Source organism: Symphalangus syndactylus, chromosome 1 (assembly GCF_028878055.3).
Source record: "Symphalangus syndactylus isolate Jambi chromosome 1, NHGRI_mSymSyn1-v2.1_pri, whole genome shotgun sequence".
NCBI classification, from domain to species: domain Eukaryota; kingdom Metazoa; phylum Chordata; class Mammalia; order Primates; family Hylobatidae; genus Symphalangus; species Symphalangus syndactylus.
In genome coordinates, this window is record NC_072423.2 from 87218511 (window position 1) to 87274123 (window position 55613).

The 55613-nt window shown below is 38.5% G+C and overlaps 1 protein-coding gene across 2 annotated transcripts; it reads right to left on the reverse strand.

The window, feature by feature from the left end:
* Nucleotides 1–10570: 10570 nt before the first annotated feature.
* On the reverse strand, nucleotides 10571–33828 carry GLYAT (glycine-N-acyltransferase). Of its 2 annotated transcripts, none has more exons than XM_055267873.2 (6): nucleotides 33721–33828; nucleotides 25815–25910; nucleotides 17156–17263; nucleotides 14584–14710; nucleotides 12412–12583; nucleotides 10571–11990 (listed from the first exon to the last, which is right to left on the reverse strand). In XM_055267873.2, exons 2-6 carry the CDS (start codon nucleotides 25893–25895, stop codon nucleotides 11588–11590), a joined length of 891 nt encoding a protein of 296 aa, XP_055123848.1. In that variant the 5' UTR covers nucleotides 25896–25910; nucleotides 33721–33828; the 3' UTR covers nucleotides 10571–11587. The 2 variants fall into 2 exon arrangements, with proteins under 2 accessions (XP_055123848.1, XP_063470678.1); XM_063614608.1 differs by lacking the exon at nucleotides 33721–33828 and adding an exon at nucleotides 26596–26699 and having other exon boundaries at nucleotides 11364–11990.
* Between the last annotated feature and the right edge of the window lie 21785 nt (nucleotides 33829–55613).

The following is a 55613-nucleotide window of genomic DNA, read 5'->3' on the forward strand; positions in this document are numbered from 1 at the left end:
TGCTGAGGTCTGGGCTTCCATTAAACCGATCACCACCTGTATTACACGAGTGAAAGGTGTGTTTGAAAGGCAAGAAGAGCAGGACCAGCTTAGAATCAACAGATGTACAAGTTGAAACAAATTTCACTCAGGGCTGTTATTTATCAGAACTAGTTTACGCATAACTTGGCGGGTTGACCCTTGACTCAATTTTGATTTTTGCTAAGCATTTTGCAAGTGGGAGGACTGCCAGTTGAACTATGAGGCAGTTGAAGAAGTAAAAAAGACTACTGACCCTTGGATGAGGGGAGGGACTCACACAGCAATGGCAAATAATTGCCACAATTTGGAACATACTCTATTCCATTCCCCAGAATACCAGGGGTATGCAACAGTCATTTTCTTAAGTATGAACAGGAATTTCCAAACTCAAAGATAAAAAGGAAATCAGGAATAACCAAAGATTTTACCAGGAAAGAGGGGAATCAAATTCAACCAATGAATCTATCTGTCTGTCTGTCTGTCTGTCTATCTATCTATCTATCTATCTATCTATCTATCTATCTATCCTTTTCTGTTTTTAGACAGAGTTTCACTCTGTCACCCAGCTGGAGTGCAGTGGAATGATCACAGCTCACTGCAGCTTCTGGGCTCAAGTGATCCTCCTGCCTGCCTGCCAAGTAGCTAGGACTACAGGCAAATGCCACCATTCCTGACTTTTTAAAAAATATAATCAGGGGGTACATGTGCAGCTTTGTTACATAGATATACTGTATATTGCTGAAGTTTGAGCTTCCATTGAACCCATCACCCAAATAGGGAACATCAGACCCACTAGATGGTTTTTCAACCCCTACTCCCCTCCCTCCCCCTTTTGGAGTCCCCAGTGTCTATTGTTTCCATCTTTATGTCTGTGTATATCCATTGTTTAGCTCCCACTTATAAGTGGAAACATGGTATTTGATTTTCTGTTTTTGCATAAATTCACTCAGGAAAGTGGCCTCAAGCCCTATCCATTTTGCTGCAAAGGGCATGCTTTTGTTCTTTTTGTGGCTGCATAGTATTCCATGGTGAATATGTACCACATTTTCTTTATTCAATCCACCACTGGTGGGCACCTAGGTTGATTCCATGACTTTGCTATTGTGAATACTGCTGCTATAAACATACTGCAAGTGACTTTTTGATATAACAATTTCTTTATGTTTGGGTGGATACCCAGTTTCTGCTGTAATTTCTGCCTTAATTTTATTGTTACCCAAAAGTCATTCTGGAGCAAGCTGTTTAATTTCCTTGTAATTGTGTGGTTTTGGGAGATCTTCTTGGTATCAGTTTCTATTTTTATCCCACTGTAGTCTGAGAGTGTAATTGGTATGATTTGAGCTTTTTTTTAAATTTATTAAGATTTGCATGATGGCTGAGCATGTGGTTGATCTTGGAATATATACTGTGTTCAGGTGAGAGAAATGTATATTTTACAAATGATGAATGAACTGTTCTGTAGATTTCTATTAATTCCAATAGGTCAAGTGCTGAATTTAAGTCCAAATTTTTTTGTTAGTTTTCTGCCTCAGTGATCTGTCTAATGCTGTCAATGGGATGTTGAAGTCCCCCATTATTATTGTGTGTCTGTATAAGTGTTTTTGTGGGTCTAGAAGTGTCAGTTTTATGAATCTGGGTGCTCTGCTGTCAGGTGCATATGTATTTAGAAAAGTTAAGTTTTCTTGTAGAATTGAACTCTTGATCACAATGTAATGACCTTCTTTGTCCTTTTTTACTGTTGCTGGTTTAAAGTCTGTTTTATCTGATATAAGAATAGTGAACCCTGCTCTTTTTTGTTTTCCATGTGTGGGACAGATCTTTCTCCAATCCTTTACTTTGAGCCTGTGGGTGTCATTATGTGTGAGATGGGTCTCTTCAAGGCAGCAGATGGATGAGTCTTGGTTTTTGTTTTTATTCAACTGGCAGTAGTGTGCTTTTTAAAGTGGGGAGTTTAGACCATTGATATTCAATATTAATTTTGATATGTGAAGTTTTGAACATATCGTGAAGTTGTTAGCTGGTTGCTTTGTGGTTTTGATTCTATGGTTGCTTTATAGGGTCTCTGGGCTATGTACTTAAGTGTGTTTCTGTGGTAGCAGGTATTGTTTTTTCATTTCCATGTTTACAACCTTCTTAAGGATCTCTTGTAAGGCTGGTCTAGCGGTAACTAACTCCCTTAATGCTTGCTTAAATGGAAAAATTTTATTTTTCCTTAGTTTATGCAGCTTAGTTTGGCAGGATACGAAATTCTTTGTTGAAATTTATTTTCTTTAAGAATGCTGAAAATATACCCCCAATCTCTCGTGGCTTGTAAAGTTTCTGCTGAGAAGTCTACTGCTAGCCTGATGAGGTTCCCTTTGTATGTGATTTGACCTTTTTCTCTAGCAGCCTTTAAGATTTTTTTTCTTTAGCATTAACCTTGGACGGTCTAAGGACTATATGCCTTGATGATGTTCATTTTGTATAGTATCTCACAGGTGTTCTCTGGATTTCTTGTATCTGTATGTCTACCTCTACCAAGAATAGAGAAATCTTCTTAATTTTTTTGCTCAAATATGCTTTCCAGGTTGTTTACTTTTTCTCTCTTAGAAATGTCAATAATTCATTCATTTGGTCACATTACATAATCCCATATTTCTTTTTTTTTTTTTATTTGAGACAGAGGGAGGGACAGGCTGCCGTGTTTGCTGTTTCCTGGATTGGCTGCTGCAGCCTTTGGGCTCTAAAGTGTCTCAGGTGACTGAGGCCAGCACAGCATGGCTGCCCTGTGGAGAAGTGGCCAGATTATGGTTTGCATGGGTCTTGGATCCTGTTTCTCCTCACTGTGTGAGTCCTCCTGACCAAGGACTTCAGCCAACCCCCAGTGGTGTTCTCAGTCAGTAGCAGTTCCACACCTCCATGAAACAGAGCTCCCAGAGAGAGAGGAAGGCCACCATCTTTGCTGTCTTGCAGCCATCCCTGCTGCTGCCCTCAGGCTCTGGGGAATCCAAGGTAACTAGAGACTGGAGCAGACTGGAGGGGATTCCCAGCACAGCCTAGCTGCCCTTTGGAAAAGCAGTCAGACTGCTCTTTACATGGGTCACCAACCCTGTTTCCCCTCACTGGGAGGGACCTCCCAACCAGGGACTCCAGCCATCACGACCATGGTTTTTGGGCCAGCAAGGGCTCCACACCTCCCTGAAATGGAGCTCCCAGAGGGAGAAACAGCCTGCCATCTTTGCTGTTTTGCATCCTTTGCAGATGCTGCCTTTGGGCTTTGGGGAGTCTGAGACTAGGGACTGGAGCAGATCTCTAGCACAGTGCAGCTACCCTGCGGAAAAGCAGCCAGACTGTTTTACACAGTTTCCTGGTCCCATTTCTCCTTACTGAGCAGGACCTCCCAACCATGGATTTCAGCCATCTCCACCAGGGTTTTTGGGCCAGCAAGGGCTCTATAGCTGCCTGAGACAGAGCTCCCAGAGAGAGGGGCAGGCTGCCATCTTTGCTGTTTTGCAGCCTTTGCCTTTGCTGCCTCCAGGCTCTGGAGAGTAAAAGGGCAAGGGGGTCTGGCGTGGACCCCCAGCACAGTGCAGTCACTACACAGAACTGTGGTCACGTGCAAAAACACACATAAGCTCAAAATAAAGGGATGGAGGAAGGTTTACTAAGCAAATGGAAAGAAAAAGAAGAAGAAGCAGGGGTTACAATCCCAGTCTGTATAAAACAGACTTTAAACCAACAAAAATTAAAAAGGACAAAGAAGGATACATAATGGTAAAGGGATCAATGCAACAAGAAGAGTTAATTGTCCTAAATATATATGCACCCAATGCAGGAGCACCCAGATACAAAAAGCAAGTTCTTGGAGACCTGCAAAGAGACTTACACTCCCACACAATAACATTGCGAGACTTTAACACCCCACTGTATATGTTAGACAGATCAACGAGACAGAAAATTAACAAGGATATTCAGGACTTGAACTCAGCTCTGGACCAAGCAGACCTAATAGACATCTACAGAACTTTCCACCCCAAATCAACAGAATATACACTCTTCTCAGCACCACATCACACTTATTCTAAAATTGACCACATAATTGGAAGTAAAACACTCCTGAGCAAATGAAAAAGAATGGAAATCATAACAAACAGTCTCTCAGACCACAGTGCAATCAAATTAGAACTCAGGATTCAGAAAATCACTCGAAACCACACAACTACATGGAAACTGAACAACCTGCCCCTGAATGACTACTGGGTAAATAATGAAATTAAGGCAAAAATAAATAAGTTATTTGAAACCAATGAGAATAAAGACACACGGTACTAGATTCTCTGAGACACAGCTAAAGCAGTGTTTAGAGGTAAATTTATAGCATTAAATGCCCACAAGAGAAAATGAGAAAGATCTAAAATCGACACCCTAACATCACAATTAAAAGAACTACAGAAGCAAGAGCAAACAAATTCAAAAGCTAGCAGAAGACAAGAAATAACTAAGATTAGAGCAGAACTGACGGAGACAGAAATGTGAAAAACCCTTAAAAAAATCAATGAATCCAGGAGGTGGTTTTCTGAAAAGATTAACAAAATAGATAGACTGCTAGCCAGACTAATAAAGAAGGAAAGATAGAAGAATCAAATAGACACAATAAAAGATGATAAAGGGGATCTCACCATTGATCCCATAGAAATACAAACTATCATCAGAAAATGCTATAAACACCTCTATGCAAAATAAACTAGAAAATCTAGAAGAAATGGATAAATTCCTGGACACATACACCTTGCCAAGATGGAACCAGAGAACAGTCGAATCCCTGAATAAACAAATAACAAGTTCTGAAATTGAGGCAGTAATTAATAGCCTACCAACCCTAAAAAGCCCAGGACCAGATAGATTCACAGCTGACTTCTACCAGAGGTACAAAGAGGAGCTGGTACATTTCCTTCTGAAACTATTCCAAACAATACAAAAAGAGGTACTCCTCCCTAACTCACTTTATGAGGCCAGCATCATCCTGATACCAAAACCTGGAGAGAGAACCTCAATGCAAAAATCCTCAATAAAATACTGGCAAACCGAATTCAGCAGGACATCAAAAAGCTTATTCACTGCAATCAAGTCGGCTTTATCCCTGGGATGCAAGGCTGGTTCAACATATGAAAATCAGGAAACGTAATCCAGCATATAAACAGAACCAAAGACAAAAGCCACATGATTATCTCAATAGATGCAGAAAAGGCCTTTGATAAAATTCAACACCCATTCATGCTAAAAACCCTTAATAAATTAGGTATTGATGGGATGTATCAAAATAATAAGAGCTATCTATGACAAACCCACAGCCAATATAATACTGAATGGGCAAAAACTGGAAGCATTCTCTTTGAAAACTGGCACAAGACATGGATGCCCTCTCTCACCACTCCTATTTAACATAGTGCTGGAAGTTCTGGCCAGGGCAATCAGGCAGGAGAAGTAAATAAAGCATATTCAATTAGGAAAAGAGGAAGTCAAATTGTCCCTGTTTGCAGATGACATGATTGTATATCTAGAAAACCCCATCATCTCAGCCCAAAATCTCCTTAAGCTGATTAGCAACTTCAGCAAAGTCTCAAGATACAAAATCAATGTGCAAAAATCACAAGCATTCTTATACACCCATAACAGACAAACAGAGAGCCAAATCATGAGTGAACTCCCATTCACAATTGCTTCAAAGAGGATAAAATACCTAGGAATGCAACTTACAAGGGATATGAAGGACCTCTTCAAGGAGAACTACAAACCACTACTCAATGAAATAAAAGAGGATACAAACAAATGGAAGAACATTCCATGCTGATGGGTAGGAAGAATCAATATCATGAAAATGGCCATACTGCTCAAGGTAATTTATAGATTCAATGTCATCCCCATCAAGCTACCAATGACTTTCTTCACAGAATTGGTAAAAACTACTTTAAAGTTCATAGGAAACCAAAAAAGAGCCCACATTGCCAAGTCAATCCTAAGCCAAAAGAACAAAGCTGGAGGCATCACGCTACCTGACTTCAAACTATACTACAAGGCTACAGTAACCAAAACAGCATGGTACTGGTACCAAAACAGATATATAGACCAATGGAACAGAACAGAGCCCTCAGAAACAATACCTCATATCTACAACTATCTGATCTTTGACAAACCTGACAAAACCAACAATTGGGAAAGGATTCCCTATTTAATGAATGGTGCTGGGAAAACCGGCTAGCCATATGTAGAAAGCTGAAACTGGATGCCTTCCTTACAACTTATACAAAAATTAATTCCAGATGGATTAAAGACTTGTATGTTAGACCTAAAACCATAAAAACCCTAGAAGAAAACCTAGGCAATATCATTCAGGACATAGGCATGGGCAAGGACTTCATGTCTAAAACACCAAAAGCAATGTCAACAAAAGCCAAAATTGACAAATGGGATCTAATTAAACTAAAGAGCTCCTGCACAGCAAAAGAAACTACCATCAAAGTGAACAGGCAACCTACAAAATGGGAGAAAATTTTCGAAACCTACTCATCTGACAAAGGGCTAATATCCAGAATCTACAATGAACTCAAACAAATTTACAATAAAAAAAACAAACAACCCCATCAAAAAGTGGGTGAAGGATATGAACAGACACTTCCCAAAAGAAGACATTTATGCAGCCAAAAAACACCTGAAAAAATGCTCATCATCACTGGTCATTAGAGAAATGCAAATCAAAACCACAATGAGATACCATCTCACACCAGTTAGAATGGCAATCATTAAAAAGTCAGGAAACAACAGGTGCTGAAGAGGATGTGGAGAAATAGGAACACTTTTACACTGTTGGTGGGACTGTAAACTAGTTCAACCATTGTGGAAGTCGGTGTGATGATTCCTCAGGGATCTAGAACTGGAAATACCATTTGACCCAGCCATCCCATTACTGGGTATATACCCAAAGAATTATAAATCATGCTGCTATAAAGACACATGCACACGTATGTTTATTGTGGCACTATTCACAATAGCAAAGACTTGGAACCAACCCAAATGTCCAACAATGATAGACTGGATTAAGAAAATATGGCACATATACACCATGGAATACTATGCAGCCATAAAAGATGATGAGTTCATGTCCTTTGTGGGGACATGGATGAAGCTGGAAACCATAATTCTGAGCAAACTATCACAAGGAGAAAAAACCAAACACCGCATGTTCTCACTCATAGGTGGGAATTGAACAATGAGAATACATGGACACAGGAAGGGGAACATCACACACCGGGGACTGTTGTGGGGTGGGGGTAGGGGGGAGGGATAGCATTAGGAGATATACCTAATATAAATGACGAGTTAATGGGTGCAGCACACCAACATGGCACATGTATACATATGTAACAAACCTGCACGTTGTGCTCATGTATCCTAAAACTTAAAGTATAATAATAATAAAAAAATGAAAAAAATTAAATATACATATATAAATATGTGTGTCTATATATACATATGTATATATATATGCACCCAACACCAGTGCATCCAGTTTCACAAAGCAAATACCACTAGGCCTACAAAAACGTGAGAAAACCATACAATAATAGTGAGGGGACTTCAATACCCCACTGACAGCATTAGACAGATCATTGAGGCAGAAAACTAACAAATTCTGGACTTAAATTGAACACTTGATCAAATGGACCTAATACACAGCTACAGAATACTCCACCCAACAACCACAGAACATACATTATTTTTTTATCTGCACATGGAATGTACTCTATGATTGACTACAGGTTTAGTCATAAAGTGAATTTTAAAAAACTGAAAGTCATACCAAGCATCTCCTTGGACCACACTGGAATATAAATAAAAATCAATACCAAGAGGAATTCTCAAACCACACAAATACACAGAAATGAAAGAAGTTGTTCCTAAATAATTTTGGATAAACAATAAAATTAAGGCAGAAATCAAAATATTCTTTGAAACAAATGAAAATAGAGACACAACATACCAAAACCTCTGGGATACAGCCAAAGCAATGTTAAGAGGAAAGTTTATAGCACTGACTGCCTACAGCAAAAAGTTACCAAGATCTCAAATTAACAACCTAGGAATTGAGATTAAGATGGCAGATAGGGGGCAGGACTAGCTTGCAGCTCCCACTTGGATGGACAGAGCGATGCGTGAAGATTCACATCCTGAAATTCTGCTCCAAGAACTACCGCGGGTACATACCAGGAAAGCTGAGAGAATCCACAGACCATTTGAAGAAACTGGATTACCTCTGCAGGCTCCCTGAGACACTGAAAAACAGTGAGTCTGTTTGCTTTCTCAATGGGGCGGCTTGTGGTCTGGGGCAAGTTCTCAGTCCTGGTCACTGGCTACCTGGAAATAGACTCGGTGCTGTTGGGAGGCATGGTGGGAGTGAGACTGGCCTTTGGAACTGCGGGTTGCATGAGAGTGGAGTGAGGCCTATGACTGCTGGCTTCTTCCCTGGTGACCTCTATGATTCAACAGAGGCAGCCATAATCCTCTTGGTAATATAACTCCACTGGACTGAGAACTACACCTCCGTCCCTAGTAGCAGTTACAGCAAGCCCTGCCCAAGGGGAGGCTGAGCTCAGACATGCCTATCCATGTCCCCACTTGGTGGTCTTTCTCTAACCATGCTGGTAGCCGAAGACAAGATCATGAGAGCTCTCGTAATCTCTTAAGAGCTCTATGGCCTTGATCACCACCTGAGAAACCTGAATACTTAACCAGGTGTCCCTAGGGCAAGTCTGCATCCTCCCTATAGGACTGCAGCTAATGTGCTCTTGAAAGTGCCACCTCCTGACTGGAGGCCAATCAAAACAAATGAGTGCACTAAACAAAAAAAACCAAGGACCCTCACAGAGTCCACTTCACTGCACTGCTACCTCCACTGAAATAGGTGCTGGTATCTATAGCTGCAAGACTGGAAGACAGTTCACACCAGAGGACTCTTTGCAGACACCCCTCAGTACCAGGCTGGAGCCTGGTAGCTCCACTGGGTGGCTAGACTCAGAAGAGCAAAAACAATCATTACAGTTTGGCTCCCAGGAAGCCCCATTCCCAGGGGAAGGGGGAGAATGCTACATCAAGGGAGCACCCCATGGGACAAAAGAATCTGAACAGCAGCTCTTGAATCCCAGATCTTCCCTCTGACATAGTCTACCCAAATGAGAAGGAACCAGAAAAACAATTCTAGTAATATGACAAAACAGGGTTCTTTGACACCCCCAAAAGATTATACCAGCTCACCAGCAATGGATCCAAACAAAGGCAAAATCCCCGAATTTCCAGAAAAAGAATTCAGAGGTTAATAATTAAGCTAACCAAGGAGACACCAGAGAAAGAAATAAAAAACATGATACATAATATGAAAGGAAAATTCTTCAGTGAAATAGATAGCAGAAACAAAAAATAATCACAACTTCTGGAAATCACGGACACACTTAGAGAAGTGCAAAATGCACTGGAAAATCTCAGCAATAGAATTGAACAAGCAGAAGAAAAAACTTCAGAGATTGAAGACAAGGCTTTCAAATAACCCAATATGTCAAAGACAAAGAACAAAGAATTTTTAACAATGAACAAAGCCTCCAAGATGTCTGGGAATAGGTTAAACATTCAATGCTGGGTCTGCGAGACAGACAACTGATGGATGAAATGAGTACTCAGACAAAGGTATGCAGTGTAACAGCAGCTAGGTAACTGCCTGGCTCAAGTGGCCAGAATGCAGCTCCGAGAAGGTGGAGCTGCTTGCTTTTATTCAGTGCAAGCACAATGCCGAAAGCATGGAGCAAACACAATCTGTAGGTGATTAACATTTATTGTTCCCCTTTCACAGGAGTTCTAGACCAGACTGGCCAACATGGTTAAACCCCATCTCTACTAAAATTACAAAAAAATAGCTGGGTGCAGTAGCACATGCCTGTAATCCCAGCTACCCGGGAGGCTGAAACAGGAGAATCGCTGGAACCTGAGAGTTGGAAGCTGCAGTGAGCCAAAATCATGCCACTGCACTCCAGACTGGGTGACAGCATGAAACTCTGTCTCAAAAAAAGAAAAAAAAAAATAGAAAACTGTCCTAACCTGTTGCAACCTGAAAGATTATCTCTCCTGTTCCCCTTCAACTACTCTTGTATGAGACAATTATCTAAACTTTATAATAGAGTTCAGGCATTCTGAAGTAATGCTATAATTGGAATGTTTGTGTTTCCTCCAAAATTCATGTTGAAACTTAATCCTCAATGCAACAGTATTAAGAGATAGTCTTTAAGAGATAATTAGGCCACGAGAACTTCCACCCTTATGGATGGGATTTGTGCTGAAGAAAAAAGGACTGGAGGAAATTAGCTGGGCTCCTTTTTGCTCTTCTGTCTTTCTGCCATGTGAGGACACAGTGTTCATCCCCTACAAAGAACACAGAAATAATGTGCCGCCTTGGAGGCAGGGACTGGATTCTCACCAGACACCAAATCTGCTGGCACCATGGTTTTAGACTTCCAGCCTCCAGAACTGTGATAAATAAATTTTTAATTATTTTATTACTATTTTAAATAAACAAATAAGTTCAGACTGTTATTTATAAATTACCCAGTCTCAGGTATTTTGTTACAGCAGGAACAAATTAAGATTAGTAATGTGCTGAGGCTAATTGGACAAGCAGGTATTCATGCTGTCTCCTCTCCCTTCAAAACCTATCTCTCCTCAATAAACCATCACATCCCTGGGTCAAGGTGCTTCCACCTTCCCCTTTTCATACACTCATTCCTTTCATGCTCTCACCATGATGAACCACTTAGCTTGAACAAACACAATAAAAATTGTATACAGTCAAACACAAAACTTTCTTTATTATTTAGGAGTTGTGGTGGGTTTTGGAAGCTCATCGTTAGGAGTAACACTGGATCTTTTTTCCTGGAATAGGAGCTTGGAGAGGATAGGATATCATCAGTTGGTATTTCTTCTAGTAACATTCTCTGCTATATCATGTATACTGTATTTAGCCTAATATCCCATATATATTTGTGTCTAGTATATTTAATGTACCTATAAAGTAGCAATAACAGGAGAGGATAATCTCTAAAGACCTATTGAGGAGAGTCCACCTGTTGATCATAAGGGAAAGGCTGTAAAAAGGGAAAGAAATAAGTCATAGTGCCAGAAAATATTATTCACCTCTTCCCAGCTCCCAGAAAAACTGGCAAGGGTCTTGCAACTGAGGAACTAGGGATTCCAGGATAAGTAATTTGGAGCAATATGTATCTTATGAAGTGTCATAGATGTCCTGGAAATGTGGGGAGCTAAATTGCATATGTCAAATGTAAGAGGACCTGGGCCTGCTTCCCACTGAGAAACCTGTGAATGCAGGGACCATGGCGATGCTGTTGAACATCACACTGCTTCCCCAGAGCCCAAACAGTGCCTACTCCTTTACTGCAGATTACAATTTATTATTTCTTTTCATCCACCATCCACTCCTCAAATTATATGCCCAGACCTGCCCAAAACTGTCTTATGTTCAGGATTGGCATCACAGAGGCACACAGTTCCACTGGTTCCAGCTTCTGGGAATGGGAATGTGTTGCAGTGTGTAACTCATTTTTTGCATAGCTTCATTGCTGTAGTCTACATGAGAATAGACAGGAAAGCCAAGTTTGCCCAATTTCTGGGCGTGGGAATAGATGACATACGTCACAAGGCCATGGAGCCGGTATTCAGGCAGGGTGCCTGCCATTCTCATCTCTCCAGTCTGGTCCATTAGATCCCAGCACACAGGGGTCCCCTCAGGCCCCAGGAGACAGCAGGCGGGAAAGTTCTGAATGCAGCGCTCAATGAATCTCTGGCTCCTCTCATTACCACCAAAATGCCAGAATTTATTCACCAAGTGAGCATGGGTAACATCCATGGATGAGAGTTTAAACATCTCTTGGTTGCTATGGAGGGTCCAAGAAGAAAACAAAATCCATTAGTATAAAGGTTTGTATTTGCTATGACCTCTATTGTCTTGAGAGACAGAGTAGACAGAAGAAATAACAAATGTGAAGTCCTGGAATATAGATGAGCTTATGACGAAAGAGGAACAGAGTGAAGGTCAGAGCTGTTGGAGGAAGAAAGCAGGAAGGGCAATAAAGGTCCAAGTGGTGGCCAGAGGCCTGGCTTATTCAAGATGAGAAGGGAGATGGTGGAGTCTTTTAAGCAGGAGAGAAATATGTTCTGAGTTACATTTTTTAAAAATGCAATTCTGATTTCTTTGTACAAAATTGATTGTAGGAAAGCCAGAATGAATGCAGGGAGAGAAGTTGGGAGGTTACTTGAGAGGTGTGAGTGATATAGACTGGATTTTATCAAACTCACATGGCCTTGGGTTTGCCACCACTGGGAGATAAAGTCCTTGATTCCAGCAGGAAAGGAGCCAGTTCCTTGGCTGTTTCAGATGCCATATAGAGAATGCGTTGTGTTTGTTTGACTTTGAAGGACTTAATGGCTGCAAGATTTTGTATAGCCTCATTCAGGCTAGGCTGTGAACCTAGACAGTATAATAAGCAGAGATGTAGTGGTTTAGATATATTCTAGAGTGAAGTTCTGCAGTAGAGTAAGAAGTGTCTGGGATTTAGTATCATAAAATCTTGGTTCTGGGCTTGGTACTACCACTGTGTGACCCATGTCCATAGTAATTTAAAAAGTGAAGATTCCTCTTCAGAAAGACTTTCCTCCCCAACTAATTAAGAATCAATAGTAACTTCCCTCTTAGAAGCAAAATTTATTCAAAGACCTGTGCTAGCATTCTTAGATAACTGCTAGAAGATAATAAAGAAATCAATGTGCTTTGTGTTCTTAGCTCTCACAATTTAGCCTAAATATTTACCCTGGCATGCTTATACTGGTCCAAGCAAGCATTAGGCGATAGCCTGTTCCTCTTCCTTACTTGGAGATGTTTTATCTTTCTCAGCATTCCACAAGTTACTTCCCCCTTCCTTTGTTCTCCTCTGCCTTTATCTCTTTTAAAAGGTTTTAAGTTGCTAGGCAGTTGGGACAAATGCAGAATGTGAGGTCCCATTCCAGCCAATGGAAACCAGACACAACAGTAGGGTGGACATGTCATGTTATAGATAGCCCTGTCTCCTTTGTTCAGTGTACTCTCATGGCAAAATTCCTGGTGAGTGTACCCTTTCCGCAGAAAGTAAAAATGGCCTTGCTGAGGAAATTAAATTTATGTTCAAGTGCTATTTCTTTACAGCACCGGGGAAGAAGCATTTCAAACAGTAAGGATTTGTGTAATTTTTTGTTTTACCTAAGTGAAAACATGCTTAGGGATGGATTCAGTTATGATTGTGTTATTAACAGCAGTATCTGCACTGGAACCAAGTTTTCTGGGCTGCGTAATTGTGTAGTTTTGATAATCCTAGTAGGTAAATTTAAAAAATGGTAGCTAACATCTACTAAGCTACATTCCTGGTGTGATAATATGAGGCAATGACCCATGATTTGCCCATATCTCCTGGAATCCATTCCCCAGGATAGTCCCCTCCTCCACTGCAACTTACCTTGGCCACATTGACCGTCTTTCATCGATGGAAAGAGCAAATTTAATGCAAGGAGAGGCTTAAAAGTGCCTGCCCCATTGGGGCTTTCCCTTTGTTTTTGCTCCTGGTTAAGACCAATTATGTTAAGACCAATACCATTAAGATAGGCCTGGGCCAGCCTGCTAGAGACACATGTTGCCATCATGCTGTCACCACAGTCACCAGCTGTCAGGAACTAACAGCAGAACTCTCATTCAGGCATGTGAGTGAGGCCACGTAAGAGCAATCAGCCATGGTCCACCCATCAACTGCAGCTACATGAGTAAGCCCAGATAAGACCAGTGGAAGAACTGCCTTGTAAAGCTCAGCCCAAATGGTTGATTCACAGAATTATTAGGTTTGCTACGCAGCAAACATTAACTAATATGTCCAAGTATTATGCTAAGCACTTCCTAGTCACTTTCATTTAATCTTTTCAGTGCCTTGTGTTTTAGGTAACATTATTTTCCTCATTTTTATATATGAGGAACACAATCTCAAAGAGGTTAAATCACTTAACTAAGATTACACAGCAAGTAATAGGAAAATGCCATCCTAGGGAATCTCCAGAGAGCATAGTTGGAACCATGATAGTTGTTCTTGGTGACCTGGGAAGTATTCTATGGCCAAATAAGCTATCATTTTTATTACAGGAATAGAAGGCCAGAGGGAAGGCTCTTCTTCAGCATCCAATCACCCTAAAAAGTCTGGATACAGCTGCAAAATATGTCATAAATCCTTGGTACCAAGGAATTATACTATGGTTCCCTTTATGAAGCCCATTCTTTGCAAATTTTAGGGTTTCCCACACTGTCCACCACCTTTTACAGGTATAGTTACCACACAGTAGCAAAATTGACAGCAGGCTGGGAGTCTGGAGCTTGGAGGAAGGAGGTATAAGTCATATGAAAACTTGCTCAGGACACGTAAGTGAGTCAGCACACATCCCATTCCTCTTACTTACTTTGAATCTGTAAATGCTGTTTCCAATTGATGAGATCTGGTGATCCAAGGAATTCCTGACAGTTTTGGGGATCTTTGGAGTAGATTTGGTAAGTATTGGTATAGTGATCAAGGTCATCTGTCATATCCTGTTATCATTAGGAAAAAGGAAATAAAACACATCCCTATATTTTATGATTACATATAATTTTATACTGTGATATTTCTAAGTAATAAAATATTGGTAGTTTTATTGGTGCATCATAATTATTTCTTTTTTATTGATACATAATATTTGTAAAAATTTATGGGGTATGTGTAATATTTTGTTATGTGCATATAATGTTTAATGATCAAGTCACAGTTTTCATCATCTAGAATATTTATTATTTCCATGTGTTGAGAACTTTTCAAGTCCTCCTTCAATCTACTTTGAAATATACAATACATTGCTGTTAACTATAGTCATCCTATGTTAAACATTAGAACTTATTTCCTTTATCTAACTGTGGGTTTGTATGCATATAATTATTTCTGAATTATTTAAATAATGAGATAAAGATCAAAGATTCAAAGATTCAATTTATGTTGGAAAATTCCAGAACAATACTATTCATTATCCACATATCACATTAAAATTTCAAATAAAAGACATAACCATTTAGAAAGCATTCTTCTTACCACCATCATTCTCAACAGGAAGAAGAGAAAGGCAATTGACAAGGGAAAGCTTATGTTGCAAGCATAAATTTTACTACAGTTCAAAGACTTGCAGAATACACAAACTATGACCATGGCAATATGAAACTTGATATTGATACCAAAGAAGATTAAAAACCAATTCAAAATGTCTTCTTTAAAAAAGATGTTGGTTAAACCAATTGCAGTTCCAGAGAAACAAACAATCCACTTACATGGAAAGAGCTCCTCAAATTAGTAAATGACACATACAACTATTTACAGGAAGAAGGTGGATGAAAATATTACCACAACTATGATAGAATTAAAAAACTTTTTAAAAAGTTGGAAAATGTTGCACAAAAACACACTCACAAGTCAGCAATGATACCACTGACATTTTGTTGCTTAAGACCACATTTAAAAGATCAAATAATTTTATTTCAGTTTAGTTTTCAGGCCATAAATTTATTCATTTCATACATTGTTTATTTTTTGTTTTGATTGGCAAATTAAAGATAGAATATATTTATTAACAATATGGTGTGTTGAAATATGTATACATTTTGAAATGGCTAAATCAGGGTAATTAGCATATGTATTGCTTCCCCTATGTTGAACCTGGAGGACATTATACTAAGTGAAATAAATCAAACACAGCAAGGCAGATACCTCATGATCTCCTTTGTATGTAGAATGTAAAAATGTTGAATTCATAGAAGTAGAGAGTAGAATGGTAGTTATCAGCAGGTAAGGTTGGGGAAAGTAGAGGAATTGGGAAGTTGTTAGTCAAAAGATATGAAACTTCAGTTATAATAGTTATAATAGGAGGAATAAGTTCAACAGACATATTGTACAACTCGGTGACTATAGTTAATAACAATGTATTGTATTATTGAAAATTGCTAAGAGAGTAGATTTTAAGTGTTCTCACAACAAAGTGATTTTTAAATAACTTTATTAGTATTAAAAGTATATTTGTGTTTTCTGATGTTTTGAAATAAGCTTATGCATTTTTATCTTGAAATGTATTAATTGTTTAGTTTCAATAATTTTTAAGTGTTTCCTCAAATGTGTATAGAAGTTCTATCATTATAGTTTTGCTTTTCATAATTGATATGGTTTGGCTGTGTCCCCACCCAAATCTCACCTTGAATTATAGTTCTCATAAATCCCCACGTATAATGAGAGGGACCAGATGGAGATAATCAAATCATGGGGGTGGTTTTCCCCATCCTGTCTTTGTGATAGTAAGTTTTCATGAGATCTGATGGTTTTATAAGGGGCTTCCCCATTTGCTCGGCTGTCATTCTTTCTCCTGCCACCATGTGAAGAAGGTCGTGTTTGCTTCCCCTTCTGTCAGGACTGTAAGTTTCCTGAGGCCTTCCCAGCCATGCTGAACTATGAGTCAATTAAACCTCTTTCCTTTATAAATTACCCTGTCTCACATATGTTTTTATTAGTAGCATGAGAACAGACTAATACAATAGTCACTCTAACTCATTGCCCTTTTTTTACAACTTCATATCAGTGCTCTTGCTATTTTCTCTGGTTAGAATGTCCACTTTTCCTTCTAATCCTGACAAAAACATATTTTTCCTACAAAATCCAGTTCATATGAAATCTCCACCAAGAAGTATACTGAACTTATCGGGTAGCCCCACCTTTGACTTCCATAGTTTAATCAGGTTTTATTTGGCCTATTTCTGTGTCCTGTTTATCTTCTGTTCTTGTATACTTCACACTTTATCTGTTGATCTATCTTGTCTTCCAGACTCTGAGCTTCTTGAGGATGGGGACTTGTTGACTATCACTATGATTTACTTCTGCATGCCCTGACTCTACCATATTCCTAAGAATGTAATAGGCACACAGCTAATATAAATATAGAAGAATATTCACACATGGAAACTTACCTGCTCCTGAGGGCAGACAACCACTGTATTAAAATCAGGCCACTTGTCCACCAGAGCCTTCAGATTGAACGGATTTCCATGGTTTATGTGAAAGACAGTTCCATAAACCTGCAGGATCCCAAGAAATTGAGAGGGTTATTAGAAAAAGTCAGTAAAGTTTCTTGCCTGATTAGGACAATAATTATTTCTATAAAATCATGACATTTTATGATACAAAGTATCCAAATGGAGAATCTAGGTCAAACAATCTCTGTGTGCTACTTTTTAATCTGTATACACAGAGGGCAGACAACCACTCTATTAAAATCAGGCCAGTTGTCCACCAGAGCCTTTAGATTAAACAGATTTTTATTCAATAATAAAATTACGGATATTTGCTATTTTTCACCACTGAACATATTGTATACCTATTTCTCTATTCACAAACATACAAAACAATTTTCAATTACTTTTAATAGCTGAATAAAATTTTATTATATGGATGCATCACAGTTAATTTATTCACCTGCCAGTTGATGGCATCTCAGCTGTTTTCAACTTTTCACTTAAGTAAGTAATTCTTTATAGAATGTTCTTTCACAGGAATCTTTGCATAGGTACCTAACATTTTCTTAAAATATCCAGAAGAGTAATTGCTGGTTTAAAGGCTATTACATGTTTAAAAGTCTTTAGCATTGTTTCCATATAACTCTCTGGAAAGCTTAACTGAATTCTCATCAGTCAGCAGAGACTATAGCCTATTGCTCAAGAGAATAAGCTTGGGGCCCCCTAGCCTGGGTCCGGTCTTAGATCCCCACCCTTGCCCTGTTGGACAAACTAATGAGAGAGAGGGGTGAAAGATAGGGTAGGACATGAGTGAGAGTAAACCCCACAGACAGTAAGTGTCCTTATGATTTGGGGGTTGTGGTATGCAGTAGTGGATGTCAGCATAGATCTCATGACCATTGTGAACATGAAGCTTCAGCTGATACCAGCATGGAAATACACCAAAAAGGTGCTGTGCACTTGAATGCTTTCCATCAAGGATAGATGATAGAACTATAGCAGTATATTTCCCTCCTGCTGCCCCCTATCCCACATGAAATACTGATGTTAGACTAGGGAATGAAGGTGAAAAAAACTCTAAATCGACTAAGTCTGAGTTTATCTGAATTAATTCTGTTTTCAGCCATGAGTGGAGGCTTAATATAGAAATTTAGTACAGTTTTGGCAAAATATAATGGTTACGTTTTTATACATTTGTACCTGGGGCCTGTTAAAATGTATTTACACTACAATATTATCCATTGCAAAAATGAAAATATGTGAAACTCTTATTTTTTCTTACTGTTGTGGCCTAATTTATTAAAATCCTTTTTAGTCCTACTGAACCCCAAACCTAGTGTGAACCCAGAAAATCTAAGACAGGTCTCAGTTAATTTAGAAAGTTTATTTTGCCAAGATTGAGTGCACACCTGTGAAACAGCCTTGGGAAGCCCTGACGACACATGCCCAAGGTGGCTGGGGCACAGCTTGGTTTTATACATTTTAGGGAGATATGATACCTCAATCAATATATGTAAGAAGTACACTGGTTCAGTTTGGAAAAGTGGAACATCTTGAAGCAAGGGCACTAATACTTGAAGTGGGGAAGAAGATTTCAGGTCACAGATAGGTGAGACACAAATGGTTGCATTCTTCTGAGTTTCTGATTAGCCTTTCCAAAGGAGGCAATCAGATATGCATCTATCTTAGTAACTTTGAATAGAATGGGAGACAAGTTTGACCAAAGCAGTTTCCAGGTTGGGTTTTCTTTAGGGATTTGGGGGGTCCAAGATATTTTCCTTTCATATGCCCCCCACCTTTTTTGTAAAATCTTTTGGAGAAAGCATTTTACAATAAAATGAGTCTCTAGTCTCAGGTTTCATTTAATGTCTTATGGCTAGGACAGTTTATTGATAGATGGGTAGGTCCCAAGAGCTCATTTTTAGCATGTTGTGAAGTCTCATGTCCTATGAAGAGAAAATAGGCGTGAAAGGGAGAGAAAACAACAACAAACAAAAGAACAGTCCTGGAAAAATAGATGTAGGCCACATTACTCTAAAATCCATACATTAATAGGCAGGTATGAAAGTGGCTTATGTATGTAAATACGTTGCTGTTATTTTTTTCTGAAGTTTAAATTGTTTGGCTTCAGTTTGCAGGGTTTTAAGAAAGACCAGCTTAGTTTTCAGACTTCAAATTAGGAAAAATGAAGAAAAAAAGAGAAGAAAAATAAATTTAAAACATTATTTTTAAGACTTGTAGCCAAGAAAAATAGAATTCAGTTCAAATTGTAGAAAATAATAAAAATTGAAAAATAACATTAGGCGAGACTAGAATCTAACAACAGGTGTACTGTAGTCTTGAAATATAGTTTTTTTTCTCTCTCCAGTTTCCCGTTTTTACTAAAAACAAATTATGGTAGGACTGGTTTGCTTTATTATACTTGGCCTAATTATTTGTATACAGTGCAGCAAGAATAATTATTTTTTACATAGGCTTTTAAATTGGCTTTGATGAAACTTTGTTCCATAGGAGGAGTCTCAGATAAGACTTTTTAAAGCAAAGCCTAGCCATGAATTTGTGCCATCAAATACCTATAAGTTGGATGAATTTCCTCTCCTCTTGAGGTTCCATGTTAAACCTGGAGCTTCTGTGTCTGTCAGAAAGTGACATTCTTTACTTACCACAGTCAGAAACCCTGTACAGGGACTGTGTACACAAAATATACGGCCATTTTTTTCAAGTGCTTTATTGGTTCCATAAGTCAAGTTTGATTTCTTAAAAGAAAGCAGTTAAAGCCTTAGTAAAATAACCAATTTCTCCAATTGTTTCCTGTTACAAACGAAAACAGATTCTTATTGCACTTATGCAAATAAATGTATTACCATAAGTTAAGAATACTCACAATTTGCAAATTCTGGAGAAATCAGGTAGAGAGAAACAAATATGCTCCAAAATTTGTTCATAGGAGTATGCTAAATTGTTAAAAGCTAACAATAGCTCAAAAGAAAAGTTTTAAGACTGAAAAACAAAGGATCAGCAAACATTTCAAGTAAAAAGTTAAAAAGATTGATTCAGTCCATGTAGTTAATTCCTATTTTGCTTGATACTCATTAACATTTTCTCTCTCTATGAGTTCTGAAAGTTTTTTCTCTATTCTGATGTCACAATTTCCAAAGTTATCAGAAACCTGCATTTAAGAGCACCTGTTGGAATTTTATAGCTGATTATAAAACCACCTTCTAAAGAGGACCAACACAAGGCAACAATTTTCCATGGATGAAAAAAAGGTTTAAGGCAGCCATAGTCAAAAGACATAATTGACAAGAAAATTTATTACTTCTGTGGCACACAGTATCAGAAACCTGCATTTAAGAGCACCTGTTGGAGTTTTATAGCTGATTATAAAACCACCTTCTAAAGATGACCAAAACAAGACAACAATTTTCCATGGATGAAAAAAAGGTTTAAGGTAGCCATTGTCAAAAGATACAAATGACAAGAAAATTTATTACCTCTGTGGCACACAGTATGATTATTACTGATAATGTATACTAAATTATAATTATAGGAGTTTCCCATAATTTTGGAACACATACCAATAACATATTTATTACAAAGACGGCCCAAAGAAAACCAAACACCAATTCATATTTGGCAATGCCTTCTGTATAATTTTGATACCACATAAGCCAAATTGTGTCATTTTTGTACTTAGAGGAACCTACTGTCTTAAAGAATTAATTAGGTCAGAAAAAGACATAATTTATAATTCAATTTTGGAAAGTTGTCAAATATAAGTTTAAAACACTTGAAATTACAAAATAGGATTACAGGTCAATTAATTGCTGTCAGTGTTTAAAATTTAGCAGGACTTGGTAGGCTTTATAGATGCAGGAGTTAAAGCTCTGTGATTCAATGTTACAAGGACTTTAAAAGCATATACAGGAAGATACATGGGTGTAATAATCTTAATTAAAAAATTTTACCTCAGTTTTTTTCTAAGCAAATGAAAACTTAATAATATGACAACTTGATTATATAAACTTTTTAAATATAGAAATCCTCTTATTGTGACTTACACCGACTGTTCATGACATGCTTGGACTTTCTGGTTTGTCCTGAACATCCCTGTTTTTTAAACAACCACTTATTTTATTTTAGGATTAAATTTACCACACAAGATTCTGTCTTATATAAAATTATTTCTCTTTAAGCTTTTTTACCTAAAAAAAGTTTGTTAAAAATAGCTTTTTTATATCCTTTTTTAGTCCTAGTCCCTTTTACCTTGTTTTATACATAACCTTTAAATAAGCTTTGAATTGGAAAAAAACTTGTTCACCTCTTTAAAAAAAATACACACTTTTGTTTGTTTGTTTTTTAGCAAGAATATTTTCCTACAACATATTTTTATGGGAAGATACCCAAATAATGAAATGCCTATTATTTAATTTAATATAATTTCATATGCTAAATTATGACCAGTGTGCCTACAGATATTTATCCCATTACATTACCCCAATTATTTTAATTGTTTACCTGGATTATTTATGAAAACTGTGATATTCATGATTTAAAGTTATAAAACTGACATTGCAAGATTATAACTGAGACAGTGAAAACAGATTTGACCTAACTGACTCCATCTTGCTTTTAACGTCCAAGCTGTCCTCATTCATTCCTGGCCGTAGGCCTAACTAACTTTGAGAGGAACTTGGTTTACAGTTTAGCTTTGAAACAAAGAGGATAACAGTCTTTTCCCCAAACAAACCTCCTTATTGACTGTGGACCAGACTGCCTAAACCCACAGGATTAGAAGTTATGGTAATCTTACTAAATTAAAGATGCAGCTATTTTCATTAAACCCATATCAATGTCTTATTTATTAAAAATTACACAAGCAATGATTATCCTGTTTGGGTCTGGGTTCATAGTTATGTAACCCCTATGCCAAACATTGACATCTTATAGTATTTGGCAGGGATAAGTATGAAATTTGCTTGATTAATAAATGTAAACAAAATGTATGCTGGGAATTCTTAAGACATTTTTACTATTACTTTACCAGAAATTTTAAAGCTAGCTTATTTATTAAAGATTTTATTTAAGTTACATAAACTTGAAAAAGCATTTGACTAGTCTTTTCTTTTTTAGTATCAAATTTAAGCACTTTTGTTTTTTCTTTAAATCAATTAATTAGAACTCTATATATTTTAGTAGTGAAATATTTTGTATACAAGACATAAATACATATAAAGATGAATTAGGCATGCTGACGGGAGTACATTTTATAGATTTATAAAGATCCCCCGCACGTTTTTTTCTATCTTAGCATTTCAGATTCTTGGTAACCTGTTTCAAAACCCTAGGCAGTTTTCAGAAAAATAGCCTTAAATTTGCACATTAAAGGAAACAACTCAGGTGAAATCAAATAGTAATATTTACAACATAAGGTACAGAGAAAAAAAGTCTGGTGATGCTAGAAGGAGGTGTTTTTATTTTTCTTTCAGCCAAATTAAAAATAAAATTAAACTTCATTTTTTTCTTAAATACCCAAGTAGCCTTTGTTGCAATAACTATTTTAGTTAAAAAAAAAATCAGGTGAAAACAGAATTCAGTCAACTGAGAAGCAAAACAAAACAAAAAAACTTTTGCACAAAAGTAGACAAGGTCTTAGGAGAGAAAAATAAATGAAAATAAAAACATGAAGGCCTTCAAATACAAACATGCACACATGAACACATACACACATACATCTTGGATGTTAGCCTTTTAATTAAGCTGACTTTTAACAATTGAGCTCCTTAAATTTTTTTTAAAAAATCTTATTACCATATTTCAGTTAGGATAAAATGCTGCTTTTTCAGAAGTACAGCCATTGCTCTTTCAGTTTGGTTTGTCTGGAAAAAAGGTGGCCTTATAATGTAAATAAAGCCCCTTTAGTAGTCAAAATTCAAAATCTTTTTTTTTCTCTTTTGCTAGCCATTTTTCCTCCCACATCAGAGGTCTTGTTCCTCGTAATTTAGGGTTCTCCTTTTGATTTGACCAAGAAAAATACAAAGAACAAAAAAGTTAAGCAAAACTAACAATGATCACCCAAATTACATGATTTCTGAGCACCGTAAGTGTAAGCAGAAATTAACATCAGGTAGTTGTTAAATGCTAACTTTAGTTGTTTAAAAAGTAAAATAGAGGTTCCTTTTCAAAGAGACCTTCCTCCCCATCTAATTAGGAATAAATAAACTTTATAATTTGACCAAATTAGGGGAGATCAGGGGTTCTCTGGAGGGGATGCTCGCAGACCTCAGCAAATTGTCCTATTAGTTTGAGCCATAACGTTAGCCATATTGGTACCAAGCACCGATAGGAGATTTGTGAAAGGCCAGGGGCATCTCCACTCAGAATGCCCCCATGGTTACCAAAATCTAAACCCCAAAAATCAGAGACAGGTCTCAGTTAATTTAGAAAGTTCGTTTTGCCAAGGTTGAGGATGTGCCCCTGACACAGCCTCAGGAAGTCCTGATGCCATGTGCCCAAGGTGGTCAGGGCACAACTTGGTTTTATATATTTTAGGGAGATATGAGGCCTCAATCAATATATGTAAGAAGTACTTTGGTTCGGTTTGGAAAGGTGGGACATATTGAAGAAGGGACATTTTGAAGCAACGGCAGGAAGACTTGAAGCAGGGAGAAAGCTTTCAGGTCACAGATACGTGAGACAAACAGTTCATTCTTTTGAGTTTCTGATTAGCCTTTCCAAAGAGGCAATCAGATATGCATCTATCTTAGCAACGTTTAATAAACAGAATGGGAGGCAAGTTTGCCCTAAGCAGTTTCCAGCTTGAGTTTTCTTTAGTGATTTTGGGGGCGCCAGATATTTTCCTTTCACACTAGTGAACAGAACTTAGTGAGGCAGCTGTTATCAGTTGAATCAGTTGTAGTGGACATCTTTATGCATTTTATATCTAACACTCAGAAGAATAGACAGACATTTTCTTAACTAGACCTCAAGTAATTGTTGAGTATTAGTGAATTCTAGGTTAGACACCTCCATTAAAAGCAACTGGCATAAAAAATTTTAGAGTTCCATTAGGGGAAAATGTATGTCTTTTAGTATGCAACCAAAGAGGAGGAATGCTATTTCCTCATGGAAGGGAGGAGTCATGAGGGCCTCCTTACCTCACCATAGAGGGGTTCCAAGAAGGAATCCTTGCGGAACACCTAGAGTTTTCTCAAAATGTTTAGGATCTACTTAAGACAAGGAATAAGGAGAAATTTAAAGCACAAAATTCTACATCACAGAGTATTGAAAAAAATGTTTAGCCTAGAGAATTTTTAAGAGTAGCCACTAACCATAAAAATACCTCAAGTAAGTATACATACAGTGTCTAACTAATATGCCTTCCAAGAAAAATGTTCTGTCTCTCTGGGAGGTTATTTATATCTTAAGGATTGTCATGTGAAGCCACTTAAATATTAGCTAATTTTGATTAATGTTAGTAGGAGCTGCAAGGTGGGTAACTTTAGATTTGGATTAGTTTACTTGAAGCCATATTGTGTTGTTAATAAATAAAGAATAAAGCTTGTTGTCTCATTAATGCATCTCTAATGAATGAAAATAAAACTATATAATCACAAATAAAAGAATGCTAATATTTTCTCCTTTATACTGAAAGAAGGGAATAACAAATCATTTAGGGAATGGGTAATTTGAATGTATTTACCTGAAATGTATGCACTATATAGGAATGTCTTCTGAAACAATACAAATGTAAAAATAATTGTCCACTAAAGAGATACACATACACACATATACATGAACAATTGTACTTGGGTTCCACTGGAGTGAGCCATATCCATTTGGTTGCTAAATATATATATATATATATATATATATATATATATATATGTATATATGTATGTATGTATATACAGACAGGAATCTGACTCTATCATTGGAACTGCTCTTGCATAGTTCTGGATGTAGGCATTTATATATATCCATTTATATATATATTTATATATGTTTTATTTAATTCTTAGACCTCTAATTATTAATACCAGGTTAAGAGAGATACTGGGAGCTGGCCCTAAAGTAACTTGACATGCCTTAAATTCAGAGCAATTGGGAAATTTACATTAAAATAGAAATTGATCTGTTATTAATTTCAAAGAAGACTCATTCTGGTTGACCTCTCACTGGCAAGTGTCCTTTTGTAATAAACAAGTTAAACATTAATATGCAGCCTCAGCCAACTTTGTAGAACTCTGGGCAAATTTCAAATGTTATTATAAAATGCTTCTTGGAAAGGAGCAAGGAAGTAATTTTTTGAGTCAGCACAGAGCAAAAGGCAGTGTTTAGACTAAGGCATAACTATGTTCATATCATAGCATTGCAACTCAGTATTTGTGGTATATTGAGAAAATCAGTTAACTGAGTCTTCATTTTCTTAACAGCAGCATGGACATAACAGTAAACATCTTGTAAAGAGGTAAGGCAAACTAAATGAGAGAAAACATGAAATAGTGCTTGGTTCAAAATAGGTAAATAGGTGCATCATAAATGTCAGTCCCCTTCCCTCCTCTTTCACAGCAAGTTTGTCTTCTTTACTCCTCTCAGAATTTTCCATTCTCACCTTTAAGGATGCTGGGAGGCTCTTCCTCAAGGATTTCTCCAGCATCTGCAGCATCTGGGCACCTTGTAATGGTAACATCATGGAGGATACCTTAGCCTAGAAAGACAACCAAAGAACATATAGGAATGAGAAAAGCTAGAGGAGATTCTGAAACAAGAGTAGTAAGTTCTGTATTAATGACCAGGATTTTTTTTCAGTGCCTTTCAACTGCAGTCCTCAGCAAATCCAAGAGAAGATGAGACTGGTGGAAAACACAAGGAGCTTTATCTGAGTTTTTCAGCTCTGTTTTCTTACCCTTTGATGACTTCTAGCCATTAGCTTCATTTTAGATTGAAAAAGCACATTTTTAAATACACATAATATCTTTTGAATTTTAGTTGCTATCAGTGATTCTCCTGACTCCTCTGAGAATGAGCTGTGTAACCTTGGGGAAGTTATTTAGTCTCTCTGTACCTTGGTTTCCTCAAAGGGAGTTGGGCTAATAGCACTATATCACTCAGAATTTTTGTGAGGATTAAAGGAATAAATACCGGCAATGTGCTTAATAGATTGTCAGTCTTATAGTAAGCACTGAACATTTGTTATTTATTTGATTACTACCACCACTCCTCTTTTCCTCCTCTTCCTTTTCTTCTTTCTCCCCACTTGAGCCAAAGTCCTATATATTGCATGATTTTTTGATATAGGCATTTTAATAAAAGGCATTCTGACATGGTCTAAATATAAACAATTAACCTTTCAAAAATTATTACTGCGTCATATTCAAAACTTGTACTCTCACCAAGCCTGACACTTTGAGGCTAATTCCATCTTTAAGCCTTATGCTAGGATCTGTGGTACATTTTGTAGAAATTACTAAGTAATACAAAAATAGCATTTTTACATATTTGACTAGCTGCATCAAATTGGGATTACCTAACATTCCATAACATCACAACTGAAAAATGAAGAAAGATGCTGTGTCACTGCGTTCTATTTTGGAACTGGGATATTTGGAAGAGAGCAAAGTAACTTCTAAGTGAAGGTAGGGCTATGAGAGGGTGTTGCATTAAAACTGGTCTGGTGCAAGATTCCATACCTAGGTAACCTTGTGGTTTTAGAACATCACTGAAAAGACTGTTGCTGTTACTGGCGGTGCATCTGTAGAGGTCTGCAGCATCCTCAATTCTTGCCTCCTCAACAGAAAGAATTTGACTGAGGGGCAGAAGGCAGAAGGAGAGACCAAGGCAAGTTTTGGAGTAGGAGTAAATGTTTGTTAAAAAGCATCAGAGCAGGAAGGAAAAGAAGCAAAGTGCATTTGGAAGGGGGCCAAGTGGGCGACCTGAGAGATCAAGTGTGCAGTTGGACCTTTTGACTGAGTTTTATATGTAGGCATACTTTTGGGGTCTTGTGTCCATTCTACTCTGATTCTTCCCATGGGGGTGGGCTGTCCACATGTGCAGCAGCCTGCTAGCATGTGGTAGGTGAGCATGTGTAGTGTAAGCATGGAGTTGTATGCATGCTAACTTGAGGCATTCTCCCTTACCAGTCGAATGTCCCTAGAAGTTCATATCATAATTAAACTCTGCCGTTTTGCCTCTGAATGCACATGCTTAAGCCTGCTTGCCCAACTCCTGAGGTCTTGTCAGGAAGCTGCCGATCACCATTTTCAGGTTTTTTTTTTTTTTGTATTCGGAAACTGACTCTGGCTGGGACTGGCTGTGACTAATTATTATTTTAGAGAGACAGTTAATAACCACTGGACCATCACCTGATGGTTGCTTGACATATCTGGGTGTGGGGTGTGGGGCATGGAGCCTTCTCCTGCCCTACTCATGCCTGGCTAGCTACCTTGTGTAACATTTCCCCCACCATGAGTTCAAGACCCCAATTATTTGGAGAAAATAGACAAAAGTCAGTCTTCTATAACTGCTTCCTGCTGACAGAGGGGTACTAGTGGTTGTTCTGTGGATTTGGCCTCTTGCTAGCTGTCAGGGCAGTAGTAGCCAGCCAGATTCAAGGGGGACAGGGGGAGGATTTTGATCCTGTCATGTCTCACTGATGGGCAGCCTAGGGGTCCCCTGTAGCAGGGTGACTCTTGAGTATTGAGAGGACAATATACCTGCCTCTGGTCCCTGCATTTCTCCTTTTTCTTAGCCCTGTCCTCCTTATTCTGTTCTTCATTATAAAAGACCGAGAAGGCTAATTTGAGAATTTCCTGCATGAGGGCACTGGGTTCCAAGATTGACTTTTGTAATTTTCTCTCATTCCATTCTTAGGCCAAGTATTACAAAGAAAAACTAGTTTTTTGTTTTAAGGTTTGGGGACTCAAACTTTTCCTAGTTTGGGGGTATATATCTGGGTGTCATAACCTGTTTTATGGAGATATGATTACCCATCTGTGAAGAGAAAACGGAGGAGAAAAAGAAAAGAAAAAGGAAAAGAATGTGTCCTTTCTTAGTTTCCTGTTATCCTGAAAGGGGCATCCCCATTATCCTTAAGGTTCCGGATTAACTGGTCTTACCATGTACCCTTACCCTTGGTCCTATCTCATTGTGATTGTCCACTTGAGAACAGAGGAGATACTGAAGTGAACAGTAGGCCTCCTGTTCATCCTTGGGGTTCTGGAATGAACTGGTGTTACCCTGTACCTCTAACCTTATCTTTATCACTGTTCAAATAGTAATCTGTCAGCCTGGGACCAACCATCATCTCTGTCCTATGGGTCTCTTGCACCTGCTGGGCTGGCCTATATCCTTGTCTCCATGACTTTACAGTGATTCTTGCTTAAAGCATTCAAGCAAAAAATAAAAATGATTATCTCTTTCCTCAGATTCTCATTTTGTATGTTCTTTAAGTAGAAGAGAAGTCTGCTTTTCAGCTAACTGCCATAAGGGGGCTGGACTTCCCTCCCTTTAAATATGACCTTGAAGGTCTTGATGCATATTGAGAAGGGAGTAGGAGTGATTAGAGAAATGGAGACTACAGGAGGAAGTAGGAGAAAGTGAGAAGAACACTCATGAAAAGCCTTCATATGCTTACAAAAACGGCAACCCTTGGATTTGAGAGGGCAATGTTTATTTGCCCTCGACATAAAGGAGGAAACTTTGGAGGACTTGGGACTTAGGGCAAGAACTTGCTAATGGTAAAGGAAGAATTTCCCCTTCCCTAAAGAAGTGCTGATTCAAAAAAAAAAAAAAAAAAAAGCACGTAGGTGAGATCCTTAAGGTGTCATAGCCCTATGCAGGAGGGCAAACTGTTTCAAAAACTCCAGAAAAACTTGGCCCTGGGTTGTGACAGGAACAAAAAGCATATGTTAAATCATAAAGCACTGGCAGAGCTGGGGTTTAAATTTGTGTCTTTTTTGGCAATGTGCCAACAGATAGGGAGAGGATTGGATGTCATCCAAGCTTATAGGATAAAAACGTATAAATTTCAGGGGATATCTGCAAGGAGCTCATACCTTTGCTGCTGCACAAATGCTATAAGAGCCATGGGTGCATGAATAACAGGAAGTGTGTGTTTAAGAAGTCACATGGTATGTGAAGTAAAAGAAGAGGCAGACTTGTCTTCAAGCCAGATAGTTTGGTAGGTGTGCAAGACAATTTCAGATCACACAGAGAAAACAGGAGATACAGGGAGCAGCTTCTTGTGAAAGAGCCATTTTTAGTTGAAAAAGCAGAGGAAATCCCAGGCATTGCAGTTTTAGGTTTTAGCCCTATCATTCTCACAAATCTCCTGTTCAGGAGGGCCACTAGTTCATTACTTCTACTTAGTGCAGACCCGAAGGTCCTTCCCACTCCCACAAGCCACCTATCAGGTAGTCTCTCAGTAGACAGAGAACCTAAAACTGGTGATCAGCAGCTTCCTGATAAGATCTCAGGAGTTGGGCAAGTGGGCTCAAGCATGTGCATTCAGAGACAAAAAGGTGAAGTTTAATTGGTATGTGACCTTCTAGGGATATTTGATTGGTAAGGGAAGAACATCTTAAGTGAGCATGCATACAATTCCAGTAAACACACTGCACATGCTCACCTCTCAAGTGCTAGCAGGCCACTGCACATGTGGACAACCCACCACAAGGGAAGAATCAGGGGAGAATGGACACAAGAGCCCAGAAATAAGCCAACATATAAAACCCCGAGGCAAAAGTTCAAACTACTCACTTGATCTCTCAGGTCACCCACTTTGCTCTCTTCCAAGTGCACTTTAGTTTTTTTCCTTCTTGCTCTAAAGCTTTTTTTTTTTTTTTTGAGTCAGAGTCTTGCTCTGTCACCCACACTGGAGTGCAGTGGTGCAATCTCAGCTCACTGCAATCTCCACCTCCCAGGTTCAAGCAATTTTCCTGCCTCAGACTCCTGAGTAGCTGGGATTACAGGCACGCAACACCGCACCCAGCTAATTTTTGTATTTTTAGTAGAGATGGGGTTTCACCATGTTTGTCAGGCTGGTCTCGAACCCCTGACCTTGTGATCTGCCCACCTCGGCCTCACAAAGTGCTGGGATTACAGGCGTGAACCATTGCACCCAGCTAAAGCTTTTAAAAAAACTTTCACTGTGGCTCTAAAACTTGCCTTGGTCTCTCCTTCCACCTTATGCCCCTCAGTTGAATTCTTTCTTCTAAGAGAGAATTGAGGTTGCTGCAGACCCATAAGAATTCACTACCAGTAACAGTGCTTCCAGCCAAGATAGGATAACAGAACTTGAGTTTACCTTTCCACCTAAAACAGTAACAATTTTCATATGTTGAACATCAGGACATGCAGAAAGAACTATGATCCCTGAGAAAAGGAAAATGGAAAAGATGAGTCCTAGAATTGCACCAGCTTACTTCCTGATGGAAATTTTCAGATTGAAGTTCATGGAGATGGAATCTAACCAGAGCACAAGGACTCTCACTGATTGAGCTTATGGAGGTTTTGGAGCTTAAGGAGGCCAAGGTGGAGCTTCATTGAGAGAGTAAACAGAGAGATGAGAGAGAGAGAGAGAAAGAAAAAGAAAAAGATAAAAAGGAAAGAAAGAAGAAAGAAGGAAGGAAGGAAGGAAGGAAGGAAGGAAGGAAGGAAGGAAGGAAGGAAGGAAGGAAGGAAAGAAGGAGAGAATTAAAGAAAAGAAAGGAAGGAAGGAAGGAAGTTCCTAGAGTCTGGCTAATTACTGATCTGAGCATATATAAAAAGAAACTACCTTAATATCTTAGCCCACGGATTCTTCCTTTACCATCTGACTCTAGTCTACCCTTCTAGCCTCTTCTGTTGCTACCATCCACCATGTAAGACCACAGTGCATTTCTTCAACACAGTGTCTGCTTAGCATCTTTGGTCTTTCTACATTTATCCTCAGTTTGAAATTTCCTACTTCAGTTCTGCCTTCTAAATTAAGCTTCCACTTACCCCTTCAAGTTTACTTGTACAGCCTATTATCCCTAGTGCTCTTTTCACTGTCTCTTATGTCTGTCTGAATAAGTCACTCCCTTTTCTGTGCTCTCATAAGTGTTTATGCATATTTCAATTATATAACTTGTTATGTTGGGTTAAAGTTTTCTTCTTTCAATCGATAAATATCGTATATATTTATGCTGTTCAACATGATGTTTTAAAGTCGAATTTTGTTTTCTTTTCTAGATGTTGAGTTCTTCTGAGGCAGGAAGCTCATATTACTTATTCTCTTATCAGTAATTCTTATCACAGTATTTGGCACATAGTATGCCCTCAATACATAAGTAACAAATGATTGAATACATGAAATGCTTGTATTAATTGTCTAATCACTCCATTTTCCAAAAGTATAGAGACATTAATATATTCATTCAATAAACACATATGTGTTAAATGCATAATATATTCTGGACATGAGAAAAGTTTCCAGCTGTTTTGTACTACATTATATCTTGAAGAAAATTCCAGACTATATCTCATATCTAAGGGTCTTAGGATGATAAAAATATAACATTCCTAAAGGCTAATCTTGTCTTTTCTCTAGAGGCAACTCAGAAGGAAGTAGCAAAGCAAAGTAGAGCTTAATGTCAAGTCTGTGGGGTGTGATATTACTATATTTTCTGAAGAGTAGAGTTTGGAACCACCCTTTAAGGATGTACTTACAAACTAACAACCAAGTATGGCTCTCATGCTTGGTTGGGGTAAACTGAAAGCTAGTGAGACTGAGGTTCTTCCAAGAAATCTGACACAATCACTGTAACTGGCAGCACTGGGCAATGAGTAGCATTCCTGGGCATAAACTTCAGAATCTTTGATCCTGGTCCAGTTATTACAGAAGTGGAAATTAATCCAAAGAAAACAATTTAAAAGAAGCAAACAACTCTAGGATGAGCATGGTGGCTTATACCTGTAATTCCAGCACTATCAGAGGCCAAGGAGGGAGGATTAATTGAGGGCAAAACTTTGAGACCAGCCTGGTCCACAGAGAAAGACTCCAATCTCTACAAAAATAAAAATTAGTTGGGTATGGTGGCACACACCTGTAGCCCTAGCTACTCAGGAGGCTAAGGTGGGAAGATTCTAACAGCTTTCATCACGCCATGCAAGTAATTTGCTGTTTTGTGTAAGCAGAAAAAAAGAATACATTCTGCAAGTCAGACCTCATTCAGATCTTTCCCACTACCTTGCTTTTACTGCAGCTACTTGAATGGGAAGGAGAGGAAGATTATGCCCACATAATCTGACCGCAGTCTCACAGAGCGAGTTTTGTTACAACCCTTCCAGAAATTTCTGAGTTGCAGCTTGTAATGCAGATGTTGTACTAAGTTGGCAAAAAATTCTGATGTCAGTTCCAGTGGAATCCAACCCTGGACTCACTTGAGCCCACAGCAAGTTAAAGGTTACAATGAGTTATGTTCATACCACTGCACTCCAATCTGGGTAACAAGAGTGTCTCTAAATACAAAACAAAACAAAAACTCTAAACAGAATTTTATAAAGTCACATGAACATAAGCAAGTCCTGAATAAAATCTCTATGTGCCTCAATAGGGGAAGATAACATAAAATATGATCCAACAGAGTGATGCAACCCTAAGGCATTAACATAATGCATACAGACATAATATATAATATGTGTAGACACATGGGAGAGTGTTCAAATAAAATGAGAAAATATAGGACACAAAAGAGTTCACATACAACACATAAAGTTCAAATTTAAGAGAGAACAAAGGCAAATAGGAATAAATAAGTAAATGGTGGTAGTACTATTGTAGATTAAATCTTTAAAGTAAAATTTGTTTTCTGTATAATTTAAATAAACAATAAATCTTGTCCGTATTCTTCTTATTGATCTACTTATTTCCTCTCTCACTTTCAGCGCGACAACCTTCTTATTAGTAGTGTAAGGAAAAAAACTGCCTCCCTTATAATGTGACCAGGATTAAAAATAGTAATTTTTCCTGTGTCTCCACACACTCAGTATTATATTCATTCACCTGCTTCCAAGTCCAGAGCACAAACTTCTAAGGATTTTCATGGTAGCTAGCAAACTGCCATTGACAAAATTGCTGTCATATATGTGTTTCTTAAGTGGAAGTTACTCCTTTTCCTTGAGCATAGTTGCCTGCACATTCTGAGCATAACGCAATATGGGCACTTTAATTTGACTTACTTAAGTGGAAGAGATGTCACAAAGCAATAATTACGTTAAAAAATAAATTTTATTGTGGATATTTAAGGTATACAATATGATGTTATGAGAGCATACAGATAGTGAAAACATTACCATTATGAAGCAAATTAATATATCTATTACTTCACAGTTACTTATTTTTTGTTGTTGTTTTTATGTAAAGAGCAGCTAAACTCCACTCACGTAGCATGAATCCCATATACCATGCAATTCTATTAACTATAGTTCTCATGTTGTAAATTAGATCTCTAGACTTGTTCATCCTGTATATCTGATACTTTGTAATGAGTCCTCACCTGAAAATCTAGTCTCTGCAGATGTTTCCGGAAGAAATGATGAGCAGCACCCTTCTGGGAGACGAAATTTCTCCCTGATGCAGCCAGTTCAGCAGAGTCTCGCAGAGTAAATTTTGATACACCTCCTCCAGAAATTTCTGAGCTTTGGCTTGTAATGTGGACCTTGTACTAGGCTGGCAAAAGAATCTGGTGTCAGTTCTAGTGGAACTCAGCCCTGCCTCTCAGGGGCCCATGTTGAAGAAATTGGCTCTGCATGGTTGAGAGGCTGGCTGTATGCCCCTGAGCTTCTCTTTTTAAAACATCACAGTGCTTTTTGTCCTCACAGGTCATGGAAATACTATGAAAACCAAAGCTGTGTGAAACCAACAGGCCAGATACTGGAAGGAGGGTCAGATTATGTAGGCACTATCCTCACCTCTTTCCCATTCAAGTATCTGTAATAGAAGCAAGGCAGTGGGAAGGATATGAATGATATCTGATTTGCAGAATGCAATAAAACAGCAAATTACTTGCATGGAGTGATGAAAGCTGTTAGAATCTTCCTTTTTAAAGACAAGGTGTGCCCCCTCCCATGCCCATTTTGAAGCTGCAGTAAAACATTCTGACAATGATTCAATGTGGGCACTTCTTAGTCTACTTTTATAGAGAAGGACCATTGAGCTCTCAGCATGATCTAACTGGTTAGATGTTAAGCCCAGAGCTTTTTCACTCCGAAGTCCTAATTACTATACTTTCCACTTGCTCAGAAAAGAAAGGAGGGTTCACAGCAAAGATACTTCGAGCCCCAACTTCACTGTGTAAAACAGCCGAGGTGGGGAGTTTGACACTCTCCAGGTCCTTGTTCTCACCACTTCGTTCCCAGGTTAGTAAATATCTTTATTTACTAAGATAGTAAATAAGAGGGAGCAACAGACACTCTAATCAGAGGAGCAGGGACACAAGAGGCTAGGTTGAGATAGAGGGACAAAAAGTGTGTGTGTGTTCCTTCACTTAATGGATCAGCACAGAGCAAGTTTTCACATATTTTTCTCTGTACTGTCTAGAAGCCCTGCCACTCCTAGAACATTAACTCTCCATCTTTTCCCCTGAGACTGAAGTCATTATAACCTTCCATTACTCTTTCTTCAAGGCCACTGAGATTGTTCTATCATTTATTAACCAAGTGGATCTCTTGACTCCAATAGGGTTCATATCTCACAAAGGATATATCTAACTGCAACAAAAGAGTGGGGTACTCCTTTATCCCAAGCCCAGAAACCAGACCCCTCCTATTCTGTCTCCTTTAGCTCCTACACTCACACAGCCAGGCAATAGACCAGGATTCAATGGTGTCTCTCACCCACAAATCTTTGACTAGAGTCTCTTAACCTCCCTTGGCTGTTGCCCTAGCTGTAAAAAGTGTGTTGTACTAGGTAACCAAGGATTTTTCTTGCTTTTCTTTGACTCTGTGGTTCTTATTCTTACTACATTATATGTGATAACAGACATAAACCTCACACACTTTGGGATCAGATACAAGGGAAAAGGTTCAGTAGCTCCAGCATCAGTCTTAGTATTCTAAGTGGTTTTTCTCTGGGGTCTGAATTGAAGTGCTAGCAATGATGACAGAGGTAGCATAGCAGAGTGGCTTGCAGCAAGCATGACTACCCCCAAACTAACAGGCTGACATCTTGACTGTACGACTTACCTATTGTGTGACCTTGAGCAAATGATTTCACCTTTTCTTGCCTCCATTTCTATATCAATAAAGGGAATTAAATAATTCTCCTTAGGAATCTTCATAGGGTCTTAAAGAAAAATTAAGTGGTCCTCCTTTGTCCTTTCTTACCTAAGCAGGGCCTATGCTTAATTGGAATTCAGGACACTTGATTGCCCATGCCCTCAGATCCGTAATGAATTTCAGAACATGAAGGATTTTGTAGTTTATTCAGGTTTTTCTCATCACTAGTGTGGGAGCAATGCTTTTTCCAGCTTTATAAATCCTAAGTAGCATCAGAACTAAGATTGTCTTTTCTTAATTTAGATATATATAGTCATAATTGCTTAGACAACTTCCTGATACATGGTAAGCACATAGAAATGCTTTATTTAGTGAAGAATTATCTAATACAGTGCATTATGCATATACAAATGTGTGCATAAAATATTTAGTGAATAGTTTTTCCCTAAGGTTGTAGTGCAAGTCAGTTTTCATAAGACTCATGAGACAGTGGAGAGAAAAATTTATATTGCAGAAATATATGTACACTGCCACCCTGCCCCTTTCAAAAAGGCTCTTAATAACTCCCTTAATTCATTACATGTCAAAAATCTATTTTGGACTTTTTAGACCAGTTTATTCTATAGATTAGTGCACACATACTTGAATCACAGTGTCAGATAAAGTGTGCCTCCATATGGAACATCTGTTACTCAGAAATTATACCTGATAACACTATATTAAAATATAGTCAAATGAGCCAGGCAAGGTACGGTGGTACATGCCTGTTAGTCCCAGCTACTCAGGATGGTAAGCAGAAGGATTGCTTGAGCCTGGGAGCTTGAGACCAGGCTAGGCAACATAGCAAGACCCTGTCTCTAAAAATAAAAAATAAACATATAGCCACATAGCCAAATACTAACACATAACTTGATAACTGACCAGAGGAATTGAAGCAAATCACCTCCATCTTCTCAGAAGCTGATGTTGGAGTGTAAAAGAAGAACTTCAATTGTATGAGCTGGTAATCAACATGGAAAGAACAGAGGAATGAATAAAAAGAAAGAAAAACATTATTATACATAATAATATTTTATTGCATAATTCAAAATAGCTAGAAGAGAGGCATTGTAATGTTCCCAACACAAAGAAAAGATGAATGTTTGAAGTGATGGATATCTGAATTATTGTCATTTGATGACTTCACATTGTATATATTTACTAAATATCACATGTGCCCCCAAAATATATACATTAAGTAAAGGTTCTATAAGTTTGCTATATTAGTCTAATTGAATACTTGTCACTAATGATATATATGTATCTCTCTCTCTTCCCACTATCCCATCTCCATGCCCTCTAACTGATGGACACTCGATCTTAACTTCCACAATCAAACATAAGATTTCTTTATAGTAAGGTGATCATGGGGGTGAAATTTCACCCAACTTTAGAAAGGTAATACCAGTCTCACTTTCCTGGGGTGGCAGTGAGAAAAAATCCTACCAACAGCTAGTCTTTCTCTTAATAACTTCCTCAGGTGTCATATACACCTAATGTCCCATATTTTTCATATATGTTAATGGGATTATTAAGCAGATCAAAGGGCTAGCCATAAAATAATCACTTCAAAATACCTCTAAAACACAAAGGACACATTCTGGCTACTAAATAAAGAGGTCATAGAAAAACAGGGAAAAATTATACTACCCAAAAGATAATACCATATCTCATCAAAACTGGCAAAATCTACCCATTGTCAACAATCCACATGTAAGACATGAGTTCCAAGAGAGGCACCAAGGCAGCATGCAGCTGAATAAAAAGTGTCACTGAGATCTAGAGGTATAGAAAATTGAACAAAATCAGAGACCACTACAGGAAGATCTGGCTATACCAGGTCTGCTAGATTGGAAGGAGAATTCAAGTGCAGGGACCAAGGAAGACCTATTGACCATTCACACTGCTTCCCCAGAGCCCAAATATCATCCACCCCTTTCCTGTTTATTACAATTCATCCTTTCTCTCTGTCCACCACATACTCCTCCACTCGCATGCACATCCCACACAACACTGTCTTATGTTCAGGGCTAGCTTCACAGAGAAACACAGTTCCATTGGTTCTGGTCACAGGGCATGAAAATATGATGCAGAGCATGACTTACACCCTGTACGCATTTGTTGGCTCTGTCTGTATGGTAATATAGGGAGAAGCAAAGTTTGTCCAGAATCTGGAACTGGGACCAGATAAGATAGGACATGAGGCCCTAGCCCCGGGACTGAGGCTTGATGGCTGCCATCCACAGCTCTCCAGTATGGTCCATTGCAAACCAGGACACAGTGGTCCTTTCAGTCCCCAGCAGACAGCAGAATGGGAGGTTCTGAATACAGCACTCAACGAATCTCTGGTTCCTCTCATTGCCACCAAAATGCCAGAATTTATTCACCAAGGAAGCATGGGTGGTTTTCAGAGATGAGCGTTTAAACATCTCTTGGTTACTATTGATAGAAGGGGAAAAGGAAAGCCCAAAATATCACACGTACTGTGATGGATATTTGTATTCCCCTAAATTGTCTTGAAAGGCAAATAGGAACACAGATAAGGGTATGGTCTGCGCAGCCAGACTGCCTGGGTTCATAATCTGACTAGCTGTGTGATCTTGAACAGGTAACTTAGTATCTCTCTGCCACCATTTCTTCTGACATAAAATGGATATATTAATAACAACTCCACAGAGGTCTGTTTCAAGTGGCTGAATAGGAATATCTCCAGTCTGCAGCTCCCAGTGTGATCGACACAGAAGACAGGTGATTTTGGCATTTCCAACTGAGGTACCTGGTTCATCTCATTGGGGCTGGTTGGACAGTGGGTACAGCCCACAGAGGGCAAACTGAAGCTGGGGAGGGCATTGTCTCACCCTGGAAGCACAAGATTTCAGGGGATTTCCCTTTCCTAGCCAAGGGAAGCCATGACAGACTCTACCTGGAAAAATGGGACACTCCCGCCCAAATACTGCACTTTTCCCACTGTCTTAGCAACTGTCAGATTCTCTCCTGTGCCTGGCTTAGTAGGTCCCACACCCACGGAGCCTTGCTCACTGCTAGCACAGCAGTCTGAGATCAACCAGCGAGGGTGAAGCCTGGTGGGGAGAGAGGTGTCTGCCATTGCTGAGTCTTGAGTAGATAAAGCAGCCAAGAAGCTCAAACTGGGCAAAGCCTACCACAGCTCAGCAAGGCCTACTGCCTCTATAGACAACCCCTCTGTGGGTAGGGCATAGCTGAACAAAAGGCAACAGAAACTTGTGCAGACTTAAATGTCCATGTCTGAGAGCTCTGAAGAAAGCAGTGGTTCTCCCAGCATGGAGTTTGAGCTCTGAGAATGGACAGATGGCCTCCTCAAGTGGGTCCCTGACCCCCATGTAGCCTAACTGGGAGACACGTCTCAGGGGCTGACGGACACCTCATACAGGCAAGTGCCCCTCTGGGACAAATCTTCCTGAGGAAGGACCAGGCAGCAATATTTGTTGTTCTGTAATATTTGCTGTTCTGCAGCCTCCGCTGGTGATACCCAGGAAAACAGGGTAGACAGTGGACCTCCAGCAAACTCCAACAGACCTGCAGCTGAGGGACCTGACTGTTAGAAGGAAAACTAACACACAGAAAGGAATAGCATCAACATCAACAGAAAGGACATCCATCCAAAAACCCCATCTGTAACAGTTCACCAACATCAAAGACCAAAGGTAGATAAAACCACAAAGATGGGGAGAAATCAGAGCAGAAAAGCAGAAAATTCTAAAAACCAGGGCTCCTCTTCTCCTCCAAAGGATCACAGCTCCTCACAAGCAACAGAAAAAAGCTGGATGGAGAATGACTTTGATGAGTTGACAGAAGTAGGCTTCAGAAGATCGGTAATAACAAACTTCTCCAAGCTAAAGGGGCATGTTCTAACCCATCACAAGGAAGCCAAAAGCCTTGAAAAAAGGTTAGGCGAATGGCTAAGTAGAATAAACAGTGTAGAGAAGACCTCAAATGACCATATGGAGATGAAAACCATGGCACGAGAACTTCTTGATGCATTCACAAGCTTCAATAGCCGTTTTGATCAAGTGGAAGAGAGAATATCAGTGATTGAAGATCAAATTAATGAAATAAAGTGAGAAGACAAGTTTAGAGAAAAAAGTGAAAAAAAAATGAAAAAAGCTTCCGAAAATATGGGACTATGTGAAACACCAAATCTACGTTTCATTGGTGTACCTGAAAGTGACAGGGAGAATGGAACCAAGTTGGAAAACACTCTTCAGGATATGATCCAGGAGAACTCCCCCAACCTAGCAAGGCAGGCCAACATTCAAATTCAGGAAATACAGAGAACACCACAAAGATACTCCTTGAGAAGAGCAACCCCAAGACACATAATTGTCAGATTCACCAAGGTTGAAATGAAGGAAAAAATGTTAAGGGCAGCCAGAGAGAAAGGCCAGGTTACCCACAAAGGGAAGCCCATCAGACTAACAGCGGATCTCTCACCAGAAACCTTACTAGCCAGAAGAGAGTGGGAGCCAATATTCAATTCTTCAAGAAAAGAATTTTTAACCCAGAATTGCATATCAAGCCAAACTAAGCTTCATAAGGAGGAATAAAATCCTTTACAGATAAGCAAATGCTGAGAGATTTTGTCACCACCAGGCCTGCCTTACAAGAGCTCCTGAAGGAAGCACTAAACATGGAAAGGAACAACCGGGACCAGCCACTGCAAAAACATGCCAAATTGTAAAGACCATCAATGCTATGAAGAAACTGCATCAATTGATGAACAAAATAACCAGCTAACACCATAATGACAGGATCAAATTCACACATAACAATATTAACCTTAAATGTATATGAGCTAAATGCCCCAATTAAAAGATACAGACTGGCAAATTGGATAGAGTCAAGATCCATCAGTGTGCTGTATTCAGGAGAGACAGCTCATGTGCAGAGACACACATAGGCTCAAAATAAAGGGATGGAGGAAGATCTACCAAGCAAATGGAAAGCAAAAAAAAAAAAGCAGAGGTTGCAATCCTAGTCTCTGATAAAACAGACTTTATTATTATTTTTTTTTATCTTTTTATTATTATACTTCAGGTTTTAGGGTACATGTGCACAATGTGCAGGTTTGTTACATATGTATCCATGTGCCACGTTGGTGTGCTGCACCCATTAACTCGTCATTTAGCATTAGGTATATCTCCTAATGCTGTCCCTCCCCCCTCCCCCCACCCCACAATAGTCCCTGGAGTGTGATGTTCCCCTTCCTGTGTCCATGAGTTCTCATTGTTCAATTCCCACCTATGAGTGAGAACATGTGGTGTTTGGTTTTTTGTCCTTGCAAGAGTTTACTGAGAATGATGTTTTCCAGTTTCATCCATGTCCCTACAAAGGACATGAACTCATCATTTTTTATGGCTGCATAGTATTCCATGGTGTATATGTGCCACATTTTCTTAATCCAGTCTATCATTGTTGGACATTTGGGTTGGTTCCAAGTCTTTGCTATTGTGAATAGTGCCGCAATAAACATACGTGTGCATGTGTCTTTATAGTAGCATGATTTATAATCCTTTGGGTATATACCCAGTGATGGGATGGCTGGGTCAAATGGTATTTCTAGTTCTAGATCCCTGAGGAATCACCACACTGACTTCCACAATGGTTGAACTAGTTGACAGTCCCACCAACAGTGTAAAAGTGTTCCTATTTCTCCACATCCTCTCCAGCACCTGTTGTTTCCTGACTTTTTAATGATGGCCATTCTAACTGGTGTGAGATGGTATCTCACTGTGGTTTTGATTTGCATTTCTCTGATGGCCAGTGATGATGAGCATTTTTTCATGTGTTTTTTGGCTGCATAGATGTTTTCTTTTGAGAAGTGTCTGTTCACGTCCTTCGACCACTTTTTGATGGGGTTGTTTTTTTTTCTTGTAAATTTGTTTGAGTTCATTGTAGATTCTGGATATTAGCCCTTTGTCAGATGAGTAGGTTGTGAAAATTTTCTCCCATTCTGTAGGTTGCCTGTTCACTCTGACGGTAGTTTCTTTTGCTGTGCAAAAGCTCTTTAGTTTAATTAGATCCCATTTGTCAATTTTGGCTTTTGTTGCCATTGCTTCTGGTGTTTTAGACATGAAGTCCTTGCCCATGCCTATGTCCTGAATGGTATTGCCTAGGTTTTCTTGTAGGATTTTAATGGTATTAGGTCTAACATTTAAGTCTTTAATCCATCTTGAATCAATTTTTGTATAAGGTGTAAGGAAGGGATCCAGTTTCAGCTTTCTACATATGGCTAGCCAGTTTTCCCAGCACCATTTATTAAATAGGGAATCCTTTCCTCAATTCTTGTTTTTGTCAGGTTTGTCAAAGATCAGATAGTTGTAGATATGTGGCATCATTTCTGAGGGCTCTGTTCTGTTCCATTGATCTATGTCTCTGTTGTGGTACCAGTACCATGCTGTTTTGGTTACTGTAGCCTTGTAGTATAGTTTGAAGTCAGGTAGCATGATGCCTCTAGCTTTGTTCTTTTGGCTTAGGATTGACTTGGCGATGCGAGTTCTTTTTTGGTTCCATATGAACTTTAAAGTAGCTTTTTCCAATTCTGTGAAGAAAGTCATTGGTAGCTTGATGGGGATGGCACTGAATCTATAAATTACCTTGGGCAGTATGGCCATTTTCACGATATTGATTCTTCCAACCCATGAACATGGAATGTTCTTCCATTTGTTTGTATCCTCTTTTATTTCATTGAGCAGTGGTTTGTAGTTCTCCTTGAAGAGGTCCTTCACATCCCTTGTAAGTTGGATTCCTAGCTATTTTATTCTCTTTGAAGCAATTGTGGATGGGAGTTCACTCATGATTTGCCTCTCTGTTTGTCTGTGATTGGTATACAAGAATGCTTGTGATTTTTGTACATTGATTTTGTATCCCGAGACTTTGCTGAAGTTGCTAATCAGCTTAAGGAGATTTTGGGCTGAGACGATGGGGTTTTCTAGATATACAATCATGTCATCTGCAAATAGGGACAATTTGACTTCCTCTTTTCCTAACTGAATACCCTTTATTTCCTTCTCCTGCCTGATTGCCCTGGCCAGAACTTCCAGCACTATGTTGAATAGGAGTGGTGAGAGAGGGCATCCCTGTCTTGTGCCAGTTTTCAAAGGGAATGCTTCCAGCATAAAACAGACTTTAAACCAACAAAGATCAAAAGAGAAAAAGAAGGCCATTAAATAATGGTAAAGGGATCAATTCAACAAGAAGGGCTAACTATCATATATATATGTATATATATACACACACATATATATGTGTATATATACATATACATACATATATACACATATACACATATGTGCATATATACACATATGTGTATATATACACACATATTTATGTGTATACATATACATACATATATATACATATATACACATATATATGATGGCTCTTCTTGTACATATATATACATACACACACACACACACAAACACACGCACACATATATATACCGAATATGGGAACACTCAGATTCATAAAGCAAGTCCTCAGAAACATACAAAGAGATTTAGACTCCCACACAATAATAATGGGAGAATTTAACACCCCACTGTCAATATTAGACAGATCAATGAAGCAGAAAGTTAACATGGATATCCAGGATTTGAACTCAGCTCTGCACCATGTGGACCTAATAGACCTCTACAGAACTCTCCACCCCAAATCAACAGAATATACATTCTTCTCAGCACGACGTCGCACATATTCTAAAATTGACCACATAATTTGAAATAAAACACTCCTCAGCAAATATAAAAGAAGAGAAATCACAACAAACTGTCTCTCAGACCATAGGACAATCAAATTAGAACTCATGATTAAGAAACTGACTCAAAACCAGACAACTGCATGGAAACTGAGCGACCTGCTCCTGAGTGACTGCTGGGTAAATAACGAAATGAAGGCAAAAATAAACATGTTCTTTGAAACCAATGAGAACAAAGACACAACATACCAATCTCTGGGACACATTTAAAGCAGTGTGTAGAAGATAATTTATAGCACTAAATGCCCACAAGAGAAAGCAGGAAAGATCTAAATTCGACACCTAACATCACAATTAAAAGAACTAGAGAAGTAAGAGCAAACAAATTCAAATCTAGCAGAAGGCAAGAAATAACTAAGATCAGAGCATAACTGAAGGAGATAGAGACACAAAAAGCCCTTTAAAAAATCAATGAATCCAGGAGCTGGTGTATGGAAAATATCAACAAAATTGATAGACCACTAGCAAGACCGATATAGAAGAGAGACAAGAATCAAATAGACACAATAAAAAATGATAATGTGGATATCACCACTGATCCCACAGAAATACAAACTACCATCAGAGAATACTATAAACACCTCTACGCAAATAAACTAGAAAATCTAGAAGAGATGGATAAATTCCTGTACACATACACCCTCCCAAGACTAAACCAGGAAGAAGTTGAATGTTTGAATAGACCCATAACAGGCTCTGAAATTGAGGCAATAATTTATAGTCTACCAACCAAAAAAAGCTGAGGACCAGACAGATTCACAGCTAAATTCTACCAGAAGTACAAAGAGGAGCTGGTACTATTCCTTCTGAAACTATTTCAATCCATAGAAAAAGAAGTACTCCTCCCTAACACATTTTATGAAGCCGGCATCATCCTGACACCAAAGCCTCGCAGAGATACAACAAAAAAAGGAATTTTAGACCAATATCCCTGATGAACGTCGATGCAAAAATCCTCAATAAAATACTGGCAAACCGAATCCAGCAGCACATAAAAAAGCTTATCCACCACTATCAAGTTGGCTTCATCCCTGGGATGCAAGTCTGGTTCAACATATGCAAATAAATAAGCATAATCCATCACATAAACAGAACCAATGACAAAACCCACATGATTATCTCAATAGATGCAGAAAAGGCCTTTGACAAAATTTAACAGCCTTTCATTCTGAAAACTCTCAATAAGCTAGGTATTGATGGAATGTATCTCAAAATAATAAGAGCTATTTATGACAAACCCGCAGCTAATATTATACTGAATGTGCAAAAAGTTGAAACATTCCCTTTGAAAACCAGCACAAGACAAGGATGCCCTCTCTCACCACTCCTATTCAACATAATGTTGGAAGTTCCTGCCAGGGCAATCAGGCAAGATAAAGAAATAAAGGGTATTCAGTTAAGAAAAGAGGAAGTCAAGTTGCCCCTGTTTGCAGATGACATAATTGTATATTTAGAAAACCACATCATCTCAGCCTAAAATCTCCTTAGGCTGATAAGCAACTTCAGCAAAGTCTCAGGATACAAAATCAGTATACAAAAATCACAAGCATTCCTATACACCAATAACAGACAAACAGAGAGCCAAATCATGAGTGAACTCCCATTCACAATTGCTTCAAAGAGAATAAAATACCTAGGAATCCAATTTACAAGGGATGTGAAGGACCTCTTCAAAGAGAACTACAAATCGCTGCTCAACAAAATAAAAGAGGACACAAAGAAATGGAAGAACATTCCATGCTCATGGATAGAAAGAATCAATATCGTGAAAATGGCCATACTGCCCAACATAATGTATACATTCAATGCCATCCACATTAAGCTACCAAGGACTTTCTTCACAGAATTGGGAAAAAACTACTTAAAAGTTCATATGGAACCAAAATAGAGCCCACATACCCAAGACAATCCTAAGCAAAAAGAACAAAGCTGGAGGCATCATGCTACCTCACTTCAAACTATACTACAAGGCTACAGTAACCAAAACAGCATGGTACTGGTACCAAAACAGATATATAGACAATGGAACAGAACAGAGGCCTCAGAAATAACACCACACATATACAACCATCTGATCTTTGACAAACCTAATGAAAACAAGAAATGGGGAAAAGATTCCCTACTTAATACATGGTGCTGGGAAAACTGGCTAGCCATATGTAGAAAGCTGAAACTGGATCCATTCCTTACATCTTATACAAAAATTAATTCAAGATGGATTAAAGACTTAAATGGTAAACTTAAAACCATGAAACCCTAGAAGAAAACCTAGGCAATACCATTCAGTACATAGGCATGGGCAAGGACTTCATGACTAAAACCCCAAAAGCAATGGCAACAAAAGCCAAAATTGACAAATGGGATTGAATTAAACTAAAGAGCTTCTGCATGGCAAAAGAAACTACCATCAGAGTGAACAGGTAACCTACAGAATGGGAGATAATTTTTGCAACCTACTCATCTGACAAAGGGCTAATATCCAGAATCTACAAAGAACTTAAACAAATTTACAAGAAAAAAACAAACAATCCCACCAGGAAGTGAGCAAAGGATATGAACAAACACTTCTCAAAAGAAGACATTTATGCAGCCAACAGACACATGAAAAAATGCTCCTCACCACTGGCCATCAGAGAAATGCAAATCAAAACCACAATGAGATATCATCTCATGCTAGTTAGAATGGCTGTCCTTAAAACGTCAGGAAACAACAGATGCTGGAGAGGATGTGGAGAAATAGGAATGCTTTTACACTATTGGTGGGATTGTAAATTAGTTCAACCACTGTGGAAGACAGTGTGGCGATTCCTCAAGGATCTAGAACTAGAAATACCATTTCACCCAGCAATCCCATTACTGGGTATATACCCAAAGGATTATAAATCATGCTGCTATAAAGACACATGCACACGTGTGTTTATTGTGGCACTATTCACAATAGCAAAAACTTGGGACCAACCCAAATGTCCATCAGTGATAGGCTGGATTAAGAAAACGTGGCACATAGACACCATGGAATACTATGCAGCCGTAAAAAGGGATGATTTCATGTCCTTTGTAGGGGCACAGATGAGGCTGGAAACCGTCATTCTCAGTAAACTATCACAAGGACAGAAAATCAAACACTGCATGTTCTCACTCATAGGTGGGAATTGAATGATGAGAAGACTTGGACACAGGGCGGGGAACAAGTCCAGGGCTGTGGGGTGGGGAGCTTGGGGAGGTATAGCATTAGGAGAAATACCTAATGTAAATTATGAGTTGATGGGTGCAGCAAACAAACATGGCACATGTATACCTATGTAACAAACCAGCACATTGTGTACATGTACCCTATAACTTAAAGTATAATAATAAAAAAAACTCCACAAAGACAGACATGGATATTATAAGAACTACTGCATGACAAGGAGCAATAACAATGCCATAAAAAAATAAAATTTTATAAAAGTTAAATATTGTTCTTCTTGATGTTTCTGTGCCCTGCTGTGTAAGATGGGGCAGATGATATCAGCCTCATTTTATAGATGAAAAAAATGGGTAAGCAGAAAATAAATGATTCCTCAAAGTACATGCTAATAGGCAGTAAAGCCAGAGCTTAGAATTATGAAATCTTAGAATGTTGGTGTCAGAGCATCCTTGGCCACTGTGTTAAACAAATGGGAAAGCTGAAGTATAGAGAGGGGCAACGATATGGAATGCAGATGACCCGTGTTAAAGAGGACTGAAGTCTGAAGGCTCCTGAAGTGGTGTAAAGGGGATTGGGAGTAGGAATGGGAGTCTTTCTGAAAGGAGCCCAAGCTGTGGAACTGGATCTAGACTCAGGCCCCAGTTACACCCTTAACCAAGCACGTGGTGATCAAACCACTTCATCATCAGAGCCTGCTTTCTGTCAGGAAATGGAAAGAATGTCTCCTATGCTATCTATTTCATAGGATGGACAAGAGGATACAGTGATTCTGGATGTAGAGGTGCTTTTCAGGCTGTAAGGTGCTTTACAAAGTGAATAAAGCTCTTCCAGGCACATTAACACACAGAGGACCATGAGATTAATCATCTCTAAATGAAATCTTTGTCAACAATTTGAAATTCTACTGAGTATTTGACTATAAATCAATGGAGAAAATATAGAATTGGTTTACATTATTTTTACTAAAAACACTTTTTGTTAAAATGAATGTATTAAGTGCATATTTATTAGGCACATACTATGTGTGAGGCACGGTTCTGGCTATGAGGATCTATTAGTAAACAGTATAGAGAGGATCTCTGCTCTCATGGGACTTGAAATATTGTGGAGGAGAATTTACACAACACATGGGTAGATAAATACACAAGTAAGCTGATTTCAGATAATTATAAGTGCAATAAAGAAAATAAAAATTGGGTTTTATAATGGTGAATTATGGGAGGGGTAGTTTTAGATAGGGTGCTCTGAAAAGAAGTGTCAAAGGAAATGATATTTTTATGAAAGGCAAAGAGAAAAGAAGATCAGAGGGAATAATTTTATAGGCAGATGAAAAACAAATCCAATGGCTCAAAGGTATGTGTGAGTGCATGAGAATCAAGTGTTAGAAAGAAGATTCAAGCTGCTGGTGAGCATGAGCAATAAGGACAAGATGAAGTTCAAGAGGTGATGGGTGCAGTTCTTGTGGGGCCTTCAAGAGCCATAATGGATTTTGGATTTTATTCAAAGTGAGCTGAGAAACATTGGTGGCTTATAAGCAAGTGAATGACATAATCTACAATACATACTAAAGCAATCACCCTGGAAATGGAATTTAAGAAGGCAAGAATGAACACAGGAAGAGAACCTAGGAGGCTACTTTAGTAGAAAAAGATGTGAGTAGTGCAAAGCATCTTTCGTTAAACTTACATGGCCTTAAGTATTCCAGATTTAGAACATAAGTTCTTTGTCTCTAGCAGAAAAGGAACCAGTTTCTTTGCTGTCTCAGGCATTTCATAAAGCTGGTACTGTGATCTTTTGACCTTGACCAATTTAGCAGCTACAAGACTTTGTATTACTTCATTCAGGCTGGACTGTGAGCCTAGACAGGAGTGAAGTAAATGCCCATTTAGGAGCTACAGGAAGTTGCCTGATGGAAGTAGATGGAATGTAGAGTGCGACAGTCTTGCTTTGGATGTTGCCACTGACTGTGTGACGATAAGCAAGTGACTCCCTGAGTAAATTTTCTTTTAGGCCAGAGATAGTACTAGAAACCCTGACTGTATCATTGTGAAATCAAAGGAAAAGGCCGGGTGCGGTGGCTCACACTGGTAATCCCAGCACTTTGGGAGGCCGAGGCGGGCGGATCACGAGGTCAGGAGATCGAGACCATGGTGAAACCCCGTCTCTACTAAAAATACAAAAAATTAGCCAGGCGTGGTGGCGGGCGCCTGTAGTCCCAGCTACTTGGAGAGGCTGAGGCAGGAGAATGGCGTGAACCCGGGAGGCGGAGCTTGCAGTGAGCCGAGATCACGCCACTGCACTCCAGCCTGGGCGACAGAGCGAGACTCCGTCTCAAAAAAAAAAAAAAGAAATCAAAGGAAAAGTAGTATTTTTTAAAGAAAAAACAGTAGCCAACCTTGATTGTGCCCATATTGTGCCCATACTACATGCCCAGGTACTGATCTAATATTTTTATTCCTTACATTGATCCTAGCATTAGGGTCTTTTACTATCCTCATGTTTATATGTGAGGAAACTGAGTAATAGTTAAGACACTTGCAAAAGATCACAAAGGAAGTAACAAGAAGAGCAAGGATGCCACCCTGGGGAGTCTACTCTAGGAGGCATGCTCATAACTGTAACTATCATTGTCCTTGCTGACCTGGGAGGTGCTGTGTGACACAATGAGCTGTGGTCCTTACTCCAGCACTGGAAGGCCAGAGAAGAAGCTCAGCTCTCACATCTAATCTGCCTGAAAGATTCTGAATGTGTCTGCAAACTGTATCATGAGTCCTCAGCTAACAAGAAATTATATTACTCATAGTTCCTTATATCAACCCCATAGTCTGCAATATTTGAATCCTGCTCCACTGCAGAGGTGGTGGCAGCTGATAAAAGGAATGAACAGCAAGCTAAGAGTCTGGAGATTGGTAGAAGAAAGTAAAGTTTGTAAGAGAATTCTCTCCAGATGAAAGTGAACCTGCAATGTAGACGCAGGTAGTCCCAGAAACCAGCATGTATCTTAGTCATCTTCCTTTGGATCTGCAAATGTTGTTTCCAGTTGATGATATCTGACATGTCAAGGCATTCTTAACAGTTCTCGGGATCTTTAAGATAGATATGTAGCTGTTGGTGTAGTGATCAAAGTCATCTGTCATCTCCTGTTTGGGCAACATGGAATAAATCAAATTGTTTTTGCCAAGTGACTGCAATATTTGTATTCAGTATTTTATACTTTACTATTTGCAAACTTAAATATCAATTTTTGATGTGCAGTCATTATTTCTGAATTATGTATGTCATGAAACTAAGTTGCGAGATCGATTATTCAACTTACATGGAAAAAAATCCTGCTGAGTCAAATATTTATATGTTGGATTACAATTTTAGGTCAACTAAATGTGCACTGGTTTACTGTAGGGACCAGCCCCACAGGGTTGGTGGGCTTCTCCCTGTGTGCAGTGATGAGAGAGTGTAGAAATAAAGACACAAGACAAAGAGACAAAAGAAAAGACAGCTGGGCCCAGGGGACTGCTACCACCAATGCACAGAGACTGGTAGTGGCCCTGAATGTCTGGCTGTGCTGTTATTTATTGGATACAAAGCAAAAGGGGCAGGGTAAAGAGTGTGAGTCATCTCCAATGATAGGTAAGGTCACGTGGGTCACGTGTCCACTGGACAGGGGACCCTTCCCTGCCTGGCAGCTGAGGTAGAGAGGGAGAGAAGACAGAGAGAAAGACAGCTTATGCCATTATTTCTGCACATCAGAGACTTTTAGTACTTTCACTAATTCACTACTGCTATCTAGAAGGCAGAGCCAGGTGTACAGGATGGAACATGAAGGCGGACGAGGAGCATGACCACTGAAGCACAGCATCACAGGGAGACGGTCAGGCCTCCGGATAACTGTGTGTGAGCCTGACTAATGTCAGGCCCTCCACAAGAGGTGGAGGAGTAGAGTCTTCTCTAAACTCCCCTGGGGAAAGGGAGATTCCCTTTCCCGGTCTGCTAAGCAGCAAGTGTTGTTCCTTGCCACTTACACTACCGCTAGACCTCAGTCCGCCTGGCAACAGGCGTCTTCCCAGATGCTGGCATTACCACTAGACCAAGGAGCCCTCTGGTGGCCCTGTCTGGGCATAACAGAAGGCTCGCACTCTTGTCTTCTGGTCACTTCTCACTGTGCCCCCTCAGCTCCTATCTCTGTATGGCCTGGTTTTTCCTAGGTTATGATTATAGAGAGAGGATTATTATAATATTGGAATAAAGAGTAATTGCTACAAACTAATGATTAATGATATTCATATATAATCATATCTAAGATCTATATCTGGTATAACTATTCTCGTTTTATATTTTATTATACTGGAACAGCTCATGTCCTCGGTCTCTTGCCTCAGCGCCTGGGTGCCTTGCCACCCACAGTTTACAAAACATTATTCTCTAATTCTGTAATCTTCAGGACAAAGAAAAGTATTATTGTCAAAGTCATGCTCCTGTTGCAAGAATAAATTTTACTCTATTTCAAAGAGTTTCAGAATAAATATATTATGAATGTGACAACATCAAAATTTTCATCTACATGTGATAGAGCTATACAAAAATGAAGACACCTGATGTCTTTAAAATGTAGACTGCAATGCACTATTAAAAAAATTTACATATCCACCAAAATCAAAACATAAAATTTGTTCAAAAAGGTCTTCTCAAAGTTAACAAATGAAGGGGAGGCCTGCCCCTCCACACCTGTGAGTGTTTCTAGTCAGGTAGGATGAGAGACTGAGAAAAGAAATAAGACACAGAGACAAAGTACAGAGAAACAACAGTGGGCCCAGGGAACCGGCACTCAGCACACCAAGGACCTGCACCAGCACTGGCCTCTGAGTTCCCTCAGTTTTTATTGTTTATTATTTTCATTATTTCAGCAAAAAGGAATGTAGTAGGAGAGCAGGGTGATAATAAGGAGAAGGTCAGCAACAAACATGTGAGCAATAGAATCTATGTCATAATCAAGTTCAAGGGAAGTTACTATGACTGGATGTGCACGTAAGCCAGATTTATGTTTCTCTCCACCCAAACATCTAAGTGCAGTAAAGAATAACAAGGCAGCATTGCTGCAAACATGTCTCGCCTCCCACCATAGGGCGGTTTTTCTCCTATCTCAGAATTGAACAAATGTACAATCGGGTTTTATACTGAGACATTCAGTTCCCAAGGGTAGGCAGGAGACAGTGGCCTTCCTCTATCTCAACTGCGAGAGGCTTTCCTCTTTTACTAATCCACCCCAGCACAGACCCTTTACGGGTGTCAGGTTGGGGGAGAGTCAGGTCTTTCCCATCCCACGAGGCCATATTTCAGACTATCACTTGGGGAGAAACCTTGGACAATACCCCACTTTCAAGGGCAGAGGTCCCTGAGGCTTTCCGCAGTGCATTGTGCCCCTGGTTTATTGAGACTAGAGAACGGTGATGACTTTTACCAAGTATACTGCTTGTAAATATTTTGTTAACAAGGCACATCCTGCACAGCCCTAGATCCCTTAAACTTTGATTTCATACAACACATGTTTTTGTGAGCTCCAGATTGGGTCAAAGTGGCTGGGGCAAAGCTACAAATTAACAACATCTCAGCAAAGCAATTGTTCAAAGTACAGGTCTTTTTCAAAATGGAGTCTCTTAGGTCTTTCCTTTCTACATAGACACAGTGACAGTCTGATCTCTCTTTCTTTTCCCTACAACAAATATAAGGTAGGATTATTTGAAGGTGAAAGAAGACCCAGAGGACAACTACCCAGCTAGGGTAGAATAGTGGAAAAGTTTTGCACAGATAGGCACTCATGACTCAGCAAGAATACCAGTAACAATTTCTGTTTGTAAAGATCACATTTAAAAAGCTAATATTATTCCATTTCTAGATTTTAATAATTAATTTGAAACATTTCATTTTTATATTGTTTTATTTGGTGGTTTTTTTAAAAAATAAATTTTATTATATATTTAAGGTATATAACGTGATATTATGGGACATATATGGATAGTAAAATGGTTATTATAGTGAAGTAAATTAACATATCCATCATCTCACATAGTTAACTTTTGTTTTGTTTTGTTGTTGTGGCAAGAGCAGCTAAAATCTAGTCATTGAGCAGGAATCCCAAATACAGCACAATTTTATTATGTGTAGTCTTCATTAGACTTCTAGACGTATTTATCCCACATATCTGATACTATGTATCCTTTGACCCAGATTTCTCACGTTTCTTCTCCCCTCCCCTACCCGTGGTAATAACTGTTTTATTCTCTATATCTGTATATTTGACATTTAAAAAAAAAAGATTTTACATATAAGTGAGATCACACAATATTTTTCTTTCTGTGTCTGGCTTATTTCACTTAACATAATGTTCCCCAGTTTCATTTATATTGTGGCAAATGGTAAGATCTCTCTTTTTAAGGCTGAAATAATATTCTATTTTATACACATACCCCAGTATCTTTATCCATTCATCTACTGATGCATACTCAGTTTGTTTCCATATTGTGGCTATTTTTAATAATGCTGCAATAAATATGGGAGTGCAGATATCATTTCTAAATGATGATTTCATTTTCTTTGCATATATATCCAGAAGAGGGATTGTTGGGTCATGTGGTACTTCTATTTCTACTTTCTTTAGAAACTTCCATACTGTCTTACATAATGACTGCCCCATATACATTTGTTCCAACAAAGCTTCCATTTTCTTCACACTCTCATTAAACTGTATCTTTTGACTTTTTGATAATAGCCACCCTAATAGCTATGAAGTAGTATCTCATAGTAGGGTTAATTCTCATTGCTCTGAAGATTAATAATGTTGTGTACCTTTTCATATACTTCTTGGCAATTTTTAAGTCTTCTTTGGAGAAATGTCTGTTCAGGTCCTTTTTATATTTCTTGTTTCCTTTTTTTTACTACTAAGTTGTAAGATCATATGAGTACTTCATAACTTTTGGATATTAACACCATATTAGATTTATAATTTGCAAATATTTTTCCCAATTCATAGGCTGCGGTTTCATTTTGATGATTGTTGCAAATGCTGTGCAGATTTTCAGTTCAATATAGTCCCATTTATTTAAATTTTGCTTTTGTAGCCTAAATTTTTGGTGTGATATTCAAAATATCCTTGCCAAAACCAACATCCAGGAAGTTTTCTCCTATGTTCTTTTCTAATAATTTTATAGTTTCAAGTATTACATTTATATATTTAATTCATTTGAGTTGATTTCTGTATATGGTGTAAGATAAGCATCCGATTTTGTTCTTTTGCATGTGAAAATCCAGAGTTCTCTCAATGCCATTCATTGAAAAGACTATTTTTTTTCTCTTTGTATCCTCTTAGTATCCTTGTCAAAAATTTGTTGACAATATATGTTTGGAATTCAGAATAGGTCCTCAATGAATGCTTGTTCTCTTTCCCACATTTTTAATAGGTAGTTATTAGTCCTTTGTTCCCTAAAATTGTTCCACTCTCAGCTTTAGGGACTCAGGGAGGCAATTCCTCATGGATTTCTCTAGCATCTGCAGTACACGGGGACTCTGCAAATGGAATATCTTGGCAGGTACCTTAACTAAACAGAGGATCAAAAAACATCAAGGAATGAGAAGAGCTGGAAGATACACAGGCACAATAGGCAGTTCTAGTGAATGGCCTGGCCTCCATTCCTACTATTTTATTGGTGCACTTTCACTAAACTTCTCACAAACTCCAAGAAAAAATAAGACTGGTGGAAATACAGGTACCTCTTTCATAAATTATTTTAATATCATTTTTAAAACTTTTAAAAATACTTACAAAATGTTTATATCGCCCAGAATTCCAATAATTAAGGGTGCACTGAGATTAACAAATACATTCTCTATGCATGAGCATCTTTTGAATTAGGTTCCCATCCAAGACAAGTCTGACTGTGCCACTTAGAAGCTGTATGACATTGAGCAAGTTATTTACTTCCTCAGTGCCTTGGTTTCCTCATCTATAAATGGCAATGACTTTAGTATCTGTTGCATAGAGTAGTTGAGATAATTAAATAAATCAAGACCTATAAGGTGCTTGGAATAGCATCTGGGACATAGTAAGCATCCCATGAATGATTATGATTATTAATACTCTTTTTATTATTGTCATTGGGAGAAGCAGCAGCTAACCCACACTGCCATCCAAAAAGTCTATTAGGTGACTTTTCTGCACAACAATTTGTTGTAGATTTGAAACAAACTGAAAAATATTTAATAAGAGTAATCTTTGCAATCTGGCATATGGTAAAGTAGCTAATGTTTCAAGTATTCAGTAGAATGCCTGGCTTGAGTAGTACTCAATATGTGTCAGCTGTTTTAATTATTGTTAGTATTATCCCTTAAATAAATCACATATTTTATTGCTACTAGACTCCCATCCTGCAAAAAAGAAAAAGAAAAACAAAAAAACTTCTCTTATGAGCCCTTATATAGAAGACATTAAAATGATGTAGTGCAAAATTTTCAAACTTGATTATGCCTTAGAACAATCTGAGGATTAAAATATGTGTATTTATGTGTGTGTGTGTATATATATATATACACACACATATATGTATATATTTACATATATTTTATAGTTTACATATATATGTATATATATATATACACACACACACACACACACACATGTATATATGTATATATTTTAACCCTGCTTCTACTATTCTTTATTTAGAAGACCTGGTGAGAGGGTATGCAGTCTAGAAATCTGTATTCTAAAAAAGCTCTGCAATTTTTTGTGTTATTGTTCAGATTTTTGAGTCATAATTTAGATACAATAAAATTCACCAATTTTAAGTGGATAATTTTATGCGATTTGATAAATGCATATATTTGTGTAACTAGCACCAAAATTATCATACAGACAATTTCCAACGCTCCAAAAACTGTGTGTCCCAAATCCCCTTTTCTGACATCCAGCCCCGTCTGACTTAGGGCTCACAGATGTCCTTCTTGTTTACTTATGACAAGACCAGGCACAGAAGCTCCAAAATCCCAATTTTGCTTCATAAATGATTAGCTGAACTGCTTATCGCCACTGATAAATGAGAAGTTAAGAAATGTTAACTAAGTTTTGTTTAATTTGGTCAATTTTCTCTTCTTCCCCA

What these genes read in the sequence shown, in the direction of transcription:
- GLYAT (XM_063614608.1), bottom strand. Translation starts at nt 26,691, where the DNA reads ATGCTATTTTTGTATTACTTAGTAATTTCTACAAAATGTACCACAGAT. An exon ending in TTGTCTGCCCTCAGGAGCAG is followed by an intron (nt 14,711 to 17,155) that starts GTAAGTTTCCAT and finishes TAATGATAACAG; the next exon opens with GATATGACAGATGACCTTGA. An exon ending in GGTGGCAAACCCAAGGCCAT is followed by an intron (nt 11,991 to 12,411) that starts GTGAGTTTGATA and finishes GACCCTCCATAG; the next exon opens with CAACCAAGAGATGTTTAAAC.